Below are 60948 nucleotides of genomic sequence, written 5' to 3'. Positions count from 1 at the left end.
ATTCTGTGCAACGTTCACTTGTGAAAATAAAGAAACAATAATTGCAATATTGATGTGTCAAATGTGTGTCCGATCAATGTCCAAACACAAAGAAACAATAATTGCAATAATGATACATACCTCTTGCAACATGTGTCAAGTATTTGACCGGTGAATAGACATCGGACGGCTCATATGTAGCATTACCGAATTACTTAAGATTTGAGGTGAATTCAACTTCACGCTGACAGATTACTGACAAGAACGCTAAGAAAAGTGAATGTATTGTGAAAGGCAAACCGCACGTAACCCGGTACCAAATCACATTCGATCAATGGCGTGTGGCGAGAAAATCTCTCATCAAATGGCATACCAGTTGACGCTACACAGATTTCTCAAGTAACTGCAGCAAAGTGGAACTCTTATTCACCCTTGCTTACTCCACAACATAACTGTACTAAATTTGCACAGGATTTCATAAATTCATATACAGAATGCCGCAAAGGACTCCATGCAGACATGGTGGATCGTCTGACTTAAGCAGCAAGCTCGATCGAACAGGGCGGACTTCCGTTCGTGAACCCGAGAAGACACCCCTGCGTGTCAGCTGCCTCAACGGGCACTGACGAGGAAAGGATGCTGACATACGCCACATTCAATTGTCTCTGAACCAGAAGTTGGAACTTGGACCTGGAGCAAGGTAAATTTGTTCCGCCATGTTCAGATGTCGATTCTCAGGCAAACACTAGACGCTATACTCCGTCCGTCCCAAATTATTAGTCTTTTTAGCTTTTCTAGATACATAGACATAATATATATATCTAGGTGCATAAAAATGGTGCATAAAAATCTATGCACCTAGAATAGCCAAAAAGACTAATAATTTGGAACGGAGGAGTAGATTTAGAAGAATTGTAGCAACGATAAACCTGAAGATGGACCGTGCAGATAGGGCACGCAACTTCCCGCATTCGCTTGCCAGAAACATCTGATGACCTTGTCCCTGTCAAGGGATAAAAACATTTATACATTGTAATCGGCACAGTGGAGGGCATATCTGGTATGGGTTACAGAGATGGATCCACTCACCTGAAGATGACCTTTTATTTATATCCATGGCTTCCTGTTGAAAACAACAGATTATCCTCAGTCAGCATGTTCAAATTTGAAAAGTAAGATATGTATCAACTGGGATTCACCATTGACAAACAAGTGGATGATGTCGTAACTCCACTTGTCACTTACAATGGTACAATAGGCTAAAAGTATTTTCAGTAAAGCTGGTGTGGAGCATTTTGACATTTCAATTTATATATATTAGGCCATCTCCAACAGCTCCTTTATCCCATCTTCTATCTGTAAAAATAGAGAAGGAACGACAAAACCCCCCTTCCAACAGCTCCTCTATCCGCACCGCTTCTGTATCCCGTTTTGCACTTAATAAAAGTAAAATGGTGGGCAGTCGCAACAAAGTAAAATATTATCCCTTGAAAGTGAACTAGAAAGCTCTATTGGTTCAGTAGAACTGTACAAGATAAACAGGCTAGAAAGAAAACAGAGCTAACAAACATACCTGAAGTTTTTTGGCAAGATCCTCATGGCTGTGAACAATTGGTCGATTTGCCGCTTCCCTTGCATTGGCAAGTCTTTGTGTTACTTCAGCCTATGAAAACAGGAAGGCATGATATGAAATTAGTATAGCTCATTGGGAAATGTACCTTCATGGGCCACTCCAAACAGGCCTGTTAAACATTACATACACTGTTTACAAAATTACAGCTTTTACTGCTGAAAAGAAACCCACAAATTGGTATGAATCATCCATTTTCTTAGACAAGAAAAAACACTATTTGAGTAGACTAACTCCCTCATTTTTCCCAAACAGAGCACTACAAAGAACACAATAGCTTCTTGTTGAGAAAAGAAAGGTATGAACAATAAAGCCTCAAATCAAATATCTAGTAACTATACAATATCTTGGGCCTACCTTATAAATTATTAAATGGTACAGGTTATGTTGTTAAAGTGGCAAGACTTGTTTTCTAATGTTTATGCCCTGAGTCCTCTAAGCAGAAGAAAACACCAAACCAAGGAGTTAAATAACTAGCGTAACATAAATAAGAGCAGGTAATGCAACGGAAAACAGGAAAAGGATTGAAAAAATAACTACCATGCATCTGTCACAAACTCGGACTGGTTGAGCATCAGCATCCGTAGTTAGAGGAGTCCTTCCCTGGGTGCACTTGTCACAGAAAATATCACCACAGTTTCGACAGTGATGCTGAAAATATCATAGGTTTTCCACATTAAAAGATATTCAGGTGACATCATCAGCGGATCAATATTTAACTGTTCTTTACCCTGCGGTTGAAAGCACTGAAATCTGCTGCACATGCTGTGCACTTGGTGACAGCTTCATCTGGGACCTAAAGGAAAGTTTGGAGAGAACATGTAATGGGATTAGCAAAGGTGAGTCAATGAATAAAACAATAATTAAGAAAAAGGAACTATACAAAGAAATGGGCAAACACATTTACATGTGACATAACAGGTACGAAACCATAAGTAGAATGCAGACAATAGTATGCAAGACATGCTCTACTATGACATTATCAAACAGAAATAGCATAAAACCAACAGGGCAACAATAGAAAATGCAGAGCTATAGGATAAGCCATAAATCAAACTAATAGCAAATTAGCAACAGAACTATATTTGAATCAAACTTTGTAGATTATGCAAGAATTGCAAGTTTGAAATGATAGCAAAACACAGATAAAGAGAGATCAATTACCCAGTGATCTTAGATTATGCAGGAATTACAAGTTTGAAATGATTGCAAAACACAGATAGAGACAGATTAATTACCCAATGATCTTTCTCCTCATTCATAGGCTTCATTAAATTCCTCAAATCAGGGAAAATTCTCCTCCTTTCATTTTGCAGCTCAGCGGGCTTGGCTGCATCAGCAATTGCTCTACTTCTTGAAATACTGCTCCCACCCATCTCCTTGAACTGCAGTCAAATGAAAGTAACGACCATCAATCATTTTGGGCAAGCCATGTATAGTGCAACAAAACAAATTATAAAGAGCTGTCAGATGAACAAAATTATGTCGATAAGGTAAATGCCAAACCTGCACAGTGGCAGCTGTTACAGTGTCTAGAATGGTGTTGGATGTGTAGCTGTTTGACTTCAGCCTTATCCTTTTTGCTTCAACATCCACTGAACTCTTGGACCAAAAAGCAAAGATAGAAGAATCTAATACCTGATAGAGAAATCATAATATCAACAAAATAAATACTAAAATAACGACAACTACTTTTTTACAAAGGAGCCAAAAGAACACAATTTACTTACATCCCATCTAGTTACAGTTTCAAGGGGATATATTCTTAAAGTCCTACTAGTGTTGGGATCAAGCATCCGGATTCCATCCAAACCAACCTGCACAAGGCATAAGCAGAGAAGTATTGATTAGGATCATACCAAGTTACAACATGCCAAGTATAAACATCCATTCCTACAACAGCTCAATGCAGAAGTCTTTATGTTTTTTAAACCATTATTATTTATTAAATTTAAATGTGACTATTTTGGCAAGAATGTTCTTGTTCTGGCATGTTCATTTTCAGTTCCATGCAAATTCACAACCAACTGTTAACAGGTGCATTTTAGGTCAGCTTCCATAGATGTCAATAATAGAGCTCAGTATAATTTATAATTTTCGTCCGACTCGGCAATACTAACTACACTAGAAAAAGAAACCGACTGATATTTCTTTTTTCTCGATTATGCAGGAGGCATCTACCAGTCTATTTGCAATATAAAATTATATACTGCAGATTAAAACATCAACATTAGTATCCTGCCACAATGTAATTGTTGTTGAAATTCCAGGAAAAAAACAGCAGTTGCTTTTTATACTGCAGTAGCTATATATAAACTCAAGAAGACGATGCCTGGAACTTTCCCAGCATACCTTGCAGATGATTATAAGTAAACCAAACCGGATGACAGGTTCATTATAAGCAAACCAAACAGGTTCATTTCATATTTAGCCTCAGCAAAATGTTGTGAATATCAGGTCCAGAAACATGTCCGTGGTGCCAATTTGGTGAATATTCAATTTCCCCCTAAAAGCACCACTACTGGTTACTCGACCAAGTTCATCTACTAGTCACCCCTTCTCTGCACTGTAAATTTCCATGTAAATTGAAGCCAGCTCTGATCATCTTATGCTTATTCACGCACTACTATCAATGCAATCTATTCGCACACTAAAAGGATCAATTGTATTGTTAGCAGCATCCAGAACGAGCTAAGGTTCTGCATTCAGAGTTGTTCGAAAACTTGGAAGCTAATCCATGACAATGTTCACCGAATTCATCTCATTCCACAGCATGGGTACAAGCAGACTACCTGGCAGAGTACATCCATCGGGCTCCCAGCCCCCTCCGGCAGCAGCTTAACCCTGAACTTCTGCACCCCACCCCTGACGTCCTCCGTCGTCTCCGCCTTGGGCACGGCCCTCACCACCTTGGGGCTCACCGCACTACCCCCACGCCCACCCCTATCCGTCGCGGCACCAATCGACCTCCCGTAGTCATCAAACAGCGCGGATCCCGATCCCGACCCCGACCTCGGCGCGGTCCCCCTGGCCCCGTATGGCTCCGGCGCGTCGCCGCCGTCGTACGCGTAGACCCCATCATCGGACCACCCGCCCCCGCCAGCCGGCTGGGGCGGGTACAGCTCCTGGCCGTACCCGGAGCCGGAGCCCGATCCGTAGCCGTAGCTCCCCGCCCGATCCAGCGACGGGTACGGCGACGGCACCGGGTTGTGCGGGGACGGAGGGAGCGGTGGCGGCGGCTCGTAGGGGTAGTACGGCTGCGGGGGCGGCGGCGCGGCGGCCGGAGGCGCGTAGTGGGGGAGGTCGACGGGCTGGGCCGGCGGGTAGGCGGGGTACGACGGCGCGGGGGCGAAGTCGGTGGGATACGGCGAGTACGGGGGAGCGGAAGCCGGGGCCGGCACCAACGGGTAGGTGGCCGGGGGCGGCGCTGCGGAGGAGGGGTAAGGGGGGTAGTAGGGGGCGTAATCCCCCGCGCCGGAGGGGTGCATCGCCGGCGAGAGGAAGCTAGGGCTAGGGCTCGGATCGGGGAGCGGGCGAGGCGCCGGAGGCGAGGTCAGAGGAGGCGTGGGAAGGGGAGGAGGGAGGAGGAGGCGACGAGCGAACGGCCAGCGAGGCAGCGACGACCGGATCGGAAGGAGGTGGCGCGTTTTTGCGAAATGGACCCTGGATGTGGAATTATTTGCTAATAAAGGTATCCTCCTTGTCAGAAACTTGCCTGGAGGGTGCGATTTGAAAATTGCAGCCCCCAGCCAGGCAGCCAGTGTGCATATGAGAATGATTGGGTTGGAATTGATTGGGTCAAGGATTGATTGGTCATTTCTGATTAGCATGAGAAAGACCAACCAGCTGAAAATTACAGTTCCAGGCTGATGAATTGATTGAACCAAGGATTGCATTAGAGCAAAATCACCACCATCTTCTTCTTTCTAGAACATCAGCACCACAAGTTGCAGTTTCCATTTCCTCACCCAGGATCCAGCACACAAACTGCAACCACAGCACATTGCCATGCTTTTCTTTCTGTCACCTGCTCTGCAATTGATGCTGTTGGTCTGGGTAAAAGGAGAGGAGGCCATTATTTCCATTTTTGCATTGACTTGCACCAGGATTAACTCCAATTCAAGTGACAGTTAAGGCAGCACAGCTTTGATAGAGGTTTCTAGGCAATTGCAACTTGCAAGTCAAAACAAGCTCTGAGCTCCAGACACTGTGCAAGGCTGTGAGGAATGACGTCGAGCAAGTTCAGCCCAACCACCCTGTCCAAGTGCAGGGAACCGACCTTTCACCGTGCTTGCCGAAAGAGGCAACTTGCACAGTGGGTTAGAGGGAGTTGGCTTCTTGATTGAGCAAGTGACAACATATTAAACTAGTCGGTTACTATCATGGTTAGAAAACTACTAACTGGCATTGGCTCTCTTGATCCTATGTCAGCGCATGACAAGATGGACACTGTCCAATCAGAAAGAGAAAGAAATGACCAATCACGGCAATTATAACAAAGGTACATCTGGGGTAGCAAACGCTACCAGCTTCGCTACTCAACTTATTTTGAGCAAGGACTAGTCAGTCCATGCGTAATTATATTGAAGGTTTGGTGATTCAGTTTAGTAAATTGCTCTCTTAATGAAACATGCGCATACTGAGTTCTTGGAGAGAAAAAAACTTTGGAGTTGTTGGTATGAATCTTGTTGAAGTCTGAACTCTGAAGATTATCAAGTTGCTTTACTGAAAGGTCTGTCCCAGCCCAGGTGACAACTGCAGGTTCAGCTCATTCGATCCTCCTCCCTCTTGATGTTTTCTGAATAATAACACAAGCAGTGCTGGACCACTTTCTACTGCTGCAATATTTTTCTCATGAATATGTTGTGCAGCTGTACAGTTGATGATGTGATGATGTGTGGCTAATGCTTCTTCTTTAGAAGTAGGCATCCAAAGGTCGGCAAATACAAACATATCTTGCCCACTATTCAATAGAAATTCAGAATGCATCCGGCCCTTTTTTTAGCCTATAAATCAAAAGAAATGCATGGGAGGGTCAAAAGCCCAAGTTGTTTCTTTATCAGGTGACGACATTTGCACCTAACTTTCCTGAAAACGACGTTAATAAATTCTCATCTAGAATGTTTCCTCGGTTTGGCCTGACTTGGATTGGCAGATGATTAGGGATCAGAACAAGCATTAGTTTTGGTTTCTAAAACATATAGATGGGAGATTGACGGGTCAGGACAAAGGTGAATTTAGGTTCTGGGATATGTGAAAATATCTAGTACAAGCAGGGCACAAGGAACAGGCCAAAGTTTCAGACATCACACAGGGCAAAAGAAATGAGATATAAGAATACGCAGGTTCTATCAAGGCAACCACTACACCGTACCCAGTTCAGTGCAAATCCTCAAGTGCCAGCTACGCTTTTGACTCATCATCTCCTGTATATATCTATCTATCTATTTCAATTATTTGCAGTTACGCCATGCTCTGAACACCGAATCGAGCGACGCTGGGTGCGATAAAAAATTTACTTTCTGCGAAATATCTCTCCATGGATTGCATAGATTAAGATGGCCAATGTGATCGGTTTGGTTGGGTCAATTTGTTGCTGATGCTGTGATGGGAATAAAGAGCAAAGTTCACAGTGAAGGAGTTTCAGAATAGTTCATGGTTTGCTTGCAGTCGGCATTTGGACGGTTATCAGACAGCAACTAAAGCTTAAAGTTCCAATGCAGATAGTATTGACTACTCATCTATATATCCACTATCATATCTCAGCGAACAGAAAATGATGGGTGAGTTGAGTTGTAACTCTGAATGAGTAGTTCGGTTCAAAAAAAAAAAAAAGCTCTGAATGAGTAGTACAGCAAAGTACTGGCTCCTAGTACCAGCTACAAGACAAAGTGCCAAAGGCGATGGATCCTCTCTTGGGAAAGAAAGGAAACGAAAAAACGATCCACCAGATAAAGGCTACTGGAAAAGGACGCTCCACCTAGATTACGGTTCACTAGTAACATCGTGAAGTAAGTGGTGTAAACAACAGCAATAGGAGAAGGCATAGATTTTGGTTTCTCCAATATGCAAGGATAGGAGAAGGCATAGATTCGTGAAGTAAACAACAGGAGAAGATGGAAGATGTACACATATATGGTGTCATGGTGAGCTTGGCAGCATGCACAATAATATATATATATATATATATATATATATATATATATATATATATATATATATATATATATATATATATATATATCCAAGCTAATGGCCTTGATGATGAACATAAGAGTAAGATTGTAGAATCCACAGTAATTGGGTGCCCTCTATATGTGTTTCAGCCTTTCAGGGTCTGCAAAGGCTGTTGTTGGTTTCTCTTTGAAAATGGCCGGCCAATCTGCCAAGCCATTGAGTTCATCTGCGGCAGCTAACAGCTCCTGGGTACAAAAGCTTCAAGCAGCTCCTGGCCGGGTAATTAAATATCTATCTCCCTTAATTATCTTCTGCCGATCGAAGTTGTGGGGTTTAGTCAACTGCCTCCAAAAGATGATTAGCTAGGTGGAATAAATTAGTGGATTAGTTAGCCTATGGGGAGGGGAGCAGCATCAGCTAAGCATGGTGGCATACGACACAGCCTCTGCATCATCAGCATCTATGTATCACCACACCACTTGCTGCAGCTAGCTAGCCTGCATCTGCGACTGCGTGTCGTCTATATATAAGTCCTACAGGCTACAGCTACAGGGCCATGAATTGCAAAGTTGTTAGCTAGCTAGCTCTCAGTAGTAGAGCTCCAAGCAAGAGCAGCAGCCAAAAGTTGAGAGCATTAGCGAATATAGTGCTTAGCTTGTTGGTGTTGTCTTTCCATTCTCCTTATCCAGTTCCACCAGTTCATTCATTCGATCCCGTCGACCGATCATGGCGGCCAACTACCACCACTACCAGATGGCCGCGGCGTGGAGGGAGCCGGACAGCCCGCAGCTGAGCTTCATGAGCGGCTGCAGCTCCCTCTTCTCCATCTCCACGCTGCAGGACGACGACGACGGCGCCTTCGTCATCGCCGGCCACGCGCTGCCCTCCACGCCCGTCTCGCTCGCCGGGTTCGCCGGCGACGAGGTCGACATGGAAGTGCAGCAGATCAGCGGCGGCAGCGGCGACGACCGGAGGTCCATCAGGATGATGAGGAACCGGGAGTCCGCGCTCCGGTCCAGGGCCAGGAAGAGGGTCAGTACACAACCATGCATTCCATACAACGTCTATACTATCTGAAAGTTCAAATCTGCCAAGTTTTCTGAATAAAGCGCATACCGATGAAACTCAATTCATATTGATTACTAAACCAAGTTAAGCCATGTAAATCATCTTGAAAATCTGTCATTGCGATTGATGCAACCCTCTGTTTTTTGGTGAAACTCCTTTTCAAGCTTAAAAGTAGTTAGTCCCTATCAGCAGGAAATAAATTAAGTAATGAGACACCGCATTACAACAGCTTGCTCCGTCCTAATCAGAAGATATACAAGTTTATACGATCTGAATACATATACAAGTAGCATGCGACAGTGAAACTTTGGAGTGGCCGTCACTAGTGAGCGAGTTAAAAGTGTGTACATTATTAAGAAATCGGATATGCATGGTGACTCTTGGATCAAGCATTAAGTTCCTGCCAATGGTTCCTTATATTAGTCGCTATCGGTATGAACTAAACATGTAGTATATCTCTTCTTTGAGTGCCGACAAATCCATCGATTTTACTTCATTTCTAGATAAGTTGGACGGATAGCACTCTATCATCTCAGTACAAAATTCCCCCAAAAAGAAGCTAACACTGACTTTAGTTGTACCGGCTCCAAGTCGTCTAAGCACGAAATGTTCCAAAAAGAAAAGAAAAAAAGAAGAGTTGAAAAATGTAAGCACCAGCCACCAAGAATTCACAAAATGGCTACAGTTTCTGCAGAATACTCTAGAAGATTCCTGATGCTAATCAGCATCCCCTGTCCATTCAAATTGGAAGTTTGTGATTACTAGTTTTTGACCTTTTGCATTTCTTTTCTGGATGTGTGATAGGTACAAGTGTCTGATTGGTTGTATTAGGGACCCAAACAAAAATAATAAAATTGTCCAAGTTGCAAGAAGAAATTATGTGTCTTACTAGTGATAGTTATTTTACAATGAATCTTGAATATAGATAAAAGATTCGAGATTACATCAAACTAACCACTACTACAATTCGCTTCAAAAAAAAATAGCCACTCATAGAATAGTTTATGTCTTCCTCGTAGGCTTACGAGAAGTACAAGACTTTGTATATTGAATCCAGTCTCTCACGGTAATGCTTATGTCGTCTAAATTAAATAGTTATTAAAAATGCATATAATTTGGTCAAAACGAAGGTCAATGCATGAAAAACAGCATCTCAAACCACCTATATCATCTTAGATCCTCTGGAGCTTCCACATGAAGCCACCTAGGATCCTAGGTGGACACTCTGAAAAAATAGAGAAATTTTATAAATTCTCACAAAAATCAGAAACATCCCGCCATTAATCCAACAACTCTAATTATAATAATCATCGGATCTGTTATCTTTCCCAATAAATTACCCACATATGCCATTATGAAAATAGACTAAAGTAACTCCCTAAATATGTATCTAAATTACCCACCTCTGCCATTATAAAAACAATCTAAAGTAACCCCCTACTATTTGTGTAAATTATCCACATATGCCATTATAAAAATAATACAAATACCTCCCTAAATTTGCATATAAATTATCCAATTATATCATTATTATTACAAATTAAATTACTCATAAATCTGAATCTAAATTATATAATTATAAAAATATATTAAACTACATAAATATAAAATTCTAAATTACTATTTCTATCATTATTAATATATTATTATTATTTATATAATATGTCACCATATATTCATGTATGATGGAAGAGATAAGAATATCAATTCACAAATAAATAGTTCAACTAAACATGTATTGAATGTATATGGAGATGTGATGCAAAATGAAATCTATTGTAACTAGAGAATGATAAATATATATTTTAGAGTATGTATTAAAATATTTAATAGATGAAAAAGGCGAGAGATAGATAATTATAATTATTGACCTCATTCTTATATTAATTCTAATTAGCCCGTACGGGAGCACGGGTTCATAGACTAGTTTGACATAACCGGGGTACACCCTTTTAACTGAAGAACACACTTTTTCATCATAGGAAAAACAGCGCACAACAGGTCCACCTGAAAAATGAAAGATCTGCACATTCTCATTTCCACAAGCTGATTATTAGCTGCATATTTACCATGTGATTTGTTGTTCATGTGCAGGCATACGTTGAAAATCTGGAGAAAGAGGTTCGCCGGCTGGTGGATGAGAACTTGAAGCTCAAGAAGCAGTGCAAAGAGGTACTGAAACATACTGAATCGTGCATGTCCGATGCCTTGTTTACTTCTGAGCATCAGTGTGTTATGAACACTCCTTTCACCTTCTTTTGCAGCTTAAACTGGAAGTGGCTGCGCTGGTCCTCCCTACCAAGAGCTCGCTGCGAAGAACCTCATCGACGCAATTCTGAAGGGACAAAGAAGCGTGAACACATTTTATTTGGAGTACAAGATTAAAAGAAGGAATGTCTGGACTTGTGTGTACATGTGTTAGTGTATGTCTGTGTGCCGTAGGGAGGGGAGATAGATGCATATGCAATGATCTAGAGCTCTCGAACTATATTGTCCTGATTGTCCTGATCTAGAGCTCTCAAACTAGTTCCTCCCGCACTAGAGTTCCTTCCGCCTCAGATTCCTGATGCTCCTGTTCACTATCCCAGGCTAGGATATCCATGGTTCCAGCCTGCCTCTTGAGAGAGGATTGCCACATCAGCATACCTGGTCGTTTCAAGTGACCATGTGTAGCTGCACATAACAAAACAGCTGACATTTAGTAAGAAGGAAGAATTAGATTCAGGAACAATTAAATAGCATATGCGGATCCCATGCCCTACCAACCAAAATCACCGTACCGCTAATGCTATATATGAAGAGAGACTATCGACCGACTCCAGTTCTAGAAGGCGATAACACAGAGGGATGATCTATTTCTGTCAAAGCATGCACATCATTGTTAACTTCATTTCCACCATCCATAACCATGGTTCCCTTCGTGAGTATTTTAATTGTTACAGGCAACTTTTGATCTCCAAACTCAGTTTCAAATTTTGTATTATACCAGCACTGTACATGGTTTAGTCCTGCCTATACAATATGCTAATCAACTTAGTTGAATTATTAAATCTTAAATTACTAGTACAATCACATCTTCCAACCGGAATCTCCAATTAGTCCGGGAACCCTGCATGCCCCTTATCTCGAGAACTGCTTTATAGAGGGCTTTTTTGGTAGAGAGATATATCATTGGAAAGTTTTAGGATCAACCTGAATTAGAACTAAATCTCAAAACTTGTGTCAGTGAATTGCATCCAATTCAAGTAGCATTACAGAAATATTATCTATTGAACTTAAACAGTTGACAAGCCCCATCATTCAGTTGGAACCAACATTATCAACAAAAAGAAACAAAGGCACGATGGCAAACATCTGCACGATTAAATAAGACAGTAACTAGAAACATAGGGTGACAGGCAACATTTACATGGACAATTATTTTCAAGTAATCACACAATCAGAGATTCGCTGGTAAAGGATAATCACCTGGAACCATGCGCATGTTGGAATTTGAGTTTGGCCCGATGAGTATTTCAGCTATTCCAAATAAAATCTCAAAGGCCCATGTAGGCATAAGGAAGTGAAGGAGTGGTGTGAACCTTTAGTCCAATCTTGCTAGCTGAAGTGGAGGATGGCCAATATAAATATTGAAGTTGTCTCTTCCTCGCCTTGCGGGGCGTAGCTTCCTTTTGCAGTTTTTTATTTTTGGTGACTAACCGGCTTGGGCTTCAAATTTGCGAGATATGGAAATCCTAATCGGTTTTGACACAAGGTCGGTTTGACTTCCATATATATATATATATACTGCCTTCACCAGAAAATAGATCAACTCGAGTTAGGGTTTTGCCTCCTTCTCGCAGCTGCGCCGCCTTCGTAATCTGACCATCCCGAGCGCTGGCGTGCACCGACGAACGGGAGAGCAGGTCTCCAGAGCCTCCGTCCTCGCAATCCTGCACCGGTTGAGGGCGAATAAGGTTTTTGGGAAGCGCCCGGCGCAACTGCTCAAAGATCTTCACAGCTCGTCCTTCGTCCAAGTCAGGCGCTGCGGCAAATCGTCGTCTGCGACATCAGCTGCTGCACTCCGTCAACAGGACTGTCTTCGTCCGGTCAACTCCGTTCGTCTTTCCAAAAGCCAAGGCTCAGTACATACACTGTTATTTCATTCAGATCTTAATCATATTTTCTAATAAGTTCATGATCTTGTTGTGTTTTGTTACTAGTGCGATAGAGCTGTTCATACTAGATCTAATCCTGTTCATGATTTATTTATTTCAAAATTTAATCATGCAATTGTCTAATATTTCAACAACACAGATGTTGAGATATGCTGCTGCACGTATATGTGAAAGGCATGCATGCCGAGAGTTATCTTCGCATCAAACTCGGCAACTCCTTGCAGTATCTTCTTTTTCGCGTCCATAGCAAGCACCCATGCTTTGGTGTTCTTTCTGTAGTGGATCTTAGTCATGAAGTAGACCACATATTTATTCTTACTCCTATACATCCTGGGATGGGTGGCCTGGGAGCGCCTGGAGATTATGGGCGTGACACGTGTCCCAGAAAAATATTTATTCTTACTCATATACACCCTGGGATGGGTGGCCTAGGAGCGCTTGGAGATTGTGGGCGTGACACATGTCCCAGAAACAATAAGTCCATTACCCATACGCGGAGACAATATTCTTACTCCTATACACCCTGGAATGGGTGGTCTGAGAGCGCTCGGAGATTGTGGGCGTGACATGTGTCTCGGAAACAATCAGCCCATTGCCCATACGTGGAGACAATCAGCCCAATCACCTTGGAGAGAGGAAGCCCGACGCGAGGCATGGATTTGGCGTTCACTTCTTTCGGCCCAAACGCAACAATCAGCCTATTGTCACGCCCTTGAGCACACCTCTCTTTTTGCTCTATACACATACGTAACCATCAACGCATCAACTATTTTGCTCCACATTCAAGTGGGTGCGGCGTAGCGCGCGGTTTACCTAGTTATCCTGATGCAAGCTGAGCGTGGGATGCGCAGTGTGGAGTCTCTCCAAGGTCAGCTGAGGAGTGCCTTGATCGTTGACCAGCTTCGGCAGCAACTCAAATTGCACCGGTTTCTTTCTGGCAGAGTCGCAGAGATCTGGGAAGCGCAGACTTTGCAGCCAGGTTGCCAGGAACCCTTCACTAGAGACTTGACACTAGTAGCCTTCCTGCTCCATGTGGCAGCTGTCCAATCATCGGCGATGAAGTCGCCGTTGGCTACAGAGCCTGGCCTGATATGTGTCTTGAACTCAATGTACTTGATGCAACCATTGACAACAGCAATGTCCCAGGAGGTCCTGGGGCTGCATTGACGCTTCCTGTCGGGGTTTAGCGGCGCCGACAATGAGACGTAGCACAGCGGCACGGTGTGGTCCTGGCGGAGGACGTCGCAGAAGAGGATGCCCCGCCAGAGATCGACCCAGCCCATGGTACCGGCCTTTTCCTCGGACTGTGATCACCTTGGTGTGTGTATGGGCGGGGAGGAGTGGTGGCCAAGCTCCTGCTCCTGCTCCTGGCGCAGCAAGGCCATCTTGGTGGCCCACTCGTCCGTCCTGGAGTCGTACGTGTAGAGGTCGTAGTGCCCCGACACCATGGACGCGTAGAGGAGCTCGGCGATGACAGCCTCGTTCAGTTGCCGTGTAAAGTTGTAAAAATGAAATCTTTGTATATTTGAAGTATTAAACATAGACTAATTATAAAATTAATTACAGAATTTGTTTGTAAACTATGAGACAAATCTAATAGGGGAGAGTCTCTACGCTCCGGCATAAGGACCAAGCTACCCGAGACCACCTCGAGAAGCTTGGCCCGGGGCTCCCTCCTACCTATGTACTATCTTGCTTCATAAGCATGTTTTGAATTCCTTGCAAATTCAAAAACTTTTGCGTCCCGGGGTGTGGAACGCCCAGCGTCACGAAAAAAGGATGCTCTTAGCCGGGTCGGCATGCTGGTTACGGAGCTCACAGACTCTTCCGGGCCAACCTAGACTCCCTACTTGGTCTCTGGCACCGCGGGCGTCACGACGGGTGTGGGCGGCATCCCCGCTCGAGAGCCCGCCCGCGGTGCAGCGGCTACAGCACCTGTGGCGGGGCCGCCGGCGGCGCTCCTGTCCAAAACAAGGTGGACACATCAAAATGTTGCCCTAGAAGAAAGCAAACCCAGAAGAAGACTGCAAAACCGAGACGCACCTAGTACCCGTCTGACGCACCTGACGCCAGGTCGGAGAAAGGAGCGCTGCCCGCTTCAGCGCAGGTGCTCTTCCCCCGGCGGAGGGTGAGGCCGCAGCTGAGGAAGTACCGCCCGACGATGAGTCCACCGTGATGGGGGAGATCACGCGCGTGTGTTTGACCCCTCCCCTGCTAGACTCCGGCGCGCTCCCACTCGCACCGACGGCGCCGCCTCCCCCTGGTGCCTGGGCGCAACCGCCACCATCGCCAGGGGGACGGGGTGGCGGCAGCTGGGCCAGCCCCCGCACGTCGGTCATCGGGAGGCTGCCTATGATGACGGCCGCCACTGGATCCTCGTACAAGGGCGTCACCCCCTCCGGGAGGAAGGCCACCGCCGGGTCCCGCTTCTCCAGGACTTCCTCCAGCCACGCCGCCACCGTGTCGGCACCGGGATTGGACTCCGCGCCGCGCACCAGACGGCCGGCGTCGTCGTCGCCGGTGTAATACCACACCGGGTGAGGACGGGCCTGGAGTGGAGCGATGCAGCGCGGAAGAAGTCCGCGGCCACCATGGTCGCGGTGAGGCCCACCGCCCGAAGAGAGTTGATCCGGTCCAGCAACGGCGTCCACGCCACTCCTAGCCCCGGCATCTCGGACCACCGGGAGTTGCTCACTGTCGAGCCTTGAGCAAGACGAAGGCGCGGGGAGGGGTCATCCACCTCCATGTACAGCCATTGCCGCTCCCAGTTCTCCCACTTGCCCTTTCGGGCAAAGGGAAAGAAGTCGGAGCCACGCCGCCTGAAGAAGACACCGCCGACAGTATGGTTCTGCGAGGCGACGCCAACGCTAAGGGAGAGATGGAGACTGCGCCAGGCTGAAGAAGTGGCGGAAGAGCACCACCGACAGGCTCACCCCACGAACGCCTCACACGCATGCGCGAAAAGCGCGAGGGTGAGGATGGCGTTGGGGGTGAGGTGCACCATATGGAGGCCGTACTCCTCCAGCGCCGCCATGAAGAACGGCGAGAAAGGTGGGACCAACCCAAGAGGAAAGGGAGGAAGGTCACCATCTCTCGAGTGTGCTGGGGCACCGGGAAAGCTCTGGGTGCAGAACATAACACTGTGGGTGCAAGGGCAACTCTGGGTGCAGCTGCAGCATCGATCTCTCTCACACACTCTCTGCTACTCTGCACGATTTCTGCGATTGCATGCCCATCTCCGCGCCTGCGCTGCGCGCGTCTGCAATGCATCGTCGTGTCGTCCTTTGCTATTCCCGCTGATCTGTTACAACTCTTTGGGAGGGGGGCAGGCTTTGCCTCATCGGGTGTGTCCTTGGTAGAGTAGTGCGTACTTCTCTGTACCAGCCAGCGCTCGCACAGCACACAGGCGGCCTATCGCCTACTCCTACTACGCTCCCTGGCGCCGAGCCGGTCATGGACGGACGTGCCGCGCCGCGCATACCGCATCACCGAATCATTCTAGGCGTGCAGCTCTAGCCTTGGCTAGACTTGCCGCGGCACTGTGCATGCCGATGCCGATGCCGATGCCGATGCCGATGCCGTGCCCGGGTCAATGCGTTCGTGCGGCACTGTCCATATTGATGTTTAAGCGGATACGGATATTGAATAATTTGGATATCTGCTATCCGTTTCCTATCCTTAAGGCAGGGTCTTGTGGAAAGCGAAGGTGTAGTACCCATACTGTGGCTCAACTTCGGCCTTCTGACCACCCGACTGCACAACAATTTTCTTCGGTTGATAGTGCATCGGTGCACGAGTGAAGCTGTCAGCACTGGGGCTCAATCCGCGGCTCTTTGCTAGCCAGAAATACAAGTTGGGCTGAACAAACAACTTCGGCGTCATCTGATGCAGAAAAACCTTATACAGACCGAAGATATCCACAATGACAGGGTCAAGGGGAAACTGAAGACCTGCAGCAAAGAAGTCCCGAAAAACCATGGCTTCGTCGTCTTCGGGGTGAGCTGTAGTCTCACGAGTCTTAGGCACTCGTCCGAGTCGTCATGCACGCAGTCGAGCCTCTCGGCCAACCGCCACATCTTCCTGTCGGGGCCGACGTAGCAGGAGATCGCGGGGCTGGCCAGGCGCGACGGTGGAGGTTGTCAAGGAGGTCCTCGGCGTCGACCACGGCGTCCCCAGCCAGGGGCGTAGACAGGGGGCGGGCAGGGGCCTGCCCCCTATGGCTCCTAAATTTATATTAAAATTTTAAATTTTGATTAAATTTTTTATATAAATTAGTATGGTTGGCCCTCCCTAATAATGAAAAAATAAATTCTTGGCTCCGCCCCTACCCCCAGCTCGGCGAGCCCCAGGCAAACAGAGTAACGATCAAAGTAACAATAAAGGTAACAGAAGCAAACAGAATGCTAAATAGTTGTAACGTTCAATCTTTGAATGGTATATATCTATAGTGGAATCTTTTGGTGATATATACTTAAAGATTGATTCTTTTGATAGTATAGATCCTATTTTACAAAAAAAATTACCACTCAACTATTAGAAACCGTCTATATTTGGCCATGGAACCATTTTGATAGGGGGTTTTGCTAGGTGGCTTGTACTGAGGATGCCAGCTCGGTGAGTGACGGCTATGTGTACAACTAGTTTACCATGAAGAACAAAAACTAACCCACATTGGAACAAGAACTTGTTTGTCATCCCGACTCCCGAGCTAGCTGGTGGCGGGCCCTCTATCCTCCAAACCCAGCCCATTGGACATTTCTACCCACCCACTCCCCAGTCCCCAGCCTGACCATTCCCCATCTGCCGCCGCACAAATCTCTTCCCAAACCCTACCTACCCACCCTTCCCGCCTGCCGCCGCGCACGAAACCCACCCCTCCTGCCCGCCACCGTGAGGAATTTCGATATTTGACACTCAATCCGATCGCCTCGCTATTTTTAACACTCAATTCGATCGACCTTCAAAATTTGACATCGAGACCATGAATTTCTTCAATCCAGGAGATTCCCCTCATTTTCTATGTTTTCATTTACGTTTCTTTTTTCTTAATTCTGATTTCACATGTGACTGGACACATTTGCCCCTAGCCTTATCTATCTCCTTCCAGTGTCGTGAGGTTGAGCCCAGACCGTTCTCCTCCCCCTCTTGTTCCCTCTCCTGCAAGAACAGGCTGCAGGCCCTGCTTCCGCCGGTCCCCATCCATCGTAGGAGTCGGAGCCCCCAAACCTTGACGACTGCTTTGGGGCACGACGGTGCCGTGAGTTGCCATGATCCCCTTCTAGGTGCGGGGGGGGGGGGGGCATCGGGAGCGGTGCGCCACCTCGGACAGGACAATGGTGGGGGTGGACGGGCGGCAAGGAGCTGCTCTTGCGAGCGGCGGTGCCGACCTATTCTTGCGCAGGGGCCGGCGGCACCTGTCCAGTCGAGAGCGGAGAACAGGGAGAACAGGGGAGAGGCGACCAAGAAAACAGAGGAGAGGAATGGACCGATTGGATCGGTACAGGGTAAATAGAAGGCAAATATGTCCAGTCACATGTGAAATAAGGATTAATAAATAAGAAAAGTAAATGAAAAGATAGAAAATGGGGAGAATCCCTTTGATTAAAGAAATTCGTGGTCTTGATGTCAAATTTCGAAGGTCATTGAGTGTTAAAAACAGTGAGACGATCGGATTGAGTGTCAAATATCAAAATTCCTCCCGCCGCCGCCGACCCGCCCCCGACGCCGACATGGCCGCCCTACGAGTTGCGGGTAGGAGGGCGGCCTCAAACCCATTCTGCATCAAGCAATTTGGCCGCGGCTACACCGGCCTCACCCTCGACGCCACGAGCTACGGCAAGCCGCTACGCGCACCTCTAGGGCTCTACGGAGGGGACCCACCCCTGTTCCCCTCTGGCGGGAGGTGGGCTGCGCTGATGGCGCACGGAGTTAGGACGCCATCCACGCTCGCTGCTCGTTCAGCCCGCTTCCTGTGCACCGGCACCATCGGCGACAAGACCCACGACCTCCGCTTCCTGGGCACCGGTGCCGGTGCCGTCAGTGACAAGACTAGCGAAACACTCTTGCTAGGCACCGGCGGCAAGATCGCTGACCCCCTTCTACCTGGGCACCGGTGCCGTCGGCAACAAGACTCACGACCTCTGCTTTCTGGGCACAGGTGCCAGCGTCGTCGGCGACAAGACCGACGAAACCCTCTTACTGGGCACCGGCGGCAAGATCGCGGACCCCCTCTTCCTCGGTACCGGTGGTAGGCTCACCAGCGGCCACTGCTTCCCGGCAACCAGCGACAAGATTGCCGGGCCCCTCTTGCTGGGCGCCGGCGGCAAGATGGGCGGCGGCCCCTGCTTCCTGGTCACCAGCGACAAGATCGGCGGGCCCCTCTTCCTAGGTGCCGAAGGCAAGATCAGCGGCAGCAACTGCTTTTCGGCTATAGGCGACAAGATTGCCAGCCCTCTCTTCCTTGGCACCGGCGTCAAGATCGTCGGCGGCCCCTGCTTCCCCGCCACCGGTGACAGGATCACCGACCCCCATCTTCCTGGGCACCGGCGACAAGACCGGCGGCCTCTGCTTGATGCACACCATTGGTGGCGCCACCGGCAGCCTGCAGATCACCGGCGCCATCACGCTCCCTGGCCGCAGAAGCCCTTGGCCTGTGACTTCCGCCCTCCTTTCCAACTCTCTCTATGGTGTGCTGCCGAAGCCACTTCGGAACCCCTACTTCGTCTCTGCTATTCGTCCTCTTTCCACCTGTCTGAGCGAGGATGATCCCGATCTCTTCTCCAAGCTATGGGCCATAGAGATGAAGGTTGGCGTGTGTGCGAAGTTGATTGAGGACGCCCACAAGTCGGCAATGTCGGCTGCACAAATAGTTAAGAAGATGATGAATTATATGGGTGCAGAGCAATCTCGTATATTTGAGTAAGTTCACTTTTGCTTCCTTTGGGTGTTTCTTGTTATTTACAAAATTAGATCTACGTGCTCCTCTGCTAAAACCACTATTGTTCCAATGCATGAATTTTTGTAATCGGAAATTTTGATATTTGTTATAGGTGTGCCAGATGCTAGTTTCGTTTTGATTTCGTGTGTTCTATAGTTTTTTAGTGTAATATATAGTTGCCAAGGTAAAACCTAAGTGCTTTAGAAGCTAGGAATTGAGCTTAGCTCCTGTGTCCAGTGATTGCCATGTTCTTGTCCCTGCTGAGATTTTTTATATCAATTGTGCAGCACTACTAAGGAAGTTATGACCATAGCTATAGATGTGCCAAATACTAGTTTGGAGTTTAGAGCGTATGGTTCTATAATTTTGCTGGGTAATGTATAGTTGCAACGGTAAAATCTAAGTGTTTTGGAAGATAGAAATTGAGCTTAGCTCCTCTGTCCAGTGGTTGCCAGCTAAGATTTTTCATATGGGTTGTGCAGGGCTATAAAGGGAACTGTAACCTTCAAAAGAATACTGCTATGAAGTCCATTGCTTGCACTAATGGGGCTTGTTGCAATGTTTTTGGTAGCTATGCTTGGAGCATGGTGTTTCACTTGCTTCTCTGGCTATGATAGCACATCTGGATTTGCTAAATTTTTCATAAGCATTCTCCATCATGTCCTACAAGATCCGAGAACCAAGAAGGATGTAGAACCATATGTAGAGATGAGTTATGATGCATTTTGGAGAGCTGTGGATCCTGTTTACAGGTGGTGGCAGTGGTGGAAGAAGGGCGGTCAGGATGATGGCTAGATCTTTTCTGCAGCACAATTTTTCCCATAAGGCTACTTCTTTTGCATTTGTGGTGTTGACATTTTTGTCTTCTTCCAATAACACTTGTGAGGAAGGTAAATTCCTTTTCTAAAATATCATGTTTCTTATCTTTTCAATATAATTTCCTTAACTTGTATTTTTATACTAGAGTACTTGTTGGAGAAGTTGAAGTTTGTTGGCTTTGATGAAAAGATAGCAAATGTAGCGATGCTAAACTTATTGATTAAGAAAGGGTACTTTTCTTTTCTTTTTAGCCTTTTCCATCTTTACTTGTAATATTTGAGTTATGAACTAAGAGAAAGATGTATATGTGTAGATACTTGGGTAAGAAAACTGAGATTGATGGACAAGGAACACTTGTGTATTCTACATTTCAATTGAGGCTGCTCTCAAAGAATGTACATCAGGACTCATGAAAAATAAAATCACGAAGGTATAACTCTCAATTTCTAACTTATGAAAATTTTTCTAACAAATTATCCAAATTAAGCATTAGTTCTAAGTTGGTTTACATTAGTATTAACAACTGATTATGTGTTTATAATGCAGACTATTTCTGAATTCATTAGAGAACGCAGAGGAAAACTAGCTACATCTGTGACTCCAGCAGGCTCTATAAGTGAGTGTGTAGCTCGTGATGTAAGAATTATGATTGTGCAGCGAAGGTGTTCCGTGCCCATAAAGAAGATCTTACATGGGATGAGGATTTTGACATTACATATATGGTGGTAGTTAATGATGACATTACAGGAAAGCCTGCCCAGCAAGCACATGTTTTGCACAAGATAGACTCAGTTTTCATGCCTATGTTCATCCACAACGATAAAATGGCTTTGTATTTCTTGGTGTTGGCTTAAGATCTTAGAAACACTAGTGACGGTGGAGTGATGGAGGATTGGTACAGAGAATAGATTCTAGGACATCCAGCATTAAGGCTTTCAACAGTTCGATACAACTTGATTGAAGGGTACACCTCACGTGCCAGGAATTCCTTCTCGCCAACTCTACAATATATACCTTCTTGAATGGAATGCATCCTTTCTGTGAGGACTGACTCAAGTGATCCGTTCTATAAGGCCTACTGGTTTCGAGTTGAGCCAACAGAGGTTGTTACTAATCTCTATGAAAACACAAATGATGGAATTCTTACATTCCATAGACATTTCTCTCGGAATGCAATGGTATACTTCAAAATGACATCTCAAACATGGATGGTGTTAGCCTAGCAAACTACCTCTACTCACTTGATCACTCTGATCGGAGAGCTCAAGCTCACTCACACCCACTCTCCGGTGGCTGCTGGTTGAAGAAGGAAAGTGGAGTAGAACACACACACACACTGAACTGGCTATCCTTTTACAAAGTCCCAAAGGGGGTATATATACACAAGGAGGAAAACTCTGGACACACACTGATTCCACACACTTCTACTCCCTACTGCTACTGTTGCTAGTTTGGCGCTGCTGTAGCTACTATTACTAGCTTCTACACTCTTTTACTATTTTCTAAACTTACTACTACTGCCAGGCTGCACTCTTGCTGCTCTTGCCAAGCTGCAAGTTGGCATTTGCTACTACCCTCTTCTACACATTTTGAGACCCTTCTGTCAGACTAATACAAAATGCAAGAGCTAGCTAATTATTCTAACAAATCTTCCCCTAATTTGCAAGCTCTTGCTTGATATCCTCTATTCCAATTGAAACCCTCAGCTCTTGGAACTGAAGTTGCACAAAAGCCTGGGTGAGAATATCCGCGAGCTTTCGGTTGGTCTCGACGTACTCGAGGATGATCCGTCCTCCATCGACACACTCACGAATGAAGTGAAAACGAGTGTCAATGTGCTTACTACGATTGTGGAGGTCAGGATTCTTCGCCATTGTAATGACCGACTTGTTTCCCACCTTGAGTAACGGTGCTTGGAGTTCTTTATTGGTGATCTCCTGCAGCAACTGATGCAACCATGTCCCTTGACCGCTCGCTGTTGCCACTGCAATGTACTCTGCCTTGCATGTAGATAGCGTGGCAACCTTCTACTTCTACGACTACCAAGTAGTTGGGCAAGGTCCAAGCTTGAAGAGCACACCTGTGGTGCTTCGCCGCCCATCAATGTCTCCCGCCAAGTCACTATTACTGAACTCGATCAGCTCGATCCAGCCTTGTTCCTCCTCCCTTTAGGATACACCAGCCCATAGTTGCTAGTGCCGGCAGTGTACCGGAGAAGGTGCTTGACAACAGCAAAATGGTCCTCATTGGATCCTCCAGGAAGCGACTTAGGTAGCCCACAGCGAAGGCAATGTCAGGTCGATTATGCACTAGATAGCGCAGCTCGCCGACAATGTTTCGGTAGCGTGTCGCATCCACCTTGGGCATGCTGCTCTCATTGCTGAGCTTCAATCTCTCCTCCATGGCCATCTGATAGCCCTTGCATTCACCCATGTCGCTGCACTCCAGCAACTTCTTCGCATAGGAGCTCTAGCGCAGTGTGATGGCATCCCTCCATTGATCCACCTCTATGCCGAGGTAGTAGGTGAGCAAGCCGAGGTCGCTCATGCGGAACAGCTTCTTCATCACAACCTTGAAGTCATCGATGTCCCGCTGAGATGCTCCAGTCACTATTAGGTCATCGATGTACACCCCGACGATCAGCAAGCCATGGTCTGACCGTCAGGTGTAGAATGCATGCTCAGTGGTGCACTTAGTGAAGCTAAGCATCGCGAGGCTGGAGTAGAGCTTGATGTTCCACACCGTTGGCGCCTGCCGTAAGCCATACAAGGCCTTACGTAGGAGGAGCACCTTGTGTTCCCGCTCGTCAATGACGAACCCCAGTGGTTGTTGTACTTAGACCTCTTCGGCAAGCTCACCATTCAGAAATACGGACTTCACGCCCTAGTGATGGACATTCCAACCCCTTGTCGTCGTCAGTGCTGACATAAGCAGCACGGACTCCGTCCGCACGACCGGCGTAAACACCTCCTCGAAATCGACTCCTTGCTGCACAAATCCTCTAGCGATGAGCCATGCCTTGTGCCGCACCGCACCACAGCACCGCGCTCATCACGCTTCACCTTGTACACCCACTTCAATCCAATCGAGCGGCAACCGACTGGAAGGTTGACGAGCTCCCAGGTACGGTTCTCTTCAATCGCTGACATCTCCTCCATCATCGTGCGGCGCCACTGATCATCTTGCTCAGCTTCAGCGAAGGTCGCTGGCTCCTCCATGCTTCCTAGTTGCAGCTCGAGGTCGCCAAGGCTGCGCTCTACCAACCCAGGTGTGGTGACGCGTCCCCAATGAGATCACCAACTTCTCGGAATCGGAGGCGCTCGCCTTCGCACTCGGCGTCGAGATGCTCCACGGGGCTTGTGGAGGTGTGACGAAGTGGACGGACGCGGTGGAGCCTAGAGTAGAAGCACCCGCAGCCGGTGTGGCTTGAGCTGCTGGTTGATTGTTATTGTTTGTTTGATTAACATTGGTCTTAATTCTATTTTATTGTTTATCTGCCAGTGACTGCTGAGGAGAAGGAAGAGTGAGGAGAGAATGTTTGGGGGAAGTTTTGGCCTCTTTGGCTAGGAAAATCTCTTGTCGCAGCAACAGTAAGTCAACAGTAACCTTGCATTCATGTGAGCTGTGACAAGACAAATGTTATTCATGTGCAATGTTTACAAGATTGATATTGTATGGTTAACCTTAATTAATTGCATGATTTCCTAGGTTTATTTGAATGCTTAGAGTTGGATTGGTCATCGGTAAAGATATAGTCAGCCGATCATACATATTATTGGTTCGTCAGCATGGCGGGCATGGCTGTCGCTCTAGCCTCTCGGGAGCTAGTCTCGATCGGTTCTCTACTGCTGTGTCTTGGACCAAGCTAGCAGCAAAAGAGGATCAATTCATCAGCACGGCAACACCGAGAGCCAGACCCCACCAGGCCACGCAACCCCGGCGCACCAACCTTCTCCGGCCGAGACGTTGACGGCGACCTTCATGCCTCCGAGGCAGTGGCCGGGAAAATCGCAGATGAACCAGTACGTGTTAGACTTTGCCAAAACCAAACTAGAGGCACGTAAACTTCAAAATCTTTACATAACCTAGTTCATGACAAATTAATCTAATGCGAAAGTTGATAAGCATTATACCAGTGTTAGCAATAGCAGCAGTCATTGATGCCTCAGCTTTAGATAAAGTAGTCGTATGTGTCGGTGTAGAAGATGCAGCAACGTATCGGCGTCCCTCCTGGCGCCAACAACACTGACCGCGAGTGCTTGGCCTTCCAAACCCCTCCAGTGCCTTTAGCGATCAGACATGAGGTGGCTAGGATTTTAGAATGAGATGAACGAGTGATTAAGGTGCTAACAACGACCTTATATTTATAGGCACTGTGGGGCTGTGGACGGCCTCTGAAAACGGGACTAACGGGCCTACTGATCACAGCCCATTAAGATTTTATCATTAAATTCTTAATCGTGTTTAGGTGGTTTAAAAGCTTTCTTTAACCGTGAAGATCACAATATTCTTAACAGAATTTATTTCCAACAGTACGTACGTAGGTCCTGGCCTCGGCGAGCACCCTGTCGTAGCGGAACGACTATGCATCACGCGCCCGATAGCATCGCATGATGAAGTAATTAATTTCTCCATATCAGGTGAAGACAAATTTGATAATATCACTCACATGCAAGAGTTCATACTAAAAAAATTATAAATCTTAAACTGTGTATCTAAATTAAATTTCGATTACACCATTATTTTTTTTCATATCAAGATCTTCAAAATAAGACCACACTTGCCTATATTTGCATGATATTTTAAAAAAATATTTTTAATACTAAATAATTAATTTCGATTTCTGGAAACAAATATTTTAGCAACACGAACAATGTTCGGGATGTTTAATATTTTGTTAGTTGTACATTATTATTTGTTCATTATATTTAATTTTTTATTTGTCAAAATAGTTATTTGTTCGTGTTGTTAAATTATTTGTTCCCATGATCTTGAATTTATTATTTAGTGTAAAAGAAATTATTTTAAAAAAATATCACACAAGTGTGGTCTTGTTTTGAAGATCTTGTCATAAGAAAAATAATGATGCAATCTAAATTTGAGAGAGAGAGAGAAAAAAATGGGCGTTCTACTTACCGCCGGCTCAAGTGTACACTTTTATCTCCGGTTGTGGACCAGAATAGAGCCAGCCGCTTGCTTACAGTCTGCTAGACGGGGCGCACAGCTGCGCATGCAGCCGGCCAGCTGGCTGGATTATTATCCATGCCCTTATAGTGAATTGTAAGTTGGTTGAATGTTGAGGTAGAGGAGAGAGGAGAGGAAAAAGAAGGGAGGTGGGCTACAAGGTTACATCCCACTTATGCACAAGAACCAATAAAATTTGTGAGAGTGATATGTGGGTCATAAATTAATAATGAAGAGCTCAACTCCTATATGAATGGGCTGAAAGAAAGCTATGAGAAATGTTTTTAGCCAGCAGCTGATTGTATTATTAACTTTGCTTTAATTAATGATTAGTGGATGGTTAATGTAGTATTATTATAGCAAATCATGGATTAATTAGATCATTAGATTCGTCTTGCAAATTAGCACTCATCTATGGAAAAAGTTTTATATACATATTTTATTTAATTATTTTAAATAGTAAGATATTTTTTTTTGATGCGATAGAAGCTAAAAACAATTTCTGAAAACAAACAGGGTTAGCTGGTTGGATGGGTCATGGCCTCATGGGTATCGACCGGATGCCTGCCTGCCTACCATTTTGTTTGTTTGCTGCGTGCTCGACGACACTGATTAATTCGGACTTAGATAATCAACAGCAAATTTAAGTTACTAGACATCTTCCAAAAATTACAAAAGTTTAATTCTCTGTTTCTAAAAGTTACAAGAAAAAACTTGTCTTCCCTGTTTTCTGAAAAGAGAACTGATAGAACCACATCAACTCTTTTGATCTTGCCTGCATGGCGGATCCAAAACTTCAAGTTTTTTTTGGAGGGGAGGGAAGGGGGCTTATTTATTCTCCCTCTTTTTTGTTCAGGGATGAAAAATGTTAAGGGGGTTTTAGCGGGGCTCCATAGATGTGTGGGTAGGGGTAGCCCTACAAATGGGTTGAGTTAAAATGGGTTTAATAGATTGAGTTTTGATATGGAGTGTAGTTGGGTGGGTTAAAATCTATTGTATTAGGTAATAGGTGGGGCGGAGCGGGTTTATGTTTGTGGGTTGCGGTGGGTTGGGTGGACTGAAATGGATATTCTGTACAAAACAGTATGACTATATATAAATATCGGCCCCGTATTAAGAGTCGGACCCTGAAAATAAAATTTCGTGTTCACATTATAAAATTTTATCGAAATTGACTGAAATTTATTGAAGATGGCTCAGTATGACTAGCAATTATTTTGTGCAAAACAGTGTGAATAGAATTACATGAGGTCCCTCGTCAAGAGTCGGATCTTAGAAATAAAATCTCGCGTTCATACTATAAAATTGTAGAAATAGACTGAAATTTGTTGGAGATGACCCAGTATGACTAGCAGCTACTCTGTGCAAAACAGTGTGGCTAGAATTACAGGTGGACCCCACATCAAGAGAGGATCCTGGAAATAAAATCTTGTGTTCACTATAAAATTTTATCGAAATTGACTGAAATTTGTTGTTGGAGATGACCCGGTATGACTAGCAGCTACTCTGTGCAAAGCAGTGTGGCTACACCTACATGGGCCCCACGTAAAGAACCGGACCCTGAAAATAAAATCTCACGTTCACACTATAAAATTTTATCAAAATTAACCGAAATCTGTCGGAGATGATTCAGCATGAGTGGCAGCTAATTTGTGCAAAACAGTGTGGCTAGACTTACACATGAGCATCACGTAAAGAGCTGAACCATAGAAATAAAATCTCGCGTTCTCACTATAAAATTTTATCAAAATTGATTGAAATTTTTTGGTGATGACTCAGTATGACTGACAATTACTCTGTGTAAAATAGTGTGGCAAAACCTACACTAGAAATTTTTTTGAGGAAACGGGTTTTTATTAGGTTATAACCATAATTTGGCTAATAGTTTATTACACTATGAGTTGAAATGTTTGAGCTGGGTTGGTGTGTGGTGGTGATGGTTTGCAGTGGAGTGGGTAATATTAATTTCTCTTATAAGAATGAATTGGTTTGGGTGTAACTTGGTTTCCACCCCATTCGCAGACTGGGTAGGGGACGCTGAATCGGCCCAGCATGTCATGAGATGCAACTTGCCATTAACCAACGCATATATAGATGGCCGATAAATCCTAGCAGTATGCCTTGGTACTTACTAGCTGGTTTAAGACGCGCATGCCGGCGCGGCGAACCACAGCAGCATCAGTGACGGCCTGACGGGTACGGTTAACAACGAACTAACAAGAAGTTACTAGTACTTAATTAGCGGCAGGCAATGCAATGCAAGAAGCTAGGTAGTCACATTAATTAGAGTAATGCAATGCAATGCAAGCACTCCAGTAGGCAGGCTGCTGGCAGGCAGCCACGGTTGCGTGGGCGTGCGGTGCTTGCCAATGCAAAGCTTGCTTTCCAATGGCGATGGCGCTGGACTGGGCTGGACGACGACGATGCAGGCACCTGAGCCACCAATTTGCGCGGCAGCAAGGAGGCAGACACGAATCCATCCGGCGATATCATATGATGATCCTCCGCCACTACGCGTGGACGGAGCCATGAATCTCGATCGACAGGCCAGGATCATCTCTAGATGACTAGATCGACGCCCGCCAGCGCCGATGCCGGAACCAAACCAGGATGGAGGAGGGCAGCAGGGCCGTCCTCCGTGCTGCATGTCTCCACTCAGCGCTGGCCCATCCGATCTCACGGGTCCCGTCCCATGCCTTATTCTTATAGGTCCACCCAACACAGGTTCCCCGAACACTCAACAAGGACCTTATTAATGCACCGCTCCGGCTATAATAATGACTGCTCTAGATATTATACAGTGTACTCTTCCGTTCATAAACTATGAGCCATGTATAAAAACCGTTTGTATATATATATATATATATATATATATATATATATATATATATATATAGACTAATACGGATCGGCCGGGATTGCTCCTGTTCAAATAAATCTCTCATCAACAAGTAAGGTTTAATGGCATCTTTCGTCCTAGTCATTGAGGCAACAAAATATCTAGTAGTAAAGTGCAGGCCCAGATCCATTGTTAGCAGCAATGCGGGGCTTGCCCGCCTACTTCACATGTTTTCATTCCAAATCGGAACGTTTGTATATACGGTTTCATGGCCTCATATACAGCCGCAAGCTGTTCATTCGCGAGCCATTGCGTGTGCGTGTATAATGTTTACCAATAAGCGATGATTGCAAAACAGATAAACATGACCACTGCCACATAATTTTTTGTTACCCTTTTGAGGCCATGAGTTAGGGCATTTTAGACTGTCGTCTTGCGTCTACTCAACCGATGCCGCTAGTTTGTACGCCCACGTATACATTGGTTTCTTGTCTTGAACGCGAGGTAGGGGGTGCTCATTTATCCATCCCCATATTTCCTGTTCTTTTTGGTGTATTCGCACACAATTTTACCGTTGTTTACATATGTCAATTGCTCAATAGATATGTATAAAAGGCTGTGGCGTATTAGCCACATATGAGTGGCCTGTGGGAATGTCGTGTGCTTTCGTGTCACTTCTGCCGTGTTGCCCTATCGTTTTCCTCGAGTCTGTTCCAGAAAGAAGCCACCTCTCTATTGGTCGCTTGTGGGTTTCGTTTCTTGCCTTGCAAGAGCTCCTGTTTCTCTCTCTCACTCACTACATTCATGGACTCATCCCTATCTATATAAGAGGAAGACAACAATGCCATATGAAAAATTCAAGTTCCGTATTATTCAAAGTCATCAGGATTATTCTAGGTGCTTTCACAATCATACTTGTGGTGAGCTATGTTGAATTATTGAGAGGTTAGACTGACATAAATTTTAGTTCTATTTGAGCGAGTACCTCAGAATGAGGTCATCGCCGTCACCTCCATCATCGCCCAGATCCATTTTCAGGATCGAAACTAGTAAGTTTCTATATGACCATATGTCTTGCAATGTTCTTATATGTTACTAGCTTGCAAACTTGTTCTTTTTTAGGAAGTTGATTGTCTTAACGATGTTGTTTTTCCTTTACCACAAACTATATATATATATATATATATATATAATGCTGAAATGCACCGCTGTGTTCGCTTGGCTGTGACTGATGGCTGGTGCTGATTTATTATGAGAGAACAGTACTGCTGACTGGTTGGTAGCTGATGACTGGTGCTGATTTAGTATGAGAGAATAGTACTGCTGGCTGGTTGGTTGACAAGCCAAGCGAATACAGCAAATTATTAGTCCCAAATTATTAGTCATTTTGGCTGATTGGCTATGAACTGTAGAAAGGTTTAATTCCGACCATGTTTTGTGCTAGCTAGTACTTCATCCGTCCCAAATTATTAGTCATTTTGGCTTTTTTTAGATGCATAGTTTTTGTTATGCATCGATGTATATTATGTCTTGGTGCATAGCAAACACTATGTATCTAGAAAAATCAAAACGACTAATAATTTTGGACGGAGGGAGTAGTTAGTCTTTACCCTTTGAAGCGGTGTTTTTCTTGATGTACATCATCTTATTATTGATAAGCTCAGCTTTATTATGATGTTTGCATCAAGCAATCAACTACTTCAAGTTAATTAATAAAAACGGTTAGTGTATTCAATTGATTTACGAAAATGCATGGTCCATGTATAGTCAAACTAGCTAGCCTTTTATGAAAGATAAAAAAAATCGAATCAAATGTTGTGTGAACTTATGAATACTCTGTAATTTGTGAAAGAGTTGAAGCATGTTTTCCTTGTCGAGGTCCATATGCAAACTTGATGTCAATGCCATAATAGCTATCCACAGTAGGTCGCTACTCCTGCTTGTATGTAAAGCAACGGCATCCTTTGCTAAAAAAACACGAGGTCTCAAAACCATTTCTTGACGCCTTCTCTTGCTGTCCATATATACCACACGTTTCTTTGCTTTGCCTCATTGCGTTGCTTGTGCCGTGTGCTTGTTGCTTGATCTCATGTCTCACCTCCTACTCTGACTCGATCGATGCAACGCAGCTGATGAAGCCATGGAGAGGAGCCGCTCCACCCCTTCCAGCACTCCGGCGAGGCTGCCGCCGCGCAGCCCCCTCGACGTCGACGAGGAGTACGACAGCGCCTTCAAGTCCAAGTCTTTCCTCGACCTCTGGTCGCACGCGCACCGCCACCTCAGTCAGACCTTCTCCTTCAAGCAGTCATCGTCCAAGTCCAGCGTCAAGGACTACCCGCGCCACGACGACGACGAGAACGACACGGCGGCGGCCTTGGAGCAGTCCTGCTCGTACACCGTTCTTGATGACTTCGTCTTGGAGCCGAGCCCCGAGGTGCTCGTGCGCGGGCGGGGACGGGGCGGTCGCCAGCTGCGGCGACGGCGCCGCCGCGTGGACACCCTGCTGATCGAGTACTTCGACGTGACGCAGGAGGCCTGCGAGGCATTCTCCGCGCTGCTCGCCGCCATCGGCACGGCGCGGCGCCACCACCTCACGCTCCGCCGGCTGCTCGCGCGGCTGGACGGCGGCGGGGGCGACGCCTCTGCCGCGAGGGACGCGATCGCGGAGCACGTCCGCCTCGACAACCCGCTCTCGCCGGGGTGCCTGGCCGGGTTCCACGAGGTGCACGAGCGGTGCGGCCCGCTCGCCAAGCGCCTGGCCGCGGCGCAGCGCCGGCTCCGGAGGCTCGCGCGGGCGATGCGCGTGGCGCGGGGCACGGCCGCGGCGGCGCTGGTGGCGGCGTGCGCGGGCGCCGTCGTGGCCGCGGCGGTGTTCGCGGCGCACGCCGTGGTGGGCGTCGGCGCGGCGGCGGCGGCCGTGGGCGCGGGCCCGGCGACGGCCGTGCGGTGGGCGGCGGAGCGGGTGAGCGAGCGGCACTACGCGCGCGCGGGGACCGCGGTGGACGCGGCGGCGCGCGGCGCGTACATCGTGGGGCGGGACCTGGACACGGTGAGCCGCATGGTGCGGCGCGCGCACGACGAGCTGGAGCACGGGCGGGACGTGGCGCGCATCGCGGTGCGCGGGCGCGGCGAGCGGCCGCTGCTGCAGGAGGTGGCGAGGGAGGAGGCGGAGTGCGAGGAGGACCTGAGGGCGCAGCTGGAGGAGCTGGAGGAGCACGTCTGCCTCTGCCTCATCACCATCAACCGGAGCAGGAGGATGGTGGCGCACCAGATGACGGGAGGCTTGCCGTCGCCGGACCAAAACTAACCTTGTGTTGAGAGAGAGAAAAAGAAACAGACCATTAGTCTGTCGATTGATCTGTTGTTAACTATGTGATCACTGTTCATACGATTGTAGAGTAGAGATTTGAATAACAATAATTCAGGCTGATTGATTCTTATACTATGTACAGTAGAGCACGAGTTTTTTTCGTGGTAGTTGTGTATGTGGAATACAAACAACGAACTACCTCAATCATATATTCCTTGTCTTTGCTTTCTGAACCTGTTCTGACGGCATAGCAAAATATAAGGTTAGAAATCTGAATTGCTTGCAGTTGCAGCTTGAATGGTTTTTGAAAGTGTGAAGCTGCTAGATCCGTCATCTCCAAACATTTGCAACCTGTCATCTGTAACTGAAGATAGGTGTGTGTGTGTGTGTGTGTGTGTGTGTGAGACTGCAGTTTGCTAGATGCAGGGTATCGATCCCCGTACCTCTCGCATGCTAAGCGAGCGCTCTACCATCTGAGCTACATCCCCTTTTGTGTTGTGAGAATTATTTTTTCTATATTACAATTTTCTAATCACTTAGCCACCTACATACCTAGGCAGTCTCCAATGGAAGCCAGGATGAACCTTATCAGTAGATATGATTGCCCCACCTAGGTAGAGAGAGTGACATCGAAAATTGATAACCAATGTGATGTTGATCTTTGTCAGTGAACCACTCAAGTTGAGTGGATCTTCTTTTCACTTTTCAGATGGGGAGCATGTAAACGACTGAATCAACCAACCAGTGATTATATGTCTAAGGGGATTTGCTACGGTACACCAAAGTGATTGTGGACTGTTGATCTAATGTCATATTTCCTCTTAGGAGGTAATAGTTCTAATATTTAGTTTATATATTTTAAATTAGAAAATAGAGAATTAGAACTAACTTGCATGCATATTAGTTGAGATCTTATATTTCTGTTTTTTCCATGTGATGTGCGGTCATAAGCATTAGTTGATGAGATCTCAGATTTGTTTTAACGTGAACAAAAGCAAACGTGAGGTGTGTGGTCACTTTGAAAAAAAAACATGTTAGTGACAATAACATGTATACGTGACAAACCTGATCAGAAAAAATATTTTTACAACCATGTAGCATGACAGATGCACATATGTATCATGACATAATAATCTAGTGGTAGGACTTGGTCTAACGTGACATGATTGTAACGAATGACTTGAAAAAAAAGAGAGAGATGTATGTAGCTTAGAGGTAGGCGTTTATTTTCTATAGTGTGACATAAATACATGTGCACATGTTATTTTTAACTGTTAGAAAAATTTTCTACACTCCAACGAGACTAATATTGCTTTTTCCATACACGTACGTGCATGCATGATTTAGGTGAAACAACCTGCACGCATGGTTAGAAAACAAGATTTGCAGTTCCATGATTTTCGGATCTGCAATTCTGCGTGCATGCAAGATAATTAAGCACGGATATTTTTTATGTTTAAGATGGATTTAATCCTTGAAAATTTAACGGCGCAGATTTATTTGACCTCTTACCAATGCCCATGTCCAAGTATTTGATCGGAAATTCTGTTTGTCGCCTCAACGAACACATTATCAAGATTTTTACACACGAAAAGGCGAAAGCGGCTTGTTGAAGAACAAGAAAGGCCGGCGGCGACGCTGACATTACAAGCAGAGCAGAGAGATCCTGGCTGCTGGGCCGAGCCCCTATGCGTGGGCGGGTAGCTAACTGATCACTGATGATGATGATCGATGGACATGGATGTGGGCAGACCACCAGAAAGCACGCCACTGCCGACCTTCATATTGAAAACAAAAGCTCTGCTCGGCCCATCACATGCCGCCGTCCCGGGCATCTTCAGCTCAGCTTGTAATCACATCAATCTACTCTACTTGAACTGCAGCCTGCTCGCGTACGTCTGCCCGAACGTCCACGACGGCGGCACGACGTCGGCGAACTCGATGGTCTGGCCGTCGTCGGTGGTGACCCGGAACGAGAGGCCCTGGCCGTTGAGGTACGCCAGCGACTGCCAGTTGGCGCCCCAGTTCCGCGACATGGTGAGCCACCCGGCGGTGCGCGTGCCCCGCACCTCCAGGGCCCGCACCGCGCCGGCGGCGGCCACGTTGGTCGGCAGCACGAGCTCGAAGTAGTCGCGGCCGGCCACCGTGAAGCGCACCCCGCCGTGGCGCCGGCAGGGCACGCGCTGGAAGAGCACGGGGACGATCCCGCCGCGGTAGACGCCGATCTTCTCCCACGCTGGCTGCGCCATGTCGAAGTGCTGCCGCGGCGGGTTGCACCAGCCGCCGTCGTCGGAGGGCAGCGCGTAGTTGGGCGGGCAGAAGTTGGTGGCCGTGATGGTGACGGACGCCCCGCGGAGGCACCACTGCAGGTCCGCGCGCGCGTCGCAGGTGAGCTTGAAGCACCGCCCGCACGACGCGCCGTCGTTGAACAGCGCCGTGCTCAGCGCCGCGTTCCGCGTCCCGTAGCCCTGCGTGTACAGGTTCCCGTACCCGCACGCGCCGCCTGCAAGCAACGATGGACCTTTATTTGGACGGACACGATCGATCGATCACACGAGCTGCTTTTGTACGCCACGTACCCATGGTGCCGGAGGCGTCGCTGCCGCCGTAGAACGTGGCGGTGCCCTTGCTCCAGCCGGACGGCGCGAGCGCTCCGGCCGTCGAGGCGGCGGCGAGCACCACCAGCGCGACGGCCGAGGCCGCGACGCGCTTGTTGTAGCCGTAGGCGTAGCCGAGCAGGGCCATCGTTCCGAGTCCTGTCGCGGCCGTGCTCTGCTCTGTCTGCACGGCGGCGTCGGACGGCAATGAAGAAGCTGAAACCTCTAGAGGTGAAGGTGAGCCGTGTAACTGCAGCTGCCGAGCACGAGCATGCGGGGCAGTGGTGGGTCTGCCACGCCCGGCCCGGCCGTGCTTATATTGCTCGCGCACGCGAGATGGGCGGCACGTGCATGTGCCTGCAACCGTGCGAGGTGCCGCACCGTGACTTGCGCCGCGGCAAAGCTAGCGACAGCGTGTACGGAGGAAGCTCGGCATGTGCTCCTGCGTCGTCTCGCCTTCGACTCTGACGCCATGCCAAGGGTGGGCGTGGGCGACGACCGCCTCCGTCGGGCCCCGTCCATCCCATGTTCTGCTCGCCGGAGAACAGGGGATCCGTTCCGTGAGGTGTCTTCGCAGGTAGCCCCCCGGAAACGCCATGCCTGCGCCGACCGTGCCCTCCCTTTTTACTTGCTGCTCTCTGCTCTGCTCTGCTCTGGCGTGGTCGTGTTCAGGCTGGGGTTCACAGCCACCGCTCTGCGTCTGCCACGAAACCACTAGAGGCCGTGCAGCAGCAGCATGGAGTGGGAGTGGCCTGCGCAGCAGGACACAGAAAGGGGAAGGAGGCGAAGCACATGGCCAATCCGAGACGAGACGAGCAGAGCAGGAGATAGACGTGAACCTGAACCTGGTCATGGAGCAGCGGGAGCGGCGCACATGGACCCCCATCCGGAGCTCGGCAGGCACCGCAATTCGACAAGCTCCAAACAAGATCAGTCGGTGGGCGGATTGCATTCACTACTCTAACGATTTCTCGCTTCTTTTTTCTGGTGACATGAAAATAATCTTAATCTCTTCCATTCCGAGTTCTGACCCGCATGCACAAGGAGAGACTGAATTGGTGTGTGGTTGATTCAGTCTTTCAGTTGCACTGAAGGCTGGTTGTTGACTGTTCAGTCATCGTTGTTTAGTGTTTACTGACAGGAGATTGGCCTGATTTTGCCATTGCTGAAAATGCTTTGCTTGACGAAGTAGGTAAGATACGGATCGAGTGAGGTTCAGGCTTTTGCGATTGGCTTCGCCGCACAAGTAACATTTGACCTGAGAGATCACACGAATCCAGTGTTGAGACAGCAAGTGATTTGCACTGCATATGCATGCCCGGCTGCCTAAGCAATGCTGCTTGGACGATCCACGCACAATGATTGCACGGCGCCGCTACGTGCTGGATTAATCTGGTACCCAAACGAAACAGGTTGAGTGAGATGCAGCTTTTGCCATGTTCAGATAAGATTACCTTATCAAGTTTTGCACATGCGGCCTCGGGTCCAAACAAACCCTGTGCGTGTGTTTTCTTTTTATATATATCTGCACCGATGAGAAATGTGGGCGCTGAGGCACATGCATGGAAATGCAGCCGCCAAGCTATCCCATTTCACACCTGGGGCTCCTGGATCCTACCTTTTCAGTGAATGATTTGGATGAACTATATACAGGTTCTCTAACCAAATATCAGACTGACAAAATTGTTACTATATCTATCAGGACCAAAATTTTCATCTCAGAAGAACAAAAGAATTGTTACAATGTTTTTTTACATGAAAAAGTAGTAGCCTTTGGAATTTTATTTTTAGAAAATGGAAACGTATTCCATCCAAGCTCTGCACAAGAACACAATCCTGCGGGGGGACTAACCCAAGTGTGAACAGTGATGGAGTGACTAGGCTTGTGGCTGAGAAATTGCGGCGCCTAGGCTTAGCAGGCCAATCAGAGGGAGGTAACTTTTGGCATCGGATAGACCGTCACCTAAGCTAATGAGCTCATGCTGTTCCACGTCAACTGTTGTTTTCTTCAACCGTACCTATTGACTATTGACTATTGTACTTCATGCCCTGCGCTGACTTTGGTTACGTACTAGTAGTACTTAGTTGGTTCAAGTCCACCGCGAGTACTTAGTTGGTTCAAGTCCACCACGTATAGTACTATCTTTCTTCACATGGCTGATATTTGTTTGAGCTTACCGTTGTGAGGATTCTTAGACTAGCATTAAAAAGTCTATGGTTATAGATTTGTTATGAAATACGCTTCACAATATACAATTATTTATATTTAAAACAATATAATTTTTGAGCATTTATGGTCAAATTGACCCATGGCCCATGGAGACCATGCCGGAGTCTCAGTGAATTCTATTTATGATCTGAGAAAAACATTTAGGATTGTATTTATCTCTTTCTTAAATTTTGCTTTAGCCTAAGACATCTCATATCCTTCAATTTCTTCCTTAAAACATTAGTTGGACAAAAAGCAAAAGCAGAGGCGGTGATCGAGAGTGGGGTTGATCTGGACCATCGAGCTGTCCAAAGGTTAAGGACGGTGTCGCTTTGGGTAATAAGCGGACCAGCACCATGGCTAGAGGTGGGTTAGCCAAACTATTCTATAATCGTTGGAACAAATGTCTCTCTCTCAGTCGCATGTTTGTGCATCGAACAAAGAAGCCTCGTGAGTTTCAACTTATACCCATACAATTGTGTAAGTTTCTTCAAATTTAGGTTACGAGACTGTTGTTTTACGAAATAATAATCTCTCTCGCCTCCTTTATCTTTAGAACTAGGCAGATAGCCCGTGCAGGCGCGGCTAGTATTGAAAATTCAAAAAATTGCATGTTTTTTATCCTTACTTAAAAATTACACTATTTTTTACCATACATCATCCTATTCATTATCGTAAATTATGTCTTTTTGTTGGTTAAAACAATTCAAATATGATCTACCTATAATAACAATTTAATTTGTTGAGTTTTAATAATATTATGCATATAATTATTTTATTCTTGTTTTATTTTGATTGATTGTTGTTAGCTTTAGTTTTTATTAATAGTATATGTTTGTAACTGATACATAGCTAAATGATATTATATATTTAATTTTTCATAACGGCATTGGTGGATGATTTTTAATTAAGCACAGGGGTAGCTTAGGCTAATTGTTTCATAATAGCAGTGGTGGGTAATTTTATTTTTCTATTTTCTCCTATTAATGTGAGAATTTTTAAACCTTGAGAGCGAACGTGGAGGCTCCGTTTGTTGGCCAAATAATAAGATAATATATTCCTATAGAATAGTTCACATGTACACTAATGCATTTGCCCTAATAAATTACCTTAGAGCATCTCCAAGAGAATAGCAATAACATTAGCTAAATAAAGATTTAGAGACTATCTAAACGATAAAAGGCTTCCCAAACTACCAAGTTTTTCAATGGGCTCTAAAACTAGACTCTCCATATATTATACTGCTAGAGGCCCTACATATCATCCTCGTTTCTTATCTTCTTCCTTCCCCCCTCTCTCTCTCTTCCCTCCCCAAATAGATCTCCGCTCCTGCATCTCCTCTCCTACAGCGTCGCCTCCCGGAGGCGCGCATCCCCGCAGTGCTCCTCTGTCGCGGCCGTCTCCCCGCGACGCTCCTCTACCGCGGCCGGTTGTGAGCGGCGAGCAAGCCGAGGAGGAGGGAGAGGGAGGGAGACATCATCTGTCATCCGCCGCCAACACCGTCGTCGTCGTCGCGAGCAGAGCAGCAGCACCAGCTGTCGGTGTTTAGCTGCCAAGCCTGCTCAGGTAGTAGGATTGTAGTCAATGGATTGACTAGCTCTAGAACTTGATGGTGCAAAGAACACAAGGATTTAGACAAGTTCGGGCCGCAAGGTGCGTAATACTCTACGTCCTGTGTGGTTGCTTATATTACCTTAGGTGTTGTTATGGTTGTCTCTTGTTTGGAAGGGTCCCTGCCCACCCTTATATACTCTGGGGGGATTGGGTTACATGAAAAGTCCTAGCCGAGTACTGTTGGAGTCCAACTACAACCTGGTCGGGTAGTTTCCTTAGTTCTACGACTATTCGGGTAGTTACAAAAGAGGTAAGGTACATCCATGCGCTATCCCTTACTCTAGAACATTCTATGCCTATGAGTAGTTCCGCTGCCCCAGGTCTGACAACATGGTATAATGAGTTTATTTAGTCATCCTTCCTTAACCTGTACTAAAATAAGCAATGCATTTGTTTTGCTATTATGTATGCAGCATCAAACAAGTTTCTGAATTCATTAGAGAACACGGAGGAAAACTAGCTACATCTGTGACTCTAGCAGGCTCTATCAGTGAGTGTGTAGCTCGTGATGTAAGAATTATGATTGTGCAGTAAAGGTGTTTCGTGCCCATAAAAATGATCTTACATGGGATGAGGATTTTGACATTACAGATATGGTGGTAGTTAATGATGACATTACTGGAAAGTCTGCCCAGCAAGCACATGTTTTGCACAAGATAGTCTCAATTTTCATGCCTATGTTCATCCACAACGATAAAATGGCTTTGTATTTCTTGGTGTTGGCTTAAGATCATAGAAACACTGGTGAGGGTGAAGTGATGGAGGATTGGTACATAGAATAAATTCTAGAACATCCAGCATTAAGGCTTTCAACAGTTCGGTACAACTTGATTGAAGGGTACACCTCACGTGCCAGGAATTCCTGCTCGCCAACTCTACAATATATACCTTCTTGAATGGAATACATCCTTTATGTGAGGACTGACTCAAGTGATTCGTTCTATAAGGACTGCTGGTTTCGAGTTGAGCCAACAGAGGGTGTTACTAATCTTTATGAAAACACAAATGATGAAATTCTTATATTCCATAGACATTTCTCTCGGAATGCAATGGTATACTTCAAAATGATCAATGATGTAAGCGAGATAGAGATGATTGGGGCGAGGAAGTTTGAGCAGTCTCTTCCATATATATTGAAGATGTTGTTGAAAGAGTACCATATGCACAAAAATGGCTCATACGTTCTTATTCTTTTGAATGTTTTTATATGCATTTTTACATTTTTTTAATAATGTTAAGATCTGTTCATGTGATGTGTAGACTCTTGTAACATTGGAAACCTTATCGCAGCTTTAGAACAACTAGAAATGACATCTCAAACATGGATAGTGTTAGCCTAGCAAACTACCTCTACTCACTTCTTTGATCAGATAGCTCAAGCTCATTCACACCCACTCTCCGGTGGCTGCTGGTTGAAGAAGGAAAGTGGAGTAGAACACACACTGAACTGGCTATCCTTTTACAAAGTCCCAAAGGAGTATATATATATATATATATATATATATATATATATATATATATATATATATATATATATATATATATATATATATATATATATATATATAAGGAGGAAGACTCTGAACACACACTGATTCCACACACTTCTACTCACAAAAATGGGCCATACATTCTTATTCTTTTGAATGTTTTTATACGCATTTTTAAATTTTTTATAATGTTAAGATCTGTTCATGTGATGTGTAGACTCCTATAACATTAGAAACCTTATCGCAGCTTTAGAACAACTAGGAATGACATCTCAAACATGCATAGTGTTAGCCTAGCAAACTACCTCTACTCATTTGATCACTTTGATCAGAGAGCTCAAGCTCACTCACACCCACTCTCCGGTGGCTGCTGGTTGAAGAAGGAAAGTGGAGTAGAACACACACCGAACTGGCTATCCTCTTACAAAGTCCCAAAGGGGGTATATATATACAAGGAGGAAGATTCTGGACACACACTGATTCCACACACTTCTACTCCCTACTGCTACTATTGCTAGTTTGGCGCTGTTGTAGCTACTGTTGCTAGTTTCTACACTCTTTTATTATTTTCTAAACTTACTACTACTGCCAGGCTGCACTCTTGCTGCTGTTGCCAACCTGTAAGTTGGCATTTGCTACTACCCTCTTCTACACATTTCGAGACCCTTCTGTCAGACTATTACAAAATGCAAGAGCTAGCTAATTATTAATAGTATATGTTTGTAACTGATACATAGCTAAATAATATTGTATATTTAATTTTTCATGACGGCATTGGTGGGTGATTTTAAATTAAGCACATGGGTAGTTTAGTCTAATTTTTTCATAATGGCAGTGGTGGGTAATTTTATTTTTCTATTTTCTAAGAGTAACGTGGAAATTTTTAGGCCTCGAAAGCGAATGTGGAGGCTTCGTTTGTTGGCCAAATAATAAGATAATATATTCCTATAGAATAGTTCACATGTACACTAATGCATTAACCCTAATAAGTTACCTTAGAGCATCTCCAAGAGAATAGCAATAACATTAACTAAATTTAAAGATTTGGAGACTATCTAAACGATAAAAGACTTCCCAAACTACCAAGTTTTTCAACGGGTTCTCTAAAACTAGACTCTCCATATATTATACTGCTAGAGGCCCTACATATCATCCTCGTTTCTTATCTTCTTCCTTCCCCCTCCTCTCTCTCTCTCAAAAATAGATCTCCGCTCCTACATCTCCTCTCCTGCAGCGTCGCCTCCCGGAGGCACGCATCCCCGCAGCGCTCCTCTGCCGCGACCGCCTCCCCGCAATGCTCCTCTGCCTCGGCCGGTCGTGAGCGGCGAGCAAGCCGAGGAGGAGGGAGGGAGACATCGTCTGTCATCCTCCGCTGACACCGTCGTCGTCGCGAGTGAGCAGAGCAGCAGCAGCAGCCGCTCGGCAAGGAGAGCAGAGCAGCAGCGACAGCACCCATCACCGACCCCGGACCCGACCCGCGCGGCCTGGAGGCGTGGGACAACCCGCCGGGGAGCAGAATGGCAATATCCAGCGAAGGGAGGCCGGGCGGTGGGGGAGGAGCCGCCGACGGAGAGAGGCCGCGCCGGCAGGGGAGGCCCGGCGGAGGGAGGAGTTGCCAGCGGCCGGCGGGGGAAGACGCGCAGGTGGAGCACGGGAGCAGAGGCACACGCAACAATGGAGATAGTGAGAGGGATGCGCTCGGCAGAAGAAGCAAACAGAGGGGAGCAGATGACAAGCGGAATAGCCAAAGAGGAAGAAAAGAGAGTCGGTTGGATTGGGGTTTTTACCGCTTCTAATTTAAATTTGTTTACCTATTCTCTTAGAGATGCTTGTAAACTGAGATGCACACTAGGTAAATACACGCAAAGACAAAACTACTCTATGTTGTCATAAATAAGTGGCCTTTTGGATATTAGCATACTTATTGTTATTGTTATATGATATTTGTAGATAGCCAACGTATCTGGTGGAAATCATAACCTTTGTGAAAACTCATGCAAACTGTGGTAAAAAGGTCGTCTAAATTCATAAAAAACATAGCACATGTAGATGATATAATGATACACAATCTTGCAAAATATCTTGTCCAAACTCGACTTCGTTTGTGAGATATAAAAATAACAAATTTCTAACAAATCATCTGGACAACTTTCTGGCTTGAAATTTGTTATTTTTATATCCCATAAATGAAGTCGAGTTTGGACAAGATATTATACAAGATTGTGTATTATCATATTATCTACATGTGTGATATTTTTGGTGAATTTGGACATCTTTTTGTCGTGATTTACATGAGTTTTCACGAAGTTGTGGTTTCCACCAGATACGTTGCCTTGTAGATAATAGCAAAAGTCTGTTTCTATAAAACTACATTTGAATATAAATACACCCTGCCACCTTAATAAATAAATAAATAAATACACCCTTATGATTTATAAACTTCCAAACTCAACACATAAAGGTAACATGGAACCAAAATTTAGAAGAGTTGACTTAAGACCACTCCACAAAGTCACTTGTTTGTGATATATTGAAGGGAGTGAATAGTTGCTCTAGCTAAATATTTCTAGAACTTAAGAAGCAAGCAATATATTAGATTGTTAGTCAAGTGATTATTCACTCCCACCCGTCATAAATAACTAGAATCTATTTTTGACAATCTTTTAGAGCAAGTATTTCGCTCTGTTCGGCTGGTTGTGGCTGGTAGTTTGGTGCTGCTTTGTTGTTAGAGAAAAATACAGCTAGCTGGCTGCTGGCTAATACTGATTTGGTGTGAGAGAAAAACATTGCTGGCTAGTTGGCTGACAAGCCAGCTGAACAGAGCGAATTATAACAAGCTGTAAGCAGGCTGAATGCTGAGATAGAGAGATTAGAGGAGAGAGAGGAGAAACATGTTGTATGCTTGCAACTAGTTTTGACACAAAGATCTAGAAAATTTATGAGGGCTAATGTATTAATAGTGAAGAGCTAACTAATGTAGAAGTTGACTGAGAAATGAGCTGCCAAAATTTATGCAGCTAACAGCTGGCTATGTTATTAAGAGCGGTCCCAACTCTCCAACTAAGCTGGTTTCCATAGTATTAAATACGTTGTCATGTAAGCAATAAACTGATATGACAGCAAAGTTAAAAAGGAGAGGAGATAAAATATGAAGAAACCAAGTCTAATGCAAGAAACCATGTCTATACGAAAATCAAGACAAAAGGAAACAGGATTGGAGAGGAATAGGAGAGAGAAGAGATATGATTGGATAGCAATTTATTTTAAAAAATTTCTATGAGTAGTGTCTATATGGTAAATATAGAAACTATTAATAGTTTTTTGGGTTGGGACTACCCTAACATTGCTCTTAGTTGTAAGCAACCGGTATGCTGACAATAGACATTTGTGGGGAGTGTATCAATCTCAAGATCTGACAATCCAGCCTCAAGTTGGTACTCCTACGCGCGTAGTGTAATTTAATGCATTCACAACTCACAAGGGTGAGCGCGTGTCTACAACTGTATTTTTTATTAAAAAAACTCATTATTCCTCCCGAGTATAGTAAAAAGATCTCCCATTGACTACTTCCCTAATTCGCTTGGCAGCATTCATATATAGTTTCATAGTAGTCCATATATGAATCTAAAAAAAATCAGAGATCGATCACCCCCATTTCGTCCCCGTCGAACACCAAATCCGGTGACCCTGGCGATGGGTGCTGTAGCTGCGACGGCCCCTGCCGTGCTGCTCCTCCGGTTCCTCCAGCTGGGCGTGTTCTTGGCCCTTGGAGTTGCTGCAGCACTTGGCCCCGCCGCGCAGGGCTCCAGGGTTCATCACTACCAGTTCCTCGTAAGTCCGTCCAGCATGTTCCTATCCTGCATTTCGATCTGCTGCTGTTTTCGGCCGTCAGGTTCAGTTCGATCGCTCCTCCTCGGCTTGGCTCATCGTCATCGCTCATCCATGGTTTCAGCTGTTGCTGTTTAGATTAGCCAAACCATTATGAATCTTAACTAAATATTACACCAAGTGTTTGCATTCCTACAGTGAAAAATTACATCATACTAGTAGATTCGTATTCATATTGCTGTGCATTTCGTCAGGAACGCCCTGTGCTACATGGAAATGCAAATCATTACTTTGGCAATAAATGGTCTTTAATCTGCTAGATTTTTTCTGCTAAGAAAACGCGTATACGTACTAGCTGTCTCTCTCTAGCAAGTAGCAATGGTGGGTAGGCGTGCGTGGTTACTGTCTTTTGCCTGGCAGATAGAGAAGGTTGACGTCACCAAGCTGTGCCGGCAGAGGAGCATCCTCACCGTGAACGGGCAGTTCCCGGGGCCGACCATCCGCGCGCGCAGGGGCGACGTCGTCGTCGTCAACGTCCGCAACCATGGCGACAAGAACATCACCATCCACTGGTACGGAAGCTAGCATTCGTCATGGCGTCGTCTACGCTCTCATGCACCAACATGATGGCTGATGCTGCTCATGGTGCGTGCAGGCACGGCGTGGACCAGCCGCGGAACCCGTGGTCCGACGGGCCGGAGTACATCACGCAGTGCCCCATCCAGCCCGGCGCCGCCTTCGCCTACCGCGTCATCCTTTCCCAGGAAGAGGGCACGCTCTGGTGGCACGCCCACACCGGCTTCGACCGCGCCACCGTCCACGGCGCCATCGTCGTCCTCCCCAAGCACGGCACCGCCTTCCCCTTCGTGCAATCTGCAACTGCAATGGAGGAGATGCCACCCATCATCCTCGGTGCGGTCCACGATTGGTCGTGCAATCTGCAATTCGACGCATTGTTCTGATCGATCTGAACAATCTCCTGAAGAAGAAAACAAATCTGCATGCACTGCAGGCGAGTGGTGGCGGAACGACGACGCGAACCAGCTCCTGGAGGACGCGGTGCGGACCGGCCGCGACGTCAAGCCTTCGGACGCCACCACAATCAACGGCGAGCCCGGCGACCTGTTCCCGTGCTCCAAGCCCGGCACCGTCAGGGTGCGCGTGGAGCGCGGCAAGACGTACCTGCTCCGGGTGATCAACGCCGGGCTCACCAACGACATGTTCTTCGCCGTCGCCGGGCACCGCCTCACCGTGGTCGCCACCGACGCCCGCTACGCCAAGCCCTTCCCCGTCGACCATCTCATGGTCGCGTCGGGCCAGACCGTCGACGCGCTCCTCCACGCCGCCGGTGACGGTGGCCGGTACTACATGGCCGCGCGGGCGTTCGCCTCCAACACCAACGTCGACTTCAACAACAGCACCGCCACGTCCATCGTGGAGTACGCGGACGCGCCGCCCGCCGCGCGGCAGGGCAGGCCCCCGGTGTTCCCGGCCACCCTGCCGGCCGTCGACGACGCCGCCGCGGCCGAGGCGTACACGGCGCGGCTCCGGTCCCTGGCCAGCGAGGCCCACCCGATCGACGTGCCGGCGCGCGCCGACGAGCGCCTGCTAGTGACGATGGCCGTGAACCTGCTCCCCTGTGTCGCGCAGAACGCGACGTGCACCGGCCCCCGCGGCGGCCGCCTCGCGGCGAGCCTCAACAACGTGAGCTTCCAGAACCCCCCCGCCGCCGACATCCTCGGCGCCTACTACCGCGGACGGAGCGGCGTGTACGACGCGGACTTCCCAAACGGGCCGCCGTCCCTCTTCAACTTCACCGACCCGGGGATCCCGGCGGCGGGGCTCGTCGGGCCGTTCACGGAGCGGGGCACCAGGGTGAAGGTGCTGGAGCACGGCGCCGCCGTGGAGGTGGTGTTCCAGGACACGGCGGTGCTGGGCACGGAGAGCCACCCCATGCACCTGCACGGGTTCAGCTTCTACGTGGTGGGGCGAGGGCTCGGCAACTTCGACGAGGCCAGGGATCCCGCCGGCTACAACCTGGTCGACCCGCCGCGGCAGAACACGGTGGCCGTGCCCAAAGGCGGCTGGGCGGCGATCCGCTTCCGCGCGACAAACCCTGGTGAGCGATTGCTGTTTTTTTTTTGGATCGTCTGCCATTGATTTGCATCGTCAAATGGAAGGACTGATTCGATGCTACTTCTTCTCATCTCAGGGGTGTGGTTCATGCATTGCCACTTTGATCGTCACGTCGTGTGGGGAATGGACACCGTGTTCATCGTCAAAGACGGCAAGGCCCCCCAAGCCAAGATGATGCAGCCTCCTCCCAACATGCCGAAGTGCTGAAGAAATAGGGCATGGCGATTTCTTCAGACAAGAAATTCTCCTAGTGCACTGTTGCATGACAATAAAGCAAAGTCGCAGAAAATCAAATGTCCACTCTGACATGTTAGAGCAATTTAGATCACACTATTTATTATTCATGGATTCAGAGCATGATGACTACAATGAAGTCTCGAAACTCCGCATACTGTTGCTATGTAACATCACCAGAATGTATCAACCAATGTTCAAAATAGTGCGCTATAGCTACTGCTATAGCTCGCTATAGTCTTTGGGAGAGGAGAATGTTAGGATATTCATTTTTCAGCTATAAAAGACAAAATCCGCTAATAGCCCGCTATATCCGCTATAGCCGATAAATTAATGGTTATTGAACCGGCTAAATCATATAATTGGTCTTTATTTATTGATAGTTTAGTATTTGTCGAGAAATTGGTGTCTCCAACTTGATACTGACTTTTAATAAGTGTTATCAAAATAGTGTGATATGACCTCTTTCAGGGACCCTATACCCACACTATAACGGGAAGATCTTCAACTAGGCACCAGTATAGGAGACAACTCTATTTGGAAACTTAAATCTTTAGTTTCCAAATCTTTATTCACCACAACTTAGTACAACACAAGATTCTTATACTCTTTATGTGGCCACCCTAATATAACACTATGATATAACACTAATACTCTATGTGACAAACTTGCCATCTTCTATTTGAGACCGCTTATATCATAATATGGCAAGAAGGGAGGGAAGCACTCCTATTTATAGGACTCTACAGCTCATGGTTTTGCCATGTGTGTCAGACCCAGAGCCAGGGGATACCTGACGTGGCATGGTCCTGTATGAGATATGGGATGGGGCATGTCCTATACCCATACGTCATGTAACTACTCGCATAGATCTTGTACTAGTCGGTATAGATAAAAACCACCCGACTAGTACTCTGAAAAGACTTTAGGCGCCGCATCGACCTAGTGTTCCATGTAACCTTCGCTCTAGGCTATATAAGGGCGGGCAGGGACCCCTCCGATGGAGAGACATCTCATTCTATTCACTCAAGCGATACAAACCACCAAACAGTACGTAGGGTATTACGCAACTCATGGTCCGAACCTGTCTAAACCCTCATGTTGCTTGCACCATCGTGTTCCTGATCTCAGTGATCCACTACAAATAATCTACTACCATAGGGTATTCCTAGGTAGGCGTGCCGGTAAAACACTGACAATGTGTCCATCTTCTACAATCTTCTTACAAAATATCTAACTCTAAATTTTTTTTCTTATGCTTATCTAACCATACAAATATCTATTTTCTAGTGTATTCCACATTTTTATATAAAGCATGACAACCATGGTTCATGCATAATCTCTAATATTCTTGAAGCTTCTCACAAATATGCATTGCTATTTTCAATAGTATTTAATTCCATCATTTACAAAACTTAGTATTTCATCAGTGATGTAACGAGGGAATGAAGCTCTAGACATACTTTAGTGCATGATGTAATGAACTTGTGATTTGTATCTCTTTGATTTGATATTCTGAACATATAAATTCTGAACTTAACTACTCAATTTGCAAAACTGCTAAATGAGGTTAGCCGGAGCTATATCCCGCTATAGCCTTCTCTTAATCTCTAGAAAACTGACCACTAAACGTCTTAGCCCACTATTTTGAACATTGCTATATTCTGAAACATCAGTAACCATTTTCCTTTAGGAATAAGAAATTATCAGCTCACTTCAACTAGATCATTCAGATCTAGTTCTTTCTTTGCATCCTCTCTCCTTCCGTTTCTGAAAAGAATTGTGTTCTGATTTGAGCATTGATGATTTATACATAAGTCCAAATAGTATAGGAACAATCCAAGGGTGAAGGATATCTTGTTCCTTCATATGAAAATTTATAATCTTCATTTAGTTCTCAAGACGAATGGGATCTCTTACAAGCCAAGGTCTATTTTTGAGTCTATGATCCATATATGTCAGAGACGTTCGAACAGATTTGATGTAACATATCATATGGTTTTACTTCCATTTGTGCAAAACTTCCAATTGAATTCACAAGGTGTGGTTAGCCTCACAGAAATCACTCTCTTACTTTGCTATCAAGTTTTCAAAATTGATGACTTTTGAGAGGTTGACAAGACTGGTTTCACATACATTACGAGGCTTCTGGCTTCAGGATATCCATTGGTGACTGTTATGGTACCGGGCAAGCTGTTCGGTACCAGGTCAGGACAGGATTTCTACAACCCATCACCGCTTCACCGCCTGAATGAAGCTGGAAAGAGTTAGGTAATTCATGCTGTTGTGCTCATCGGAGCAGGATGGTATCAAGGTGTCAACTACTATTGGATACTCAATTCGTGGGGAGATGCATTCGCAGACCATGGAAAGATACGTATGCTCACTGATGGGGTTCTGACTAATCCAGTTGGTGTGACAATTGCATCACCAGTTGTTTAGTTAGTGTTACATTTTGAATTTTTGAATTCTATATACAATGCTGATTAACTGTCTGAGCTAGTAGATCCGCCTCTAAATTTGATAAGACGGATCTAAATTTTCTTCTGTGGAGTTAAGTCGATTGAGACTTTCCTTTGTAAACTCTTTCTACTGTGTTGTATTCTGCATACTTTGTATCAATTCTCTATATGTTAGGAAAAATATACCAATCCAAGTGCCATAGAAAAAATTACATTTGCTTAATTGTCACTATATGTTTCTCTCCCTATATGTCATGATCATTGAAGAACTGCTATGCAGCTTCTTCCTGCCAGTGCCACTATTCAAAACTCGTTGCGTTCACTGCAATAAAAACCATTTCTTGGTAATGTCAACTACAATATTGTTGTGCTGTTGTAGGTACCACTGCAGCTTAAGCAGTTGGACCAAACCTCATACATGCAAAATGGAAGGATTAAGATCCTGTACTGCACACGAAAATATTGTAGCGAAATACATGTAATATACCATCGTACCCTTTCTCCTCCCCGTCACCTGCGCGGCTGCGCACTGCACATGCCGGCACGGCATTGATCTCACTAGAACATTAAGCGTGTGATGCACACTCTACCATTTAAACAATGAAATACAAGTAAATCGAAGGTACTAAAATATGCAATTAAATATAAATAATCTGAAGGTAATGAAATGTGACAAAGGGCATGCATGATATAAGATAAATTCAACACAAAATCACAACTTATGGTAATAAATACATCATTAATATAGTAACATTTGAGCAATGTGGGTACACTATCCATCATATGTGTCTATCCGGCATTGTAATGGTTGTAGCTTGCCTTCAACATTATGCGATGTTTTACTCAAATACAAGTTTTACATATCACATCGTGTCAAATTGCAGGAACAATCCATGGGTTCATGTCTATAAGTGCTGCGAAAGACGAATAAAAGCCATGTCATCACAATATTTACTATGTTTTTAGATCACCATCTACTATTTGTAATTTTTACTCTGTTTTTTATCACTGCCTACTATTTGCTTCCCTAAATGCAATATGATAGCACCGAAAAAGGTAGTTGTCACCCATATAGGATCGGAATGATGAACTGGGTAGCAGTGCTGGCTGGCACTCATGTGCTTGAGCTCTAGCTCAACCAGGAGCATGTTGACACGCCGCCCTCTCGCCACCAGCCGGGACCGTCCCACCATGACGCACCCTCGTGGTCGTGACTACCTGCCGCTCCAAGCCGCAACGGCCCATGCTGCATCCGAGCTGGGCTGTCGTGCCTGCCCAAGCACCAACTCTTTTCCTTCACATACATTGGGTGTCATGTTGACCATTCACTGGGCTGTCGTGCCTGCCCAAGCACCAACTCTTTTCCTTCACATACATTGGGTGTCATGTTGACCATTCAAACTTTGAGAACCAGACGAATTGAGAGTAAAGTTATGGTACCTTGAATACAATTCCTAAGTAGGATAAACAATACGGAAAATGTCAGGCACTCGTGAAAAAGGAGTTAATTCAACTACCTGCGAATATAAATATAAGAAAATAACAGTGGCGCATGAAAAAGACTGGCAAGTGCAGGACAACAAAGGACCCCAAGTACATGCTATCTACTATCAATTGAAGGGTACTTGGCCTATTTAAATCATTAGATGTAAGCAAGCTAGGATCCAGCACAATACATTAATAGATAGTTGATTTCATCAATCCTTTATGCCATGTACAACTTAATATAATGCACATTTGATGGTAGAGGAAAGCAAAGAGCTAAGCAAAACAAAATAAAAGAATCACACATTTTGAGAATGTACATAGTGCTCAGAAAATTCAAATTTATCATATTGAAATGCATATACTATCAACAAATCTAGCCATTGAACTTTCTATTTTGAAAATTTTACAGAGATAATAATGTTTGGAGTAAAGAATACAGGTAACTCATTTCTCTGTAACTTCACTGTGAAGATATATAGTAACATATTAGCAATGCTGGCCAAATAAACCACCTGTTCATCACCAAGTTAAGTAAATGGTTTTCAACTTGCTTGTTGTGCACACATATTTCATCAAGAGTAAATCCACATTTTGAGAATAAGTCAATCAGATATTCATCTGAAAAGTAATATGCATGCTGCACAGAACACGTTGCAATGATTCAGGTGATCATTTGTAAATTAGTATCCATTCGATGTATTGATGTGACTGAATTTCCTTGCATAATGTTCATAGGCGATCCACTCACTGTACCATCACATCTAACATAAAGTTCTCACTTATTTACTGGCCTTTTGACATAAGCCTTTCCTACATTTTGGTTTACAAGATGACAATAGATGTAATAAACTAAGCAGCACGGATACGGATACGTGTATCGATATCGAAAGGATACAGATACGTCATTTTCCAAAAAAAAAACGATACACGGATACATTTCATCTAAAAAATATAAATAAATAGATAATAATGCATATTAAATAGCCACACTCAGATACAAGGAACAACAGTTAAAACACATAAAACAAAGTGGGCATTTTACTTTAATGTGAAGTAAATAACCACACAAGCAGATAAAGGGGCTCTAGGGATTAAAATGTAGGGAAATAGAAGATCTAGGGACTAAAATATAATTATAAAAAAAAAAGAAAAATGGCAAAATGGAAAAAACCCCAAACCTTATCTAATCACTTTGTTCGCTGTCCGGCCGCATTTCTCCCCATCTCTCTCCAGCTCTCTCTCCTCAGGGTCTTCTCTCCCTCCCTCCCCGATGGCGACGGGAGCCCCTCTCGGCCGGCCCATCCCTCTCCGGCCAGCCCCTCCCTCTCCGATGCTCCTGCCTGCGCCACTGCTCTTCCTCCCTCCCTCCCTCCCTCCCCCTCTCTCTCTCAGTCTCTCGGTCTCTCCCGGCGGCGGATCGAGTGCGGGCGGCGGCGGATCGAGTGCAGGTCGGGAGGAGCTCGCTAGGGACCCGCCGGCTCGCCGCGCCGCCCCCATCCTCCCCTCGAGCTCGAGCAAAGGGCGTCGTGACATCGCCCCCCCTCCCCCTCCGGCTACCTCCGCACGCCATCTACTAGCTGCTCCATGGAGTTGGGCTACCGGGCTGTATCAAACACAAATACATATCCAATCTTAAGTTTCCAGGCCCAATACAGCCCAATACGCCGATACAGCTTGGATACGTATCCCCGGTGTATCCATGGCGTATCTGTATCTGTATCCGATACGTATCGGATACAGGATACGGTGGCACCCCCACGTATCTGTGCTTCTGAGGTTATAAATGCATAATGAGTTTAAATTTGACATACAACAACAAATCATTTTAGTCCCAAGCAAGTTGGGTAGACAAACTACATAAAAAATGGCCTTTAAAAGTATGGTTGAAAATAAGTAGACGCATCAAGATTTTTTTAATGAATATAAATGATTACCCAAGGGAAGGCATAGGTTTCAGGAAGGGGGAGAAAGAAAAGAAAATAAAAGAGGCAAGCTGCATATAATGGACACCTTGGTAGGATTATAGGAAATGGGGACATAAAATGAGAATTCAAATATAAGAGCATGGTTTTAAATAAAAAATTAAGGTAGCTCCTGTGTTTTAAGCATGTTTCTAACAAGTCCATCTGAATATAACATGGCAATAAGCAGGCTTATACTTTTGATTATTTCCAAACATTCTCCTTCGATACATGATTCTGGATGCTATACAAATGTACACAGCCAAGAGCGGGATAAGAACATGATTTTTCGATGTCATAAAATTCTAATATTAAGATCTCAAGAAACACATAAGAGATTAAGTATTGCTTAGAATGGAGTACCCATAACCAGCCTATTTCATTGACTGCATTCACTAATGTTTCTAGTGGAGCAAGGAGTTACCTAGACTGGAGTGGCGCAAGAAATCGTCGGTTAATTGGCTTTTGTGTTTTCGTGAGACTCCATGTACACATGGACCGTAACGGGCCGAGTAGGGCCGACATAGTCTGCCTGTGGGCCCACGCGACCAACCTATCCAAACCAACCTATCCAAACCGACATAGTACAACGACCGACCAAACGTCACTTGTCCTTCACTCGCGCACAAGCACAACGTGTTAGTCTGTTTGGATCCGCTAAAGTTTGACCATAGAGAACCTTATCATTTATGAGTATTAATTTATCAAATATATGTTTATTTGTATATGAATATGAATAATTTATGTCACGAAATGCCCCTCATCAGTCACCACCAAGAAATTTCGTCTCCAATATACACGACAACCTGCAAACTAATCCTAATTCCAAAATCTGAACTCTGAATCGGAGTCGAGCAGTATCTATATCTCTATACGACGGTCCAGAGCAGCCGGCGGGCGTCAGACAAGGGCGGCAGCGCCCAGCAGCAGAGGGAGCAGCAGGGAGATCCCTCCGCGCGCGCCGGCGGACGGCGGCCGCGGCAAGGGCGCCGCGCCGGGGAACCTGTTGCTGGCGTCGTTCTGCCGCGGCGTGAGCGTCGTCGCCATCGGCGCCGGCGCGGGGCTGGGGCTCCCGCCCGGTCCGTCCGCCACTCTGGCGTTCTTGTAACCTGCAGGCGGTCGTCGTGTCAGAATTCCAGACAGGACGGTGGATTTCATTATTCAGTCTGGTGACGCGACGAGAGGTGCGTGATCGATCTTACAGTCGAATTCCTGCCAGCCCAGGACGGATCTCTCCCGGTCGAACACCACCTTGAGCCCGGTCATGAAGTTCTCTGCATTCACATCGATCGGATCGGACACCGTCAGTTCACTGTTCGCACTGCTGGAAAGTGGAAATGGAGGAGCAGCGAAGAAGGGAGGAGCTTACGGCCGACGATGTTGATGGTGATGTCGTTCTTGACGATGGCCAGGCAGTAACCGACGGCACGGCGGCTGGCGCTATCGGACAACCCGATGATCGGGTTGGTGACCGGGAACAGTGCTCCCCCCGCCGTCGTCAGGCTCACCACCGGGAGCTCCACCTCCCTCTGGTCAGGGCTGCTCAGCAATCACAGCAGATGAGATAGAGGCCGTCAGAGTGTGAAGGCGATGGTGGTCATGCTTACCTCAATCTGTAGCAGTACTCGAAGGGGAAACGGTCTGCAGATCCGCTGCTGAAATTGACCCTCCTCTCGCGAATCTGAGAGTTGAACTGAAATCCAGCAGATATCCCATGGTTTCAGATGCTGCCAATTGACGCCAACGAACAAGATTTGATGAGAGCACAAATCCTGGAGAAGTTTACACTGGTGGCGAGCGCCGTGTACTCCGGGTCGTTGAGGTACGTGAAGGACGTGCCGGAGTCCATGACGGCGGCGAACTCCACCGGCGCCGACTCGCTGCCGACGTTGATCGTCGTGAAGCTCACGTTGTACGTCGGGCTGCACGCCATTTTCACGTTGAGGATTGATCAGCAAGTAAGTGGTTATGAGGTAGTAGTAGTAAGGTGAAGAAGTAACGTGACAGAGCAGCAGCAGCAGCAAGCGACTAACTGTGTGCTCCTGGGGATGAAGGGCGTCTCGGCCTGGCCGCGGCTGCCGGCGTCGCCGAAGTTGATCCGGCCGACACCGTCGTCGCCGAAGCACATGGAGAAGCTGTCGGAGGCGACGAGGCCGCGGCTGGCGAGCACGCTGGGCACGGACACCCTGTCCATGCCGAGGCCCAGCAGGCCGTCGAAGCCGGCGCCGTCCAGGAACGCGCCCGTCTGCACCTGCCCGCACCCGAACACGACGGGGGCCTGCAGGGGCTCCGCGGCGGCGCCGGGGCCCGGGCCCTCCCGGGTCAGGTGGAGCACGTCCTGCACGAGCACCCCGGAGGAGGAGGTGTTGGCGGACACGTAGCGGACGCCGTACGGGCAGCTGCCGTTGGTGGCGGCGCTGCAGGCGTTGGGCCGGTCGCAGAGCGGGTTTTCGCACGTCACCGGCGTGCTCGTCGACGACAGCCTCGGGCTGTACTCGCGGAGCTCCGCCGTGGCGTTGTTGGAGAGCGGCGCGCACTGCTTGCAGTCGCAGGGCACCCAGAAGAGGTCGCTGCCGGTGTCCAGCGCCACCAGGAACGTCGCGTTCGGGGTGCCCAGCGCCACCGCCGCGTAGTACAAGCTGCAAATAAGTATTGGGTTCGGTCGATGAGTACTTGAAGCCCCATGCGTGTTCTTGGGGGATTGATCGATTTCCAATTAGTGATGACCCGTAGCATTTGTATTCAGACGAGACTCACGATCCGAGGTATTGGATGGTTGCGTTGCCATCCGCGAAGGTCAGGAGTTCGTCGCCGGCGCCGGCGAGGCCGCGGTGGGCGAGGAGGGCGCGGTCGTGGCGGGAGAGCTCGGAGTAGTACTCGGGCGAACCTTTAGCTGGCCACTCCGCGGCGAGGGCGTGGCGGCCCCGCGCCTCCGCCCAGCGCCGGACCACCGGGGAGGTGCGGTGGTGGAGGTCGAAGCCGACGAAGGACGCCTCCCCGACGGCAAGACACGCCGCGACGGCGACGGCGAAGGCGACGAACAGGTCCTGGCGGTAGCGGTTGGAGCTCGAGCGAGCCATGAGGTGGAGGACGCGGAGACGTGCAGAGGCGGCAAGATGAGGTAGTGAGCTGACAGCTGAGGTTGGAGGGTTACGTTGAAAGCTTACCCGCCATCTGTAGATGATGGGGAGCAGCCGTAGAGACCGGGAGCAGGCGGAGGAGGACCGGATCGGAGGGAGGAAAGTCAAAGTCTCCGCTCCCGTCACCGTGTGGTGCTTTCGTCAACGGTGAGGAGCGGTGATGGAGATGGAGAGAAACGGTGAGCCGGCGGCGTGTGGAGGACGACGACGACGAGGGGGGGGGGGGGGGGGGGGGGGGGGGAGGTCTGGTCGTATCCGCGTACGACTCCTAGTCCTTGCCACAGCCCACAGGTAAACATTTGACCTTTAGGTCCTTATCTTTTCTACAATTTATGAGAAGCGCTTCACTCAGTCAAGATCACGCGACAAAGAAAATGATTTTTTTTTGTCTACATCACACCGCGAAAGAGTAATTTTGTACGGTGCACATCACCAAACTCGATTTAGTATTCCGCACAAACTCACACTTTCAGTGCTGCAGACAAAAAAACAAAAAGACCAAAGAAAATGAATCGGCATGATATTTTAAAATGGGAAGGACTTGTATGCTAAGTTGAGAGTTGGACTAAAGTAGTCAGTTGGGAACGTTGATTATTTGTGGTCGTTGGAAGTGTGTCCCTACGTACTCCGATCCCCACGGACAATCTATAATAGCACATGTGAAGACGTCCCGTACGTCCTGAGCAGCTCTAAATCCTGGAATCCAAATCCAATCTATAATGGTCGTGTTTGGATCCAAGAGTTAGAGCTATTTGGGCTAGAGCTAATTAGCTCAAACAAATAGCCCTTCAATAAAATAACTCTTGACATGTTTAGATCCAAAAGCTATTTAGCTTTAAAGCACTTTTCCCAATCATTAGTCATATTATCTCTCTTGTTATGGTGGGCTCCATCTGAAAAAACCCAAATAATCACCCTTTCAGTTGGATAGTTTTTTAAGATAAACTATTTGCAAATAGCCAAGAACTAGTCCTCATGTTTGGAAATTTTGGATTATTTTTGGATAAAAATAGCTCTAACCCCTTGATACAAACATGCCCATATACTCTCCATTTGTCCTTGGATTATTACTCTCCATGCACGATTAAATACCTGAATAAAATGAATACAGTGCTTATTACTCTCCATTTGGTCAGGTGGGACGGGAGAATGAGTACAGCCCAACCCAAAGTGGCGAGGCCCATTTGCACCGTCAGTCTTGCAGGCTCGCAGGCGTTATACGGCCCAAGACGGCCTGCACGACTTGATCCGTCAAGCTAAGTGGGCCTGAAAAAACTAAAAAAAAAGATAAGTCAGTTAGTAAGTAGAACCCCCAAAAAAAAGTAGAACACAGCCAAAGTACATGGGAGGCTTAGAGCATCTCCAACAGATTACTCATACCTTATACCTTAAATATTCTTTCTCTCCATTACCAATAGCTATTTTATTTTTTAGGTAATGGTTGCTGCAGTAGATTACCAAAATCCAATCACCAATAATAGGGTAGAGGGGAAATCCCCTTCATTTAGGTGAGAGAGAGGTGTTTTTTTGGTGATTACCAAAAATTTATAGATAATGGGGATCGGATTGGTAATCTTTTGGAGCACCTCCATCACCAAAACATTAATTTTTTGGTATTGGGGAGAGGGATGAGTAATCTGTTGGAGATGCTCTTAGTAGGCTTAAAGAGATACAGGAACTTTTAATCTTGCATCGCTTGCATGACAGGCATAGAAAATGTTGATCATGACTAAGTCTCTGTGCTTTCAAATCTTAAAATTAGTTTTCCTTCCCCTCTAGTGATGCTCTTATTGGAAGTAATGGAATAGATGTGCTAAATCAAGGGATGATGAGGAGAATTGGTGATGGTAGAAGCACACAAATTTGGGAATGCAACTGGATCCCAAGAACTGGAATGTTCATGCCACTTTATTCAAAGAAACCAAACTCTCCTACACTTGTTTTCTGAACTGATTGACCATAACCTCTATAACATAGAAAACAGAGATAGTGCAGATCTTTTTCAATCATATGGATAGTGAAGCAATCCTATAGATTCCACTAAGTATTAGTTGATTGTTGGGCATGACATCATGAACGGAATGATACGTTTACTGTGCCCTCTTCTTACAGAATGATGATTAGAGCAAAGAAATGCAAGTTTTTCTAATGTGGAAAAACGACAAAAGGAATGGAAATAATTGTGGAATATGAAATTGCCACAAAAATCAAAATCTTTTGTTAGTGACTTGCTTAAATTCAATTTCCTCTAGTAGTGTGCTAAAGAGTAGAAATATGGTCGATACAGATGAATGCAAATTTTGTGGTGCAGATGAGGATACATGGGACCATGCATTACTATATTCTACTTCATCTGGATGTATATGGGCTGATGCTAGATGAGGAGCTAATAGAAGTGATGGCTACTCTACGTATTTCTGACCTAAAGCATTAGGTTTTCTTTGCATGTAGCAATATTTCACTATCTGATTAAGGTAGAAGGGTTTGTTATCACCTGTTGGGCTATTTGGCAAGAACGAACAAAAGCAATCTGTTATGGAATATTTCAATTAATAAAATTTGGTTTGGTTTCCCTCCTATATTTTTGAATGTAAAGGTATCCTACCTCAAATAATAAAATTCCTACTATCCACTCAAAAAAAAAGGTAAGTACACAGGTGTAGTAAGAAACAAGGATGCTTTTTTTATCGAATACACAAAAGATTTGCGTATCTTTGTAATTAAGGTAGAAAGGTTTGTTACAGACAACGCGATTCAAACAAAACAACAAGGGTGCTTCAGTTTAATTTGCTATGGCAGCCAGGCTGAGGGTTAGCCAGGCTAAGGGTGAATTTTTTTAGTTTTAGTACAATTTTTAATCAAAATTATGTAATAATACTGCAGATTTGAGAAATTACAAAACTAGGCCAGAATTGTCTACCCAGTAGACGAAATTTAAATTTCATCTAGCCAACCGACGAAATTAAGAGAAATCGTTTACCAGGTGGATGAAATACAACAATTTCGTTTATCCAGCAGACGAAAATATTTTTCGTCTATCTAGCATACGAAATATATTTAAAAATGCCATTTTTAGCAATTTTTGCATGGTTTTGCGTGACGAAATATAGATATTGTCTACCTAGTGGACGAAATTTAGATATTGTCTACCCACTAGACGAAATTTAGATATTGTCTACCCACTGGACGAAATCTATTAAATAAACATTTTTACCATTACTTGCAGTGTGCTTCATATTTTGAATGTATTTTTACAAAATATAATTTTAATATAAACTTCATTTCTTTTCTATTATGAAATGTATAGGGATAATGTGAACTATCAATGTACTGCAACTAGTACGCCAAATTAGGCAATAGTCATAAAATCTCGGCTTTTATTAAGATATCAATTACAAAGCAACGGGTCATTGCGTCTGTACTACAGTAAATGACGTATGAGACCTTTGCTCTAAACTGGGGACTTCAATAATGAAGTGCAGTGACCTTTGCTCTACTACAATAAATAACACGGTTATCGTGTTGCACCTGCCACTGCACTTCGTTATTTAAGTCCCTAGTTTAGAGCAAAGGTCTCACGCGTCATTTACTGTAGTAGTACAGACGCAATAACCCGTTATTTTTTAATTGATATCTTAATGAAAGCTGGGATTTTATGACTATTGTCTAATTTGGCATACTAATTGCAGTACATTGATAGTTCATATTGTCCCTATACAATTTATAATAGAAAAGAAATGAAGTTTATATTAAAATATACTTTGTAAAATACATTCAAAATATGGAGCACACTGCAAATAATGGTAAAAATGTTTATATCGTCCAGTGGGTAGACAATATCTAGATTTAGTCTAGTAGGTAGACAATATCTAGATTTCGTTCGCTGGACAGACAATATCTATATTTCTTCATGCAAAACCATGCGAAAATTGCTAAAAATTGCATTTTTAAATATATTTCATCTGCTGGATAGGCGAAATATATTTTCGTCTGCTGGATAGACAAAATAGTTGTATTTCGTCCACCTGGTAAACAATTTCTCTTATTTTCGTCTGTTGGCTAGGCGAAATTTAAATTTCGTCTACTGGATAGACAATTGTGTCCTACTACTCCGTCCCTAAATAACTATCGCTTTCGCTTCCCGAGAAATAACTTTGATTAATTTTATATAAAAATATATTAACATTTATGATACATAATTAATATCATTAGATAGATCTTTTAATCTAGTTTTTTAACAAATTTATTTGGAGATACAATTATTGCATGTTTTTTCTACAAATCGAGTCAAACTTGTGGCACACACATCGACGACGACAGTTAAAAAGGGACAGAGGGAGTAGTTTTGTAATTTCTCAAATCCGCAGTATTATTACGTAATTTTGATTAAAAATTGTATTAAAAATAAAAAAATCGGCTGAGGGTTAGCAGCAGATGCATGTTCCTCTGCATGGTTTATAATTCATTAAAGCTAAGTGGGCCGCTCAAAGATTTTGAAGAGGACATGCGTGATCCCATCGCCAATCTATCTATCTGTGTATCCATCCATTGTTCTGCTACCTTCTCCGTACCTCGCCGTGCAGAGAACCTGCATGGAAACTGCCTGTACAATCCTCTCTGATCTACCACAGATGTCTCTTGATGACTGGCTACAAGTCAGCTTCCGCATCGTTTATTATACCTTTGTTCTCTCTACAAACACTTTATTCATTTATCTATTCTTCTTCTCTCTTTTAGACTTCTACAACCTTCAGTTCATTCCCTTCTGAAACCGAATACGCAGGAGAATCTTAAGAACCCAATGATGAAACCATTTGTAAGAGCAAAATAAAAAAAAGAGTAAAGTCCATTTTTGGCCATCCAACTATCCACTGTGTCCAGTTTTGACAATGCAACTTCAAAACCAGACATCCGCAGCCATTCAACTCTCAAAACCGTTCACATTTGACCATCCTGGTGGTTTTGGGTGTGGTTTTGCTGACGTGGCTGCCACATGTCGGTGGGACCCACCTGTCATCTTTTTCTCTCTCTCCTATTTCTCTCTCCGACGCGCGCGGCGCCGACGGTGAGGTGCGCGCGCTCGGCCGGGAGCAACCCCCCGCGCGGTGCTGGCGGCGATGCACGCGTGCTCTCGAGCGGGTGGCGGTGCCGGGGCTCGTGCTGGTGCGGAGGCGCAGGCGGACGCCCGCGCAAGGCTGTGGCAGTGGGGGACGAGGCGCGGCGAGGCAAGCCGCGGGGCCACGCCGCCCCCTCCCTGGCTCCCTCGGCCGGTGGCCTGCACGGCGCGGGCGCGGAGGCCGACGCGGGCGGGCGGCTCGACCACAACGGCCGTTCTTCCCTCTCCTCACGGCGAACGCCATCGCCGGCGGGTGGTCGGACCTCGGCTCGCGACGACCCACTGCGACAGCCCCTCCCGACCTAAACTAACTACTCCTACAGCACCATGGCGACCCCCTGAGCATGCTGCACCCCTTGCCCACAGCCCTAGATGGCTAGAGGTGATAGCTCCACGGCGGCGCCCATGGCCGCGGCTCGGGAATGCGGCGGCCATGCGTTCCGATCCACCCCGACACAGCCCCGGCCAACAAATGGCTCAAACAGATCCATGGGTACCCATGGGAGCTTATGGCTTAAGGAATTAGACGGAGGTGCTTCACCGGCGTCGAATTTCTCCGGTGAAGTGAGGCTC

At 46.1% G+C, this 60948-nt stretch overlaps 6 protein-coding genes across 6 annotated transcripts; 3 read left to right on the top strand and 3 right to left on the bottom strand.

The window, feature by feature from the left end:
* Nucleotides 1-247: 247 nt before the first annotated feature.
* LOC120668850 (protein FREE1-like) lies at nucleotides 248-5236 on the bottom strand. The gene is made up of 10 exons (XM_039948645.1): nucleotides 4402-5236; nucleotides 3340-3426; nucleotides 3116-3247; nucleotides 2848-2994; nucleotides 2340-2405; nucleotides 2150-2260; nucleotides 1553-1642; nucleotides 1069-1102; nucleotides 909-982; nucleotides 248-669 (listed from the first exon to the last, which is right to left on the bottom strand). The coding sequence occupies exons 1-10, from the start codon at nucleotides 5095-5097 to the stop codon at nucleotides 592-594; spliced, it is 1515 nt and encodes a 504-aa protein (XP_039804579.1). The 5' UTR covers nucleotides 5098-5236; the 3' UTR covers nucleotides 248-591.
* A 2680-nt stretch (nucleotides 5237-7916) lies between these two features.
* Nucleotides 7917-11466, top strand: LOC120668849 (protein FD-like). Its single transcript, XM_039948644.1, has 4 exons — nucleotides 7917-8065; nucleotides 8476-8818; nucleotides 10949-11026; nucleotides 11119-11466. Exons 2-4 carry the CDS (start codon nucleotides 8513-8515, stop codon nucleotides 11191-11193), a joined length of 459 nt encoding a protein of 152 aa, XP_039804578.1. The 5' UTR covers nucleotides 7917-8065; nucleotides 8476-8512; the 3' UTR covers nucleotides 11194-11466.
* Nucleotides 11467-30212: 18746 nt separating this feature from the next.
* LOC120670391 (putative UPF0496 protein 2) lies at nucleotides 30213-32448 on the top strand. Its single transcript, XM_039950477.1, has one exon. It carries the CDS (start codon nucleotides 30931-30933, stop codon nucleotides 32095-32097), a length of 1167 nt encoding a protein of 388 aa, XP_039806411.1. The 5' UTR covers nucleotides 30213-30930; the 3' UTR covers nucleotides 32098-32448.
* A 1208-nt stretch (nucleotides 32449-33656) lies between these two features.
* LOC120670136 (expansin-A29-like) lies at nucleotides 33657-34966 on the bottom strand. Its single transcript, XM_039950146.1, has 2 exons — nucleotides 34680-34966; nucleotides 33657-34603 (listed from the first exon to the last, which is right to left on the bottom strand). Exons 1-2 carry the CDS (start codon nucleotides 34843-34845, stop codon nucleotides 33969-33971), a joined length of 801 nt encoding a protein of 266 aa, XP_039806080.1. The 5' UTR covers nucleotides 34846-34966; the 3' UTR covers nucleotides 33657-33968.
* A 9120-nt stretch (nucleotides 34967-44086) lies between these two features.
* LOC120670600 (putative laccase-9) lies at nucleotides 44087-46461 on the top strand. The gene is made up of 4 exons (XM_039950742.1): nucleotides 44087-44410; nucleotides 44494-44750; nucleotides 44851-45957; nucleotides 46051-46461. Exons 1-4 carry the CDS (start codon nucleotides 44217-44219, stop codon nucleotides 46179-46181), a joined length of 1689 nt encoding a protein of 562 aa, XP_039806676.1. The 5' UTR covers nucleotides 44087-44216; the 3' UTR covers nucleotides 46182-46461.
* A 6321-nt stretch (nucleotides 46462-52782) lies between these two features.
* Nucleotides 52783-55319, bottom strand: LOC120668846 (aspartyl protease family protein 1-like). The gene is made up of 7 exons (XM_039948642.1): nucleotides 54877-55319; nucleotides 54153-54758; nucleotides 53906-54041; nucleotides 53727-53812; nucleotides 53489-53658; nucleotides 53322-53393; nucleotides 52783-53228 (listed from the first exon to the last, which is right to left on the bottom strand). The coding sequence occupies exons 1-7, from the start codon at nucleotides 55197-55199 to the stop codon at nucleotides 53020-53022; spliced, it is 1602 nt and encodes a 533-aa protein (XP_039804576.1). The 5' UTR covers nucleotides 55200-55319; the 3' UTR covers nucleotides 52783-53019.
* Between the last annotated feature and the right edge of the window lie 5629 nt (nucleotides 55320-60948).

Source organism: Panicum virgatum, chromosome 4N (assembly GCF_016808335.1).
Source record: "Panicum virgatum strain AP13 chromosome 4N, P.virgatum_v5, whole genome shotgun sequence".
In the NCBI taxonomy this organism is placed as follows: Eukaryota; Viridiplantae; Streptophyta; class Magnoliopsida; order Poales; family Poaceae; genus Panicum; species Panicum virgatum.
Note: the sequence above shows the minus strand (reverse complement) of the source record. Positions and strands in the feature narration are given on the sequence as shown.

What these genes read in the sequence shown, in the direction of transcription:
- LOC120670600 (XM_039950742.1), top strand. Translation starts at nt 44,217, where the DNA reads ATGGTGGGTAGGCGTGCGTGGTTACTGTCTTTTGCCTGGCAGATAGAG. An exon ending in AAGAACATCACCATCCACTG is followed by an intron (nt 44,411 to 44,493) that starts GTACGGAAGCTA and finishes TGGTGCGTGCAG; the next exon opens with GCACGGCGTGGACCAGCCGC. An exon ending in GATGCCACCCATCATCCTCG is followed by an intron (nt 44,751 to 44,850) that starts GTGCGGTCCACG and finishes CATGCACTGCAG; the next exon opens with GCGAGTGGTGGCGGAACGAC.
- LOC120670391 (XM_039950477.1), top strand. Translation starts at nt 30,931, where the DNA reads ATGGAGAGGAGCCGCTCCACCCCTTCCAGCACTCCGGCGAGGCTGCCG.
- LOC120670136 (XM_039950146.1), bottom strand. Translation starts at nt 34,845, where the DNA reads ATGGCCCTGCTCGGCTACGCCTACGGCTACAACAAGCGCGTCGCGGCC. An exon ending in CGACGCCTCCGGCACCATGG is followed by an intron (nt 34,604 to 34,679) that starts GTACGTGGCGTA and finishes CGTTGCTTGCAG; the next exon opens with GCGGCGCGTGCGGGTACGGG.
- LOC120668850 (XM_039948645.1), bottom strand. Translation starts at nt 5,097, where the DNA reads ATGCACCCCTCCGGCGCGGGGGATTACGCCCCCTACTACCCCCCTTAC. An exon ending in AAACTGTAACTAGATGGGAT is followed by an intron (nt 3,248 to 3,339) that starts GTAAGTAAATTG and finishes TTTCTCTATCAG; the next exon opens with GTATTAGATTCTTCTATCTT. An exon ending in TCAGTGCTTTCAACCGCAGG is followed by an intron (nt 2,261 to 2,339) that starts GTAAAGAACAGT and finishes TGATATTTTCAG; the next exon opens with CATCACTGTCGAAACTGTGG.
- LOC120668849 (XM_039948644.1), top strand. Translation starts at nt 8,513, where the DNA reads ATGGCGGCCAACTACCACCACTACCAGATGGCCGCGGCGTGGAGGGAG. An exon ending in GGTCCAGGGCCAGGAAGAGG is followed by an intron (nt 8,819 to 10,948) that starts GTCAGTACACAA and finishes GTTCATGTGCAG; the next exon opens with GCATACGTTGAAAATCTGGA. An exon ending in TCAAGAAGCAGTGCAAAGAG is followed by an intron (nt 11,027 to 11,118) that starts GTACTGAAACAT and finishes CTTCTTTTGCAG; the next exon opens with CTTAAACTGGAAGTGGCTGC.
- LOC120668846 (XM_039948642.1), bottom strand. Translation starts at nt 55,199, where the DNA reads ATGGCTCGCTCGAGCTCCAACCGCTACCGCCAGGACCTGTTCGTCGCC. An exon ending in GAGTACTGCTACAGATTGAG is followed by an intron (nt 53,659 to 53,726) that starts GTAAGCATGACC and finishes ATTGCTGAGCAG; the next exon opens with CCCTGACCAGAGGGAGGTGG. An exon ending in GGGCTGGCAGGAATTCGACT is followed by an intron (nt 53,229 to 53,321) that starts GTAAGATCGATC and finishes GACCGCCTGCAG; the next exon opens with GTTACAAGAACGCCAGAGTG.